The following is a 72089-nucleotide window of genomic DNA, read 5'->3' as shown; positions in this document are numbered from 1 at the left end:
GGCAATTCCAGACACTTTGTTTTCTACAATTGACTGGCAGCTGGTCTTAGTAATTATATTCAGGCCTGATATTCTTATGCAGGGCCAATGCTCAGTCAAAAACTGGAGTAATTCCTGGGCTTGTTTTCAATGTATGCAAAGACACTGTTACTTAAATACCTATTTTTGTGACAACTGATGGCAACATTCAATTACTAATAGTAGAACACATGTATTCAAGAAGGAGATACCAATTAGTTAAAAAAAGAAAAAGAGTGAAACTATCAAAGTTTGGAGGAAAAGAAAAAAAAAAAACCTTTTTAGAGGTTTGAGCTGGGAATAAAAAATCTTTATTGTGTACCATCCATTTCAAAATACATGTGAAGGTATTCTGATGGAAATACTTACATATACATATTTATGTGAATCATACAATGGAAAGAGGGGTTATAAATATAGAAGTAAAAACTCAGGGTGTTCGGGGTAAGGCCCCTAAGATATGGCATGTATTTTCATGTGGATGTAATTTGGGAAGATTTTTGTTGTGTTTTGTTGCATAATGCTTTGAGTTCTGGGCATTTTTCAGCCTGTTTCATGTTAACTTTAGAAGCAGTTGATTAAATTTGATGAAATGTAGTACACTAATAATGGTATGAAGTTTAATTTGTGGTTGTGTCATCTTGAAACAAAGTGGCATCTAATATATACATTTTAACTGAGCTCATCTGCTCTAATTTTAATGGGCTTCAGTGAGATTAGGCAAATGAATAGTGATGAAAGAAATAGTGTGGCATGTTCAATAATGCCTACAATTAACAAAGCCACTATTTGTCAAATGCTTGCTAACTACAGTCACCACATTTTTTGGGGGTCAAAAATATGAACCCATGGTGAGAATATCTGAAAGTACGTATGTTTCCTAAGCCAGAAAAATTTTATTAAATTTCAGAAGCCCCCTCGAGTAAGCTACTTGAAGTTGAATCAAAGCTTTTAAAAGGAACAAGATATTTAATAACTATCCTTTCAACTTTCTATGTAAGGAATAATATTTTTCATATAAAATAGTAGGTATGAAAAAAGTTACCCATTTTTAAATGTTGAGAAGTTATGTGCAAATCAAGGCCAACTTTATCTTTTCAAAAACTGATGTTTAAATTGCAAAAAAATCTAAGCCAAAGAATACAAAACTTTTCAGAGATTTTGTATAAATCCACTAGTGTCAGAGTGAAAGAAACCTGTGTGAATAAAGAGTATCAGCCCAGGTGCCAAATTTTTAGAGACTGTAAATAGCAGAAATAACACTGGAAGTTTAAGGATGCACTTTGGAACCCCAGGTTCCTCTCTGCTGCTCCAAAAAGAGGTCTTTTCTCTTTTCCTCCTGATTCCTTTCCATAGCAGATGGCAGCCACTTCACCATCCTAGGTTCACAAGGACCCCCTATATGCCTCAGAAAACCTAACACAAAGCATGGCCATGCTATCTCCTTCCAGGTTTATGAGGCCAAGTGAATCCCAGGTTTCCAGATTTCACATCAGCCTTCATCAGGCATGCATATGTGCCTAGTAAGTGAGGCAGTCGTACTTCGCAATTACTATTACCAATTACTTTCAAGATGAATTTGCTCAAAAATAAATTACTAGAGGATTTACTAACTGAGCTATCACTTTTTCATATGAAAAGCCTTTGATACAAATTTTAGAAATTATGTTAGGAATGTAGGGTTTACCATGACCTTCCTGGTAGACCAAAGATTGTGATTACATGTGTCATGGACCAGAAGTCTTACCTTTAAATTTTTATATTTTAAAAACAAAACTAAACAAAAACACATTTGTTATTAAGGCAGCAGCTTAAATTGGGCACAAAATGCCATGCCATCTAAAAAGCTCTGATTCAGTACAGGAGATGCAGGACATCTATTTGATACTGCTTTTACATGTATTCTCATGAGTCCTTCAAAAAGGCTGAATTGTCATTTGCTCTGTACACACATTCAACATTGAAAGGGCAGAAACAACAATTACAACATTGGCTAAATTTTTATTTTGTGTGAAGCACTGTACTAAGCACTTTACGTGATCTCTTAAGATACTTTTAATAACTCTGTGTTAATTATTTCCACTTTACAGATCAAGATAAGTACTGAAGCCTAGGAATTTTAAGTGAGTTATCTAATCAGGATGTGAAGCTCCTTATTACTACAAATCCAATCTTCAGAATGTAATCTGGTCAAGAACGGCAACATGGACCTTGGTCCATGGACAAAGAACCAGATACTTAGTTCTTGGCTATGACCTTTAGGGGTACAGTACTGATTTTTATTCTAGGACCCATATAATATCATGCACAGACTTGGTTTCATTTTACAAAACACTCTAAGAAAAATTGTAGAACATGATATGAATCAAGTGTATGTGCATGTCTCCCCAAAATTAGTGAAAATATACATGTATAACGTACCTTATAGGTTCAAAGGAATGTTGAAATAATTACTCATTTTTTTCACTTTTTACTTTGAAATGTGTACTTATAGACTCACAGGCCACTACAATATGGTACAGAGAGGCTCTGTGTACCCTTCACTCAGTTTCCTCCATTAGTTACATCTTACATAACTATAGTACAATATCAAAACCACAAAACTGACATTGGTATGAAACGACATAGTTCTGTGTCATTCTATCACATGTATATTAGCGCAACCACCACTAGAGTTAAGACACAGAACTATTCCATCAAGAATTACCTGATTTGAATAAATCTATACTGACTTGGAAAGCATATATTTAATACAATGGCTGGGCTGCTGACAAAATAGAACTCCTTTGAGTGAATTTAGATCATTTTTTCAGATTTAAAGTCACTTACCTACCCTTTCTTTTAAATATATATTCTATTACAGTAGCGGATGAAATGAGGGAGTATTGAGCTCTGTGTTCATCTGTTGGGGGTGCATTAGTCCACTTAGAAGGATGCATAGACCAGGACAAAATGCTGGTACTCAAGTATTCCAGGAATAAGAAATATGGGAGGATAAAATAAATCCATTTCTTTTTTTTTCAGTTTATTTTAAAGCATTATATAATGAGCCTGCTCTTTATACATTTATACTTTCATGTATTAATATTGGTGGTGAAGTTGATGTCTTGTTCATTGCGTTTTCATTGCCATAGAACTGGAAGTGATATAATAATAGTGATAGTGATGGTGAAGTTTTGAAGAAGTGACTAAATTTCATCAGCACTAAAATAAATGCATAATCACATTCATCATTCATTCACTCAAACATGTATATATGATGCTGTTGTTTTCTATTGTTCACCACCTGTTTGATCTGTTTCCATATTCTCAGAGATATTTTCTTCCCTTTTGAAGACTGGAAATCATAAAAAAGCTGTCCATAACAGCTGCTTTGAGGTCATCTACATTTGCTGGCTGCAGGTGGAAATCTCCTTCACAGATCCTTAAATAGATGGTTGTAAAATTCGGCCTTTGAGGGAGCCAGACTGTACCAGCCTTTTGTATAATTTATCATCCACAGAATGTGTTAAGATGCTTTTGATCTTTGAAGGCAATATCTTTCAAAGAAATGTGTTGCCTATATGTGACCATTGGTCCTTTTTAGGAATCTCAGTATCATGCTGATTTCAATGAGTAAATGAATTTTTAAGATGGTACACTGATGACTCAATTTAATTGAGAGACTCTAAATCGTACTGAAGTCTGTTCAGAGGATCAAATGAGAGAAAGTATGTGACGGGTGCTTCGAAAACAATAATGCACTAAGTAACCATTTTATTATGATAAATTCCAGAATATTTGTCAAACTCTTCATTTCACTGAATATTGAACATTCTTTGCCTTCTGCAAAATTGAGTGGAATTATACCAAGGATTAGCCATAAAGAGTGTTTCAAAATACATTCACAGTAATCTTTGCATTTCTTTATACTTATGGAATGTGTTTTAGGCACAGAATTAAAATTGGTGTTGCAGAGAAAGTTGTGGAAATTTATAGGCTTTGGTTTATAGAGAATTGAAGAAGTTTTTCCATTTTTCTGGTGTTTTATTCCTGTCAGTTTGCATTGCTTCTTTCCTTCTTCTCCTTCGCCAGGTCTGGTTTTGAGTTTTGGATTCAAAGAAACCCCAAAGTCAAAACAAAATGGTCAGAACTGCTGACTCTTGTTTTGTAACTGTTTTTAGCCCAGCATTCACAGGAAGAGAGGACACTGACCAGAAATTGCGCCTAATTTCACCCAAAATGTTGGCAAAGTTCAGGAACTTTTGAATGAACTTGGGCCAAGATATAGATTTATACCAAAACTTCAACATTTTTGTAACACATTTAAATGAAAATTTAATCAAGTAGTAACACCCAATTAAAAGTAGATATAGTACTTAAAATTTGATATGAATCTGCCAGCTATTTTTGATAAAATAAAGTTAATATAAATCTAAATACAAATAATCTAATTTGTATTTTGTATTAAATGGAATCTTCCAGTTTTTAAAGTTGCAGGCACACTTTGGAATCACACATAAAGCATACTTAAGTGTGTTCATTAACCTTGAAATTTTCTTTAAAGATATATAATTACAAAAAAAGTTATGCAAAACTGTGCTTATCAAGTTTCATCTCAGAATTTTTATAGCTGTTATAAACCTTCCATAATAGTGTTTTTATAATGGAAATGCTGACAAAGGCAATAATAAACACTGATCCTAGGTTCTTAATTGTATGTTCATGCAGGAATTACACATACAAACATAATACTTGGTTCAGTTTTCAGTGCTAATCTTGCCAAAATCTGCTTTCACATTGGGCAACTGTAAAAGATGATCTGCCTGAATGGCTTCTATTGATGGCAAGGTCTTTTGATTACTTTTACTCTCCTTGGAAAGCCTGATTATGTCTTTCAAATATGATTTTATTTAGATCTTTTTTGGTTTACATGTCTAGATACTAATAGTAACCTGATAGTTATGGGGAACTTAGTCTGAGACCAAAAGGCAGTTTTCAGTCAGTAAAGAGTGAATAAATAAATCACCTCCAAGCAACATCTAAAATGGTATTTACATTTCAAATGTCCAAATAACTTGATGATTTCAAAAACCAATTATTACAATTTTCCAGAAGTAATCAATACACTTAGGGTTTTTTTTTTTCCAGTTGCTGGAAAGTATTGAAAAACCAATGTCTACCAATATTTCTGTCAATGTTGGTTTAAAGATAGTAAAAGAATAAGACAATTTTAACATAGAATTTGCTATGTACTAAAAACAGTTGTATTAAAAAGCTCACTGAATTTATGGATTTAACATGGGGAACACTAAAACTATCACATTGCTTAGAAAAGTTGAGTGTCAAGATATGGCAGTTCAGTAGATTCATGTTCAAAATGCAGATAATTTTGTCTTATCTCCATGGATGATTTGGTGTGAGGAATAAGTCAATCCATTTGTCTGTATTTCTGATCCTTAATTGGCTTCAAATTATTCTATTAGTACAATGATCAAGAAGATGCCTTAAGAGACTTTACATTTTAGAGCAGCTTCTAAACATATTAAAAACTTACAAAGAACAAAGCATTTTATAAGCTGTAACAGTTTTAAGAATTGTGGACATACTCCTTCTAATAATAATGGGAAAACTTTTTTATTTAGAGGTTCTTTGGTTGTTACTATATTGAAGAACTATTCACTGTAGGATATCATGACCTTACTAAGAATATAACAGAATGGTTCAGAAAATGAGGGAGGAGGATTAAGGATGGTGGATGTTTGTATTTACGCTTCAGGATTCAACGATTCTGAAGTCCTTTGTCTACATTTTTTTTGGTTCCTTTAACTTCTGATTTTCAAAATTGGTTCTTTCAAAAATTTTAATGATTCTTAAAGTTGAATCTTTAAAAAATCTTATTTATCACTTGCAGATTTTAAAAATATGATGTTTAATTCTAAGGAAGGCTTTAAGTGGAAGAAGGAAGGGAACTTCTGAAAGCTCTTTCAATTTTGAACCCATTCACATTATACATAAAATGTCAACACTTTTTTTTAATTGAATAAATAAATGGATAACCATGAGGGATTTACGGAGCCACTAGCTCTACATAAGAAGTTGGGGAGCAGAATACTGTCTGATGATGAGTTCAAAAATAATTATTTTTCTTTGACATATTTAAATGCATAATTTTAAATTTGTCTTTAAAGATATAGATATGCAAGTCTGAGTAGCCAAAAAGTTGTTTAGAAAAAAAAGAGAAAATTAGTAATTTTACTTTATATAACTGATATAGAGGGCACTGTCCAAATTTCAGTTTATTTTAGTTACAGTGCTAAAGAATTAAAAAGAAAATACACTCCTTGGTTTAGTTGATTACGTTTTCTCTGTTACCTGTTTATCCTATTTTTATGGCACAGGTGGAAACATTCCTGGTGAAAAGATACAGTTAAAATAAGAAATGCTCTTTGGGAGGGTGGTCATTTCAGAACTAATCCAGTTCCTACAGATAGGATAACTAGGAAGTTTTAAATGAAGGCTCTTGAGAGACAGGCAAATCCCTGCAATATTGGTGGGAGGGAATGTGAACCTGCAGAACCTACTTGGAAGGCACTCTGGCCATTTGTAGCCATAAATTTAAATGTTCATTTGACACAGAAATTTCAATTCTAGTTATCTAACATTGGAAAATTATCATAGGCAGAGAATACATTTATAATAACGCTCTTTGCATCATTTTTTAAAAAAAATAATTTAGCTATCATTTGTAAAGGATTGGAGTTTAGATTGTGACACATCTATATGACAATAAAATACAGTGATCAAAATTATGTATGAATAACACTTAAAGTCAAGGGAAGAGTGCTCATTCTATAATGCTGAGTGGAAAAATATCAATTCTAAAAGTATCCCAAATTGGTCAAACACACTGAATTTATATCTGTATTTAAAAAGCCTAGAAGGAAATAGGTAAAAACGCTGAGTGGTAATGCGGAGTGATTTATATTTTATTTCTTTTTTAACTTTTATTTTCCAAACTTTTTAGGATGAGTATATATTACTTCTTAATAAAATGAATTATATTTCTTAAAGTATGATGGGGGAACTGCATGCGTGTGAGTGTGCGCGCGCGCGCGCACGAGCCCACATGTATTGTGAGGTGAGGGGCAAAACAAAGTGTTGAAATAACAGGATTTATTTTTAGGATTACTGACTTTACCGTCAGGTGAGTATTATTCATTCCGGTTCCTCTCCTCAGTTACCTATGCCTATCTGAAGAACCCCAGTTCAGATGTCAGCAGGCTTTCCATAAGTAAGAACTGTGGAATGGCAGACCCTCCAAACTGGAGGCGGCCCCTCAGCACAGTCCTGCTTCAACCTCATATCCATCGCACACATTTTGGCAAAGCGGAAGAATGCACCTCCTATTCTGACTTTTTGCCTCTCCTGTCCCTAGATTCGGCTAGAAGGAAAGCTATCTTTCCCTAGCTACAGCTAAAAATTTTAAAAGTGCGCGCTCAGGCGGCACTGCGCCTGGGAAGACCCGCCCCCCCCCCCCACCCCAGGCAACAGGAGTAGCACCCGCGGGAGGCAAAGGCTGGGACGCCAAAGCTGCCCCCATTCACCTCCAGGTTCAAGCGCTGGGCTCCTGGAGGGGCCAGAACAGGGTCCCTGTTTAGCACCTAAGGGGAGGAGGACGGAGCGGAGGGGAAGGGAGAACGATGTCCCTTCTTAGAGGTTGCCGGTACCCTTGACTCCCCTTCCTTCCCCATCTCCTTCATTCTGCCATTCGACATGCCTAAAAGGACTGGACAAGAGCTCTAGAGCCCTTTGGTTTGGGAGACCCCACACCCGGCACCCCAAGCCGTTCTTTGCTCCAGGACCTCCCTACGGGCACCGGCAGCAGCGGAGCGCCTGCGGGGATGGCTCAGCACCCACCCTTAAGGCCATGGGGGGAAAAAAAGGTAGGAATGTCTCTTATTTATATTTGGGGAAAAAAACCCAGAAAGGTAAGAAGGAGAGATTGGACTCTATAGAAGCCCCTAAAGAAGGCTTTTGTGGAGAGGATTAGCTTACCACTCACCGGGCAGAAGCTGCTTCGACAGCCCCTACACCTTGTTAACTCGTCCTAACTTGCCCCGCCCGCTCCTGCCCCACACCCCGTAGAGAGCGATAGAGTATACATTAACTCTACTGCTGCCACGCTCCTCGAGGGCTGTGGGGATTTTATAATCCCAAACCAAGCTCCAGAAAGCCAGTTGTTTTGTCTCCGAGCGTCCTTCCTGGCCTTCCAGGGGCACCCACTGCCAGGTCCTGAAACACTTCAAGCCCGCGCGCGCCCTAGAGTGGAGGAGGCATACACCCCCATTCCAACCCAGCTCAGCCAGTTTCCTTCTTCTCGAAGTTCTCCAAGAGCTCGGTCATGAAGGAAATGTAGACGATGGCCAGGCGTAGGGTCTCGATCCGGGACAGCCTCTTTTCGTAAGCAAAAGTGGGCACTTTCCTCCGCAGCTGGTCGAAGGCCTCGTTGAGGTTGAACATCCGCTTCCTCTCACGGATGTTGGCGGCTTGGCGCTGGGCATAAGTGATCACCCTTTTTCTCTTGGGGCGGCCCAGCAGGGAGGCACCTCTCCCGTGCTCCTCTTCTTCCTCCCCGTCTTCTCCTTCTTCTACTTCACCCTCCTCTTCTTCAGGATCCTCCTCTTCAAAGTGCGCCAGACTCCTGGATCTTCCCTCTCGGAGCCCAAGGTCTCGGTGGTCCCCAAAGGGGACCCGGGGTGCGAAGTCACAGAGGAGAGGGTGCCCCGGGGAGGCCAGGGACAGGTCTGCGACGAAGTCCAGCATGGTGGCGTCCACGTAGCTCTCGGGATATGCTGCCATCGGGTCAGCTTGGCCCTGCGTCTCATCAGTTTCTCGCAGGGTGGGGCGAGACTGGTGATGGGCTTCCTAACAGCCTTGAATCTGATGCGGCACCATCACGGAAGGGCCAGGGGACATTAACATTAATAACCAGGCAGATAACAGGATTAGTTGCACCGAAAGGGAAGGTTCTGACAACGTTCCTCCTCTGGAAACTGATGGAAGAAGACAAGCTTGAGCACGCATGTAAGACTCACAAGGACAGGCCTTCAATTTTGAGATCCTTTTCGCTGCACCACCTGGGACAGTTCCTTTTTGGCAACAACCTCCAGTTCTTACCTGCTGTGCTTTTTTCGGTCTTTCCTCACCCCCGCAGACAACTAATATTCTTCAGGCTCCTTATCTCATGTAGTTCTTTAATTTAGCTTTAGAATTTCAAAGAGAGGATGTTTTCCACCGCTCTGGCTTCTCCTTGGCTTCAGAATAGGAGTTCTGAATCTTGCCACCTTAGGCTGCCAATGGGTGTGAAACAAGTGCATGTGCTTTTAATGATGTCCTGAAGAGGGGCCCTGTCTGCCAGGGGTCGAGGGGAGCTGTTTGTCTGGTATCCCAGTGAAGCAGCTACTGAAAGGCAAGATCTTCCATTAGCTTAAGTAAGCACGGTAGGGGGGCCGAGAGTGCATTCCCCAGAATCACTGTTGGAACCGGCTTTCTTTCCATCGCTTCATAAACAGCTCTCTGGCCGAATTACAAACCCTGACTTCTAAAGTCTGTTTTCTTGTGATCAGTCTAACAACTGAGATACTTGACTTTCCTTTCCTTATCCTTACCTCCTATCCATGTAAAGTAGAGGATTTTACTTAGAGGGCAAAAGTTACAACAGCATTAAAATAAAAATGGGAAATTCAGAATATTTTCTTGGAGCCTGCGTTACTGCATAATCCCAGCGTGGGAGGCAAAGCAAACCCTCCTCCCAGACAAAATTTCAATCTCCTTCAAAACTGTGATTTACCCTTTGATAAACCAACCTGGTCTATCAGCTCACCCTCTGTTGAGAAGACTTTCAAATGTTAAGTTGCTGATCGGTATTTGTGAACAAACAAACACCCTCACATTTCCATCTGGCTTATTTTCCTGATTGATTTGTACCATCCCACAGGATTTAAGAACAGAAGCTTTATTGTATTTAAGGAGGATAAAAACTACACTTAATTTTGTTTAAGGGAGATTTTGTTATCTTTAGATCGTTTTTGAGATATAAAAAGATCTTAAATTTGGTATAAAAATAAAATTTTACTGATTTCATATTAGCTCTAATTATTTTTTAACAAAGAGTTCATTTTTCCTTTTTTGTTTGCCAATAGCTATATTTACTTAATTATTTGGTGTAGGGATTTTTAACAAGACATGAGGCAAGACAATTTATTAGAAAATAATTTTAAAGATGTATTCGAAGAAGCAGCCTAAAAAGATGAATACAGAGACGCCTTGGTTCAAGGGAGAATCGCCTAGGACATCAATTTCTATTAATGAGGTTAAGTCGTGACTATGACGGTTCAGTTAGTACATTGGACAGCTCCCAGAAACCGCGGATTTCTAACAGGTAAGGGTAATTCCCCTTTCTTCTTCTTAGGCTCTCAGACACTATTTAAGCAATATCATTTTAGATTCTTTTTTTCTCCTTTCTTTTTCTTCTTCTTTAACCCATTTGTGTCTGGGTTCTCCCTTGCTCTTTTGTCGTTTAATTGGTTTTCTTTTCTTTTGCTACTGTTTACTCTTCACTCTCCAATTTGCATTGTGATAACTCAGGAATAGGAGAATTAGAAAACGTTCCTGAACGATGTTAATAAGAATAGGATCTTTGATTATGATTACCCATTTGGTTCTCACTAAACTTTCAAAGAGAAGACTAAAAAGGAAAAAAGAATTGGAATTTCAACAGTGGCTAAGGAATAAGTAAATGGGAGGATTAATTTGTTTTGACAGGCACTAACATGCTTTCTAACTCTTGTTTAACTTACTGTATTATTACTTGGACAAAATTTTTAGTTAACTTTTAGTTGTTGAATGTTCCTCATGGCTTATTTTTGCCTTATAAATGCATACATAGGTGGAATAAATACCTTGTCTAGTAAGAATCTAGCGCTGCATGAAACATAGAACAGTTAATGAAGGGAAACATGAGAGAAATTTAAATTTAAAATTTAATAAAATAAATGTCAGAAGCTATCATGAGACACTAAAGAGATACTTCTTTTGGACTAAAATTTTGTATGATTTTATCTAAAGGAATGAATATCTCAACAGTCATTCACAAAAGAAACTGCAGAAAAATTGAAGGAACCAATGCACAGGACTGGGTTGCAAGATTAATACTAAATATTAGAGAATTTATGAAAATATATTAATAGATATGTCTGTAGCAGTAATTTAAAAAATTTCCCTTCAATTTCATCATAAAACCCCAAGATAGACATATGTTTATACCACAATAATTTCCATTTATCTTACAAGGTTCTAATCATGGTGATATAATTAGAGCAAAGATGTTAAAATCTAAGTATTAATGGTTGACTCTTTGTTTGTTTGTTTATTAATTATAGGACATATATTTTTTGTTAATTAATTACAGGACAGATATAAGTGAAATTGTTTTTCTCTGCTTATTTTGAAACATTCACTTTATTTAAAAAGAGTTTTTGTGGCTATTTGGTTCCAAGCAAATATACAGAATACATGTAGTAAATTTATAATAAAGTACTATATGGTTTAAAGCGGTTTATCCCATTGGAAGGAAACATTGTTTTCATTTCTAGATTTGAAAGTTAAGACAGATTTTTTTTTTAAAACTCAATTGATGATTAAAGGAAGTTAAATACAAACTTGACTTCTTTGGGTTCTAGGCCTACGGACAGTTTATAACTATTCAGTGACCTACATGGAGGCTTCTGTAGAGAGTCTGATAAGCCCTAATCAAATTCTGCTCAAGATGTTTCAAGAAATGATCATGTCAGTTTTGCTTAGTTTATTACCTACTTTATCTCTATTGGCCATCCCAATTAAACATAAAACATTTTGTGTATACAGATGGTCCCTGACTTACCATGGTTGGACTTCAATGATTTTTGACTTTACTATGGTGCAAAAGTAACACATATTCAATAGGAACTGCACTTTGAATTTTGAATTTTGATCTTTTCTCTGACTAGCGATAAATGGTATCATCCAGCTCTTGTGATGCTGGGCAGCAGCTGCAAGCCTCAGCTCCCAGTCAGCTCTGCAACAGGGAGTGTGAACAGCCCACACACTTACAACCATTCTGTGACCACACAACCATTCTGTTTTGCACTTTCAGTACAGTATTCAATAAATTACATGAGATACTCAACACTTTGTTATAAAGTAGGCTTTTTACTAGATGATTTTGCTCAACTGTATGCTAATATAAGAGTTCAGGTAGGCTAGGCTAAGCTATGAGGGTTAGGTTAGGTGTATTGTACTCATTTTGACTTTTGGGATTTTCAATTTATGATGAGTGTATCTGGACATAACCCCATCATAAGTTAAGAAAGATCTGTACTATTATCCTATATTCAAAATCAAAGCAGAAAAAAATGACCAAAAATAATGTGAGCAATGATTCCTAAGGGGGCTGGTGCATGGGATTAAGAGTGTTAAAAAGAGAACAATAGATAAAAAATATTTAGGGAGTAAAGCAAATACCTAACTATCCCAGATTTATTAAAACTCTTCCTTTACCTCCCTTCTTCATGCCCCTTCTCTTAGTCTTACAGAATCATTAAGCAATTTTAGGGAAAATGATAAAATAGAACAATGGTAGATACTTGTCATGATTGCATGGAGAAAATCTAAGAAACACTCCCTTAGCTGACACAGAGAAGGGGCCTGTGTTCTCTTACTCCACTTCAAATTATGCATGGTTTAGAGCCATGGCTGATTTTAGAGTTAGAAGAATGTATACTCATCTACTTTATTTTTCCGTTTTTAGGTAAACTTTTTAACTTTAAATTTTTAATTTTTTATATAAATTTAAAAGTTATATTCAAAATACAGTTATTACAAAATACTGGGTATATTCCCCATGTTGATATTTGTAGACTACCTTACAACCAAAAGTTTGTACCTCCCAATCCCTCACCCCTATAATGCCCCTCCAACTAGGTAAACTTTTTTTGAAGTTTAATACATATACTTAAAAATCACAAGTCATGTATGTACAGCTTAGTTAACTTTCATAAAGTAAACATACTCATGAAACTAGTGCCCAAATTAAGAAATAGAATGCACCACTGATGTTAAAGATGATGTAAAAACAGGTTAATATTAAGTATATGGCTTGAGATTATTTCAACCTTGTACACATATCCAGTCACAGAACACACTCCAAAGTAACAGTCTCCGAGGTATTATTCTTCTAAGATTAATTTAGCCTATTTTTGGCATTATATAAAAATAAAATATATTCTGTGTACACTTTTGTGTCTTTTGCTCAACATTTTTGAGATTCGTGCATATTATTCTCATTGCTGGATAGTTTTTCACTGGGTGAATATATCTTCTACTATTGATGGGCATTTGGGTAGTTTCCAGTTTCTAGCTATTACAAATAGCAGTGTTATGGATAGTGTTGTACAGGACTCTGGTGAAAATATTTATGCATTCCTGTTTGGAATACACCTATAAGTAGAATAGGTTATGCATACGTTCAGCTTTGGTAGTTTCTGATACACTGTTTTCCAAAATGGTTGTAACAATTTATACTGTCACTGGTGATGTACTAGAATTCCAGTTTCTTCACACCCTTGTTGGCATTTTCAAGCCATTCTGAAGATGTGAATGTATCACATTGGGGGTTTCATTTGCATTTCTCTGACAACAAATGAAATTGGGCACCATTTCATATTTATTAATTAGGTACCTTCTCCTTGGTAAAGTGCCTGCTCAAACGTTTTGCTAATTTTTATAGTTTTTAATTCATTTGTATATATATTTGGATATGAGTCTATGTCATATGTATGTATTACAAATATCTTCTCCCTTATTCTGTGGCTTTCCTTTTCATTCTCTTAAAGATTGTCTTTTGATGAAAATAAGTTTTTATTTTTATTAAGAAAAGTCCTAAGTTCTAGATTACACACACAAAAAAAGGAAAGTACATAGATTTCCCATATATATCCTGCCCCTACACATGAATAGCCTTCTTCATTATTAACATCTCCCACCAGGGTGGTACATTTGTCACAACTGATGAACCGATACTGATACATCATAATTACCAAAATCTATAGTTCTATCTTAGGGTTCACTCATGATGTTGTTGGGTTTGGATAAATGTATAATGACATATATCCATCACTATAATACAGAGTATTTTCACTGCCCTAGAGATTTTGTGTTCTGCCTATTCATCCCCTACCTCCCCACCAACTCCCACTCCCAGCAGTCACTGATCTTTTTTTGTCTCCATAGTTTTGTCTTTCTAGAATGTCATATAGCTGGAAATCATACAGTATGTAGCTTTTTCAGATTGGCTTCTTTCACTTAATAATATATAATTGAGTTTCCTCTATGTCTTTTCATGGCTTGATAGCACATTTCTTTTTAGTGCTGAATAATATTCCTTTGTCTGGATGTTTATTTATCCATTCACCACTGAAGGACATCTTGGCTGCTTCCAAATTTTGGCAATTATGAATATAACTGCTACAAACATCCATGTGAAGATTTCTGTGTGGACTTAAGTTTTCAACTCCTTTGGATAAATATCAAGGAGCATGACTATTGAATTATATGCTAAAAGTATATTTAGCTTTATAAGAAACTGCTCAACTGTCTTCCAAACTGGTTGTACCATTCTGCATTACCATCAACAATCAATGGGAGTTCCTATTGTTCCATAACGTCATCAGCATTTGGTGTTGTCAGTGTTCTGGATCTTGGTCAGAAGTTTTTGGCTTTAAGGTATTTAAAATTATCATTTCTTTCCTTCTTAGTACTCTTTATGTCATGTTTCAGAAATCTTAACCTATTCCAAAGTGATGAAGATGTTCTTTTATGTTTTCATCTGAAAGCTTTTCATCCTCTTACATTTAGAACTTCAATTAACCTAGAAGTGATTTTTGTATGGTATGAGTAACAGAGTTGGTGGTCAAGATTTATTTGATTTTCAACTGGATATCCAATTAACACAAGCATCATTTATTACTGAAACACCCATCCTCTCCTCAGTAAACTTATTATATAAAAATATTTCCAAATGAAGTGAGTACCTTTTCTGTCCTTAGAAGCTCCAGGAAAAAATTCAAGAAATGTTTAAGACATTCAATTTCATAGTTTGTCTATACTTGGAGTGAAGAAATTTGTGCTTCCTTATAAACTAACATCCTGCTACTCTAATTAAAACCCTGAGTTCAAATGAAATAAGGGCTCCTTAGAATGCTGTAGTTTAGGGACTGGCAAACTTTCTCTTTAATGGGAAAATAGTAAATAATTTAGGCTTTTTACAGGTCATACGTCTCTGTTGAACTATTCAACTTTGCCTTTAGGATATAAAAATAGTCAGACAATATGTAAGTGAATGGCTGTGTTCTCTAAAACTATATTTACAATATTTGGCAGTGGCTGGATTTGGCCCTTGGACTATAGTTTGCCAACCCCTGCTCTATTTAATAACCTGGGACTCCTAATATGGAGACTTGCCAAGATAAAGCACTAAAAAATATAAGTGAATATGAAATTGTTGAGCATCTATCTTGCTTGTATGTGTACATGTGTGTGTCAGGGAGGTGAGGGGTGGACAGGGAGTGCGAAAATGCTCCTGAAGCAGCTGAATCTGTGCCTAGTGTCTTTGGAATTATACTCAGGTGCTACAGAGTAACAGGAAGAGGCTCTGCACTGGAGGCATACATACCACATTGTTAAAGTTACCATTACAGAAACTGAAGGCTCATTTCCAGTTGCTGAAAACAAATACCAAGTCTGATGATCTGCTCTTTAAAATATTAGTATTATTAGGCTCTGGATGAACTACATTTAACTAGAATAAGGAAGGAAGAGGCAAAGTTCCTGGACAGAGCAGACTTCTACTTTGTGAATTATTTCTCATTGTCAAAAATCATTTATTTGATGAAGAAAGCAGCTGTGTCAAGAAGCTTATCCTTCCTATCCTATTTCCACCTACACATCCTTCTTTTTGCCATAGATAATTGTGGCAGAAACTGCTCATTGTTCTCCAGTATCTACTTAGCCTTCTTCCTTTTAGTAATAGAACGATCCACACATATTTTACGAACTATAGAAATGATCCCTGAAAGTACAGCCTTGCACTCGTGTGTATTTTAGCTGGGCACATTTCTGCTCCATTACATTTATGCCAGGGGGATAAATGAGAAGTAGTACGTGCAAGTGCAAATTAGTTTCTTGAAAACAAAATCCTTTGCCTCCTACTTGATCTTTTGTTCTCTTCCCACAGCCTGGAATGTGGGTGCTTTGGTGGTGAGCTGGCATTGACCATATAGACAAAGATATCACCTTATGGCAGGCGTTGGAAAATGTTTTCTGTAGAAGACTAGAGTACATATTGTAGGTTTTGCAGGCTATCTGATTCTTGTCACAACTACTCAACTCTACCACCACAGTGTGAAAATAGTCATGGATAATATGTAAATGAATAGGTGTATCTGAGTTCCAGCAGAATTTTATTTACAAAAGTAGGTGCCAGGCAGAATCTTATTCTCAGGCTGTAGTTCTGCTGACACCTGACCTAGGGGATGGCAAAGCAACAGGAAACTAGGCCTTGAAATGATCTAATGAAGTTGGGCTGAACCCCTCAAATATGGATCAACACGTGAGAATGAATATACTTCCAGTGTATCTCAGATCTCTTCACTATTGTGATATGTTTTCTGCTGGCACCTAAAAAACTAGACCATGATTTGAAAGATTAAACAGACAGACATACTACTTTATAGCTACTTGTAAAGTATCATACATAAAAACTGCTTAAAATCAGTTATTCATTTTTTGCCTCAGGTTTTTCCTCTTCATATAAAATAATTCCATTTTAGTTAGCCATTGGAATAAATCTATTTTCCAGATTTTTGATTATATTAATTCTTACATTAGTTGTTGTTTGAACCCTCTCCAAATTCTTCACTTCTTTTTGAAAAACATGTGGAAAGTTAGAGAGGTGTGAAGGCAAAAACATCCCTCAGGATGTTATAAAATACTACCCACAAATAATTTCCCTTTTTTCCTCATTTCCTATACTATATTTTTGCACATTATTTTTAACAGTGACTTTCCTTTGTAATAAATGTTATGGATTTGACACTCATTCTCAAGTCCATAAGTTCTTTGTATATTTGGAGATTAAATACTATATGTGTGATTTTTCAATTTAATAATTTTTCAAAGTTTTGCTACTTATGCTATTCATTTATGAAGGGGGAAAATATTAAGTTGAAACATACATAACTGCCAAAAATCAAACAAATTTTCAGCTAAAAACATGGGTGATTTAAGTTGGATCAAACTAATACACTCAAAAACACTCTTACTTAATAAGAAAATATAATTATATATTAAAATTAATTTTATACATGAAAGTAGTAATTGAATCAATACATACAAATTATAATCTGATATTCTATTGTACACTAAATATACCATGCAATAAATGTATATACAGCATTTTAAATGAATTTTTATTAAATGCCTATGATGTGTCTGACCCTTGTGGCATCCATCTAAGGGTTTGGGATACATCAGTGAACAACACAGAAGACACAAAAAATTCTTCACTATGTGGAGGGTGGTAAGTGATATGGAAAAAACTGCTTAGTAGAAGTGGGACCATGAGTGCTGAAAGTTTTAAATAGGGTTATCATGGCAAAGTCTGATTGGAAGGTGACATCTGAATAAATACCTGAAGGTAGTAGGGAGGTAGTTAGGTTCATATCAAGTGAGAATGTTCCACGCAGAGAGAAGTGACATTTCAGAGGAAATAAGGTAGGATGCCTAAGACATTGGCAGAACATTATAGAGGCCACTAGACAGAGAGAATTGAGGTCAGTGAGGTGCTATGAGGCAGGGTTGTATTATGCAGGGCCTTTTCAACTATTTAAGGACTTCAGCTTTTGCTTTGAGTAAGACGGGGATCCACTGGAACCTTCTGAATATTTACTTACTCTTTAAAAGAATCCCTTTGGATAATGTGTTGAGGATAAATTCTACCGGGAACAAAAAGGAGACAGGGAGACCTGTCCAGCCTCTTAAAGTAGCCCAGATTGGTAGTGGATGCTGTGATGTGCAGTGGATCTATTCAGGATATATTTTGAAGAAAATTCAACAAGGTTTGCTGATGGATTGTGTATGAAGTATGGAGTATGGAAAAGAGTCAAGCATGATTTCAAAATTTTGGCCTGAGCAACTGGAAATAAAGTGTTGTGGTAACCAAAATGAGAGACTCTAGGAAGAGCAGATCTGGGGGAGGAGGGTAAAAATCAGCTCTGAACATCTTAAATATAATACGTTTATTATACACTCAAGCAGAGGCACTGAGTAAGTTTCTATTTCTCTCACAGCAGAAGTCATCACTGTGTCTGAAAACATAAGATTTTACTTGATACACTGTTGCCCCACCTCAATATATAGGAGGACTTCTCTCTTGTTATTTTCCTCTTCCTGCACTCTGCTTTAGGTATGCTGGTCTCTTTGTTGCTCCTCAAACATGCAGGCACGTTAGATATCTCAGTGCCTTTACATTTCTGTTGCCTTTGACTGCAGTACTTTTCTCTCAGATATCCACATAGCTCACCCCATCTCTTCCTTCAGGCCCCTGGAAAATGGCAGTTTATCAGGGAAGCACTCTCTGACCACCCTATATAAACTAGTACTGCCCTTTCTCTGTCCTGCACTATCTAACCTTCTCATCCTGCTTTATCTTTCTTCATAGCACACAAAGTATCTGACATAGTATATATTTGCTTTTTTGTTTGTCTACTTTCCCTTTTCCTCATAGGAATATGAACACCAAGTGGTAACCATGGAAACACACTGCTTGGATTCCTCTTTCAATCATAAAGATTGCAATTACAGAATGGGAGAAAATATTTGCAAATTATGTGACTGACAAGGGCTTAATTTCCAGAATATATAAGCAGCTCATAGAACTTAATAACAAGAAAGCAAACAATCCAATCCAAAAATGGGCAGAAGTCTAAGCAAGCAATTCTCCAATGAAGACATACAAATGGACAATAGGCACATGAAAAAATGCTCAATATCACTAATTATCAGAGAAATGAAAATCAAAACTACAATGAGGTATCACCTCACACCAGTTAGAATGGCAATCATTCAAAAGTACACAAACAATAAATGCTGGAGAGACTGTGGAGAAAAGGGAACCCTCCTACACTGCTGGTGGAAATGTAATTTGGTGCAGCCATTGTGGAAAACAGTAAGGAAATTCCTCAAAAAACCAAACATAGACTCACCATATGATCCAGCAATCCCACTCTGGGGCATATATCCAGAGGGAACTCTAATTTGAAAAGATACATGCACCCCAATGTTCATAGCAACACTATATACAGTAGCCAAGACATGGAAGCAACCTAAATGTCCACCGACAGAAGAAAGCTGTGGTATATTTATACAATGGAATACTACTCAGCCATAAAAAATAATAAAATAGTGCCATTTGCAGCAACATGGATGAACCCAGAGATCATCATTCTAAGTGAAGTAAGCCATAAAGAAGAAGAAAAATACCATATAATATCACTCATATGTGGAATCTAAAAAAAGGAAAAGAAAAAGGAAAAAGAGGACACTAATGAACTCATTTACAAAATAGAAAAAGACTCGCAGGCATAGTAAACAATCTTATGGTTAAAAGGGGAAAGGGGGTGGGAAGGGATAAATTTGAGAGTTTGAGATTCACCAATTTTAGCCACTATATATAAAAATAAATTAAAAAACCAAATTTCTTCTATATAGCACAGGGAACTATATTCAATATCTCATAATAACCTTTAATGAGAAAGAATATGTAAATGAATATATGTATGTGTATGTATGACTGGGACATTGTGGTGTGCACCAGAAATTGACACATTGTAACTGCTTGTACTTCAATAAAAAAAAATACATAAAGATTGCAATTAGCCAACATGCTCCAACTGCAGTGCCTTAAGGATACACTCCAGCAGTCAAGCTGAGACCATACTCTTTCTGGCCAGTTTCAGCACATAAGGAATACTGGGGCCTGGCCATTTCTGCCTTCTCCTAATGTGAGACTTCTCAGTAGAAAATGTTTGCTGCAGAACTCCCTATAGTGTTTGCTGGGATTTTTTTTCAGCTTTACATCATAGTTTAAGGTTCTTCTTGTACAGTCTTAAATTTCTCTTCTCTTTTCTTTCATAGATACCAGATCAGTATCATGGTCTCAAGCTTTTCTCAGCTAAATTCTGTATTCCCCCCTTTTACCTTTCACGGGAGTAACCACCCTCTTCTCCCCAGACCCAGAAACAACAACGATAACCCATCAGCAAAGATGACAGCTGAGTGTGGGAGGAATTTAGAATGGAGAGTGGAAAAAGAAGGCAAGGAGTACCAGTTGCAACAATGAAAACTGCAGTGATGGGGCTATAGTTGGTTCTATTAATCTCTCTATCCCAAATTTCTGCTCAAAAAGAGATCAACTGGCACCCTGGAGGAGCTGCCATTCAACACATGTATTGAGAGGTGAATCCATGTGGCACAGAGTGAACTATGGCATCCATGGAGGTACACTGCTCAGATCTCCCTTCTAGAAAGAACCTAATCAATGCTTAGGCGTGCAGTTAACCCTTCGCATCTAACTCCTCACTGTATTGGCTGAGACACTATCACATCTGTATCGCAGTCTCTGCTCTCTCTGCCCAGTTCTGCCTCCTCACTTCTTTCATTTTACAGGTGTCATATCTGTATCATAGCCTGAAAGCTTTCTTGTCCAATTCTGTTTCCTCCCTCTATCAATTATAGACATTACACCACACTCCCCCTACCCTCACACACACACACACACACACACACACACACACACACACACACACACACACTCATACATTAATCTCTTTCATTTCTAACTGGTCTCAGCATTTGTTCCTGGAGGATCCAAACTGACTTACTCCATGAGGGCAGGATTTTATCTTTTTGATTCTCAGCTGAATCTCAACTGCCTTGAACAGTATCTTCCAAGTTGTAGGCATTAAATTAGCAGATTTTGAAAGTTGTAATCTGAATTACACAAGATAATTATCTCTCTTCTCATTAGACTGTGTGCTCCTTCAGGACCAGTATAATGATAAAAAATATTGAATAGTTACTATTTATTAAGTGCTGTGCATGTTTTATTTCACTTAATACCACAACCTTTTCCAGAAAATTCTCTCATTTTCCAAATGCATCTCAAAATGATTGAGATTAAATGTGTGAATGTTCACATAAAGATTCAAACATAGGTCAGAGACCAAGGGTCTGATTATTAAGTTACAATACTTTCCACTAACTCATGCTGTAATCTTTCTGATCAGCACCTAGCACACAGTCCATCCTAATATTCCCTCAATAACTTTTAAAGTCTTTCTATGAAATTTATACCTTCAACTTAATTTGCATTTTGTTTGGAAGGTTATCACCTTTTTCTGCAATGAAGAATAGTGTATTGGACTCACTAGATATTTTCATTAAATAACTTTAAGTAAGGATACCAAGGGTATCATTTAGATTTATTTCTGTCCTATATTATCTTCTAAATTTAAGTGATTTACTTAAGCTTAAAAATGCTGGCTATCTCAGAACTAACAACTTTGAAGTGAACGGCTCCCTAACCATCTTCCTGCTTCTTAACTCACCAACCTTCCTTGGGCAGGGTTTTCTGGTTATCCTGCCACTGTCTTTAGCCTCTTTGTGGCTTCTTATAGCTATCATTTGAGGATTATGGAATCTCCATATTGGTTAGTATCATGAATGGAGAAAACCATCATCTTGGTGGGAGCCATTACTGTCATTATCTCTGTGGGTCCTGAAAGATGATGACCTTCCAGAGCACTCTCACAAGTGTTGCTCTATGCCAAGAGAAAATTCTAATTTTCAACACAGATGTCCTCTCATCTCATCCAAGTGGCATTAATGTCTTATCAGTCATCTTATTTGGTGAAGTGGTTTGTCACACACTTCTGCTATTCTCTTCTTAGACCTCTTTCAATACATTTCCTCAGGATATCACATAGTTCTCAGATCCAAATCTGAGCCTATCTTGTTTCTGTCTTTTAGAGCCACACTGGCTCACCCACACTCATTAATTTAAATGATCTTTAAAAGTAAGTTGCCACACCAACCAGTGGCCAGATTGATAGAATTATTCTCAAGTCCCCTTACATCTTCTCCCACAAGTGTATCCAGTCTCAGTTTATTTCTCTAACCCTCCAGGATTCAAAATGTAGTCTTTGTTATTCCTACCTGGATTTATGATTATGTTCTGCAGATATTCTTCTCCATGGCCCGTTGACTTTGAAGTGGCTCTTGGGACCATTATCTCCTGATTGGTTATCTTCATTTAGAATCCACTAGGAAGTAAATGATAAATTTCTTTCAGTATATTACAAAGTAGAATTATAATATGGTAGACACACTGAAGATAGCAGAGATTATTAGATACTATGGCTACATTTTTAAGATGCTTAGAGAAAAAACGGTCATGCTTTTTAAAGTTTCTGACTTTATTATTCCGAATTTATTATTAAATTAGATTTATTCTGAATTTATCTGTACTTTACAGGTAATACAAGACTTGCAAGATTTGTTTTGTTCTAACCTTAACTCAGTCTGGTGACTATGACCTTGTTTGCGTATCAGGTTTGAATCTGGCATGCTATGGAAACCAGAAACTGTAGGGAAAGTGTGAGCTGGTTCAGTGCTGCCCTTGGAATTAACAAAGTAAGCAACACTGAAAGCAGTACCATAATGTTACCCATTGTCAATTTGCTTTCTCTCACCTGAAAATAAACATACCAAACACACACAGTATTATAATAGAATGGGCCTTTGGGGCCTTAGACTTTCCCAGAATTCCATATTGCGCCTTTTCTCTTAGTCATTTTGCTCTCTTCTTGCCATATTTTTATTCATTAACTCTCAGATCTCATAATCATCTCCCTATCACTAGGCCCTGGGCTCTGTCATAATTAGTACTATAATGTTAAAAAACGGTCACCTGGAGCTTACAGTCCGGCGGCGCTTGCGCGGACCTGCCGCAGGGTCAGCACGGCCGCGCATGCCCTCTTCCGTGCGCTCCACTCAGCCGGAGATGACTGAGCAGCGCGTGTTCCTCCACAGGAAGAGCTCCTGCTCCACCAAGGCTGCGCTGCTCGGGCTGGGCAGGTAGGCCAGGTCGAGGTGTATGCGGGAGCGGGGCGGGACCGCAGACCCACCTGGCTGGCCACGGCTGACCTGGCTGGGCCTCGAAGGGCCGTCTTGGGGATTGAGGAGTTTCTGAACAGGGGCGCCCGAACTCCCCAGGCACCGCGCTCACTCCAGGCGCTCAGAGGCTGACTGGGCCGGCCTCACGGGCAGCCCTAGGTTTCGGCAGCCATCTTCGCAGTGGCTGGAGGTGCCGCAGTGCGGGGGTTGAGGCAGGCCTGGGACTTCTGGGTACCGCCGCCGCCTTGTGTAAGCCAGGCCTGCGGGTTGGGTGGTGAGATTAGCAACATTTCGTGGTCAACTGCACTCGTGCTGGGTGGGGAGGGCAGCAGGAGAGTCGGGTGGGACTTGAGGAGGTCGTCAGCGGGTCGCGGCGAGGGGTCCCGGAGCCCTCCGTGTGCTCCGCCGAGTCCACAGTGCCGGGGGCAGCAGGCAGCAGGGGTCTCAGTCAGACAAAGTGGTCTGGCTGACGGACGTGGGCGTCGTCTCCTGGGTCCCAGGAGCACAGGCCCGCTGCTGGGACTTGGCTCAGCCATCTTTGGAGCTGCCGAGAGACGCAGGTGTTGGCACTGTGGGCGCGGCCACGGGTGCTCTGGGCACGCTTTGTGCGCCGTGCGCAGTGCGCATTGGCCGTGCGGCGGGAGGCTCAGCGGGGCCTCACTGGTGGTGGTGGCACGTGGTAGCAGCGACTGCTGCAAAGAGGCGGCCCAGGACTCGTCCACCTCCTGGGAGTGTAGGGAGCCCACTTACATGGGCAGAGAGGGCGTGTTCACTGTAGGATACAATACAGTTGAGGTCTCACTCAGTATTAGGCACTGTGCCTGTAGTATTACTTCTTGTCCGTCTCCTCACCTCGTAGGCATCCGGTTCCAGACCAGGTGTTTCTCTTTAGTATGTCTCTGACCAGACCAAGATATTTCCTTGTATTTAAATAATCAGTTTTACTTTTCATCATGAATATCCAGAGAAAGCAATTCTTTTTTTTTCCAGTAGGAAATGGGCTATGGTTAACACCTGAGTAAAGCAGTGGATACTTATATTACCTCAGGAAAATATTGGCCTGGAATGTTCGATTTCAAGGTTCTCTAAGGAGAGCAGGTTGATTTTGATGCACGTTGGAATCATTGTGGTGTGAAGTTTTACATTTACCTCCTAAAATGTGTCATCTTTAGAATTTTAATTTATTTAAAGTTGTGAAGAATTGAAGTTCATGGTGTGCTATTACAGTCCTGACATAATCAACTGAGATTTTTTGGTAGTAACAGTTATTACAAACACAACACTGAAAGAGTGTAAGGCCTCTCTCCAGTCCTTCTCTTACTTCATTCCACAGGAGAAGTAATTTCTGGTGCAGATTTTAGGACATTTTATTGGCTCACAGTCCTAGTGGGTAGAACTTGCACAGGTGGAATTTCTGCCCACCTGGGTATTTTCTTCTCTTCTTACTGCTCTTCATTACATTATATTAAAGTTATGAGAGTGCTGGAGCCCTCACATGTCAGCTGCCCTCTGATCTCACTCTCCTTTCTGACTTTCTAGGTCTTCCTTCCTCTCTGGTGAATGAAAGTATACTGGGGATGTATACTTTAGACATACCTTAATAAACAGGGATTGGAAAAATATAAAGGTTGTTTTGTTGTTGCTATTGTTGTGTATATATAGTTGAAATATAGTCAGTTTACAAAGTAATTTCTAGTGCACAGCATAATGCTTCAGTCATGCATGAACATACATATATTCATTTTCAAAGTCCTTTTCACCATAAGTTACTATAAGATTGAATATAGTTCCCTGTGCTATACAGTATGAACTTGTTGTTTATCTATTTTATATATATTAGTTAGTATCTGCAAATCTTGAACTCCCAATTTATCCCTTCCCACCCCCTTCCTCTCCCTTTTCCCCTCCCCCTTGCAACCATGTTTGCTTTTTATGTCTGTGTGTCTGTTTCTGTTTTGTAAATAAGTTTGTTTCTCTCTTTTTTTTTTTTTTAGAGTCCACATATAAGTGATAGCATATGATATTTTTCTTTCTCTTTCTGGCTTACTTCACTTAGAATGACAATCTCCAGGTCCATCCATGTTGCTGCAAATGGCATTATTTTATTATTTTTTATATCTGAGTAGTATACCATTGTATAAATATACCACAACTTCTTTATCCAGTCATCTGTCGATTCCTGGACCCGTCATAGTTATGGAATCAGAATATCTGAGGGTAGACAGAGGTTGCCCTATCCAGGATATTGTTGTATATGCTAAAGATTTTGTTTCATGGGTTTAGTCTCACAGTACTTCTCATTCCTGGCTTCATATTAGAATTACCTGTGAATCGAAAGGTATTGATAGTGGGGTAATATTCCAGAAAAATTAAATGAGCATTTAACATGAATTTCCCAAATGATTCTACTATGCAGATACGGTTGAAATTTGTGCATTAGGAAAGCAGTATTGCATAAATAGTGAACTCTTACTTTAAATTTGCTTTCTTTCTGACCTTATGGTATATCGTTTAATCAGTTATATTGCTGTAGAATCGGTTCAGTAAGCATTTCCAACAAGAAGAAAGATGAGACGCATTTAGAATCAATAATAACACAACTACAATATTTGTGTTGAGCTATTATCCTGTGAAACTTTGTTTTATATAAATAGTAAAAATAAAAATATGGTCATATTAAAGTCAAGTTAAATAAATGCTTATACTAAGAAAAGAAATAGATTTTTAAATATATTACACCAAAGATTTCCCCCTGAGCTTCGAAAGATAATGATTAAAGTATCACTTAAATTGAAAAGAAAAATTCTTTCCATTCATCTTATCCATCTTGCAAGTGATGGAAATGTGATCTGTAAAGTCCTGGTTGTTACTGCAGGTGATGCTGAGTGTTTTCTTATCACCCTTATATTGCCAAGACATAATCAGTGGTCATATTAATATTCTAAGTTTGTGTATCAGGTGATCTCTTAAATGACTTCCTGGGGTTTTTAAGTATGGTGCAGCATTTCTTAATGGATTCAAGCTTCAGTCATTTCACAAACACACACACACACACACAGAGTATGCTGAAGGATGTATATTTATCTGTACAGTTACTGAATTGTCATTCATGAATTTTAAGTCTGTGGTGATGATAATTTCTTTGAACGTGAGCATTAGTTTCATTGACGTGCTGTAGCTTTTTGGTTTTGAAAACAATAATGATAATTTAGACAATTTAGATAACTTAGAGGAAAAAAGCAATATTGGTTTCTGTAATACCAATTTTGGATCAAATCGTCAAAACCAAATCTCAAATTATAGCACATAGAATTTATTTTCTTCATCGCACAGCTCAATTTCTTAAGAATGTTTTCTGTAAAGGGAAGTAAAATGTATATGCTTCAGTCTGTTACCATTCTGACTTCGTTGATAACGATAATCATGAAGAAGTTAAATTGTTTTATTTTACTGTTAGTTATTTTATTTCCATTAATCTATTAAATGCTTAAACAGGTTAGGATATAAATCAATGGATGGATATGGTTCTTAAAGCTGAGATGCTAAGCTTAATCAAAATTATGTGGGTTGAAATGATTCTAAATGTAGTAAGGAATGGTTTACATAATACAGAGAATGTTACAAACTGCTATAAAAAGGGTACTTAAAATATACAAAACATTTTGACAGCTAAATAATATTTTAGGCTTATAAGAGGCAGTCATCTATAAATAAGGCAGAACTGAGAAATGGGTTGGTTTAATGAGTACCTGTGGATAAATTTTGAGGCTTTAAATCTAAAAATAAAGAGATTTTTGTTCTGATTTCAATTCCCATTTTCACAAATCTAGCCCAGTTCTGAATTGCTTTGATTCAGTATCTGTAGTTATCTCCAAACGTCCTTGAAATTCATCACCATTTCTTTTAATCCAGGGGCATATTATTATCAAACTAAAGAACTTCTGTGATACTTCGCCACACAAAACCTTAAATCTGCTCAATATTTAATTTTGTTATTTGTATAATATGAAATACTTTGAGTATCGTTAAAGACCCTCCAAACTCCCTCTGTCTCCTAATCATTAACTCTCACATTCTGTCTCTTAGCCATGTTAAGAATATACTTTCTCATGCCTGATGATTTGCCTCTGGTTGTGGTATAACTCATCCTCCACCCCTGACTTACATTATGTCGTGCATCTGCCTGAAATTTTTTACATTTCCTAACTGGTCTGTGGATATCTTATCCCACTGCACACATTGCATTCCATTCCAGTTCCATTCTTAGGATGGAATTAGAAATTTTTGATGCAATTTATGAGGTCTTCAGTAATTGGATTTCTTTCCACCTCTCCAGATTAATCTCTCACCTTTTCCCTTGTTCTTGACATGCTTGGGCTCTTTGAATTCCAGAGATAGACCATAGCTACTCTCCAGGCCTTCTGACAGACGGTCTCTGCACACCTAGTACTATATCCTTGTGGGTTTTATTCTCCAGTTCTCTAGGTAGGAAATAAATTCAGAGATTATGTAGTTAGTGCTCTTAAAAAAAAAAAAAACCAAAAACCGTAAGATTTCAAAACAAACCCCAAGTCTTTCTATATCACACAACCTTTGATTTTAATTTTGGCCACCTAACTAACCACCATACTTTTCTTCAGTGGCACCACATCAGTAAGTTTAATTTTATGTATATTGGGATAAAATCAAGTGCTCCTCAAAACAGATCTTAGGCTTAAACGTAAAATGTGAAACTATAAAACTTCTAGAAAAAAACATAAGAGAAATATCTTTGTGATCATGAATTATGCAGAGATTTCTTAGATATGATTTCAAAGGCATGATCCATAAAAATACTAAATTTGCAAGTTGGACTTAGTCAAAATTAAAACTTGTTTCAAAAAACACTAGTAAGAGAAAGAAAATAGAAGACCAGATTAAGAGAAACTATTTGCAAATTGCATATCTGAATACATAGGAAATGTATTTAGAATATATTAAAAATACTTTCAAAACTCAATTATGAGAAAAAGAAAAAGTTAGGCAAATTTTTGGACATTTTTACAAAGAAAATATATTCCTGACAATATGTGCATGAAAAGAAGCTCAACATCATTAGTCATTAGGAAGATAACAAATTAAAACCACAGCGAGATACTACTACTACCTATCAGAATGGATAAATTAAAAAGACTGAGGATACTAAGTTTTGGTGAGTATATGGAGAAACTGGAACTCTTATGCTCTGGAATATAAAATGGTTGAAATGTAAAATGGTATGTCTACTTGGAAATCAATTTAGCAGTTTCTTAGAAAGTTAAACATGATTACTGTATGATCCAGCCATTAACTCTTAGGTATTTACCCGAGAGAAATGAAAGCATACATGTTTTACATGACTGTTCATAGCAGCTTTACTTTAATAGTCCCAAGCTGGAAACAATTCAAATGTCCAACATCAGATGAATGGTTAAACAGTGATGTATCTAAATAATCGAATACTACTCAATAATAAAAAAAGAATGGACTATTTAACATGCTTCAACATAGGTGAATCTTAATTATGTTGAGTTAAAGAAGACAGAGCAAAAGAGAGTACATATTTTATGATTCCATTTATACAAAGTTCTAGGAAATGCAAACTAGTGTATAATAATTGAAAGCAGATCAGTGGTTGCCAGTGAATGAGGGTATGTGGTTCGGAGGGAGAAATTACAAAAGGACATGTGGAAGCTTGATAGTAATGGATATGCTCATTATTTTGATCGTCCTGATGATTTGACAGATGTATACCTATGTTAAAACTTACCAAATTGTATGTGAAAAGGTACAACTTATTATATGTGAGTTATATATCAATGAAGCAGCTTTACTGAGAAAAAAAAATAGGCAAAGCTTTCCTTGAGCTACTTCTCTAGCTTTCCTGAGTTGATGAGCGGTACACAGAAGATTGGTGCACAGTCAAGAATTAGAATCACAAACCAGGGAATTTGAAGATGTGTTTTCTAGTGACTTGAGAATAGATCCGGGTTCCTGAGGTATAGACTTGGGAATTCTCAAAACCTTAAAAGTTATCAGCTTACAATTCAGGTCCATGATCTAACTATGTATTTCTTGAATTCAGTCTCCCTGTTTTATGCCACTGGTAATTCAGTGACATGGCTTTGTTGCCTATTGTTTAGATTACTTAATTGATTTTAGTAACTCTGGAAATGGCCTTCATATCATAATTTTAAATAATTTTTAGTGGGTCATACATACTAAGCATGTTTTTAAAACTGTCTTATTTACATTTATCTTCAGTATGTAACCTAATGCAATTCTCATCCTAACCTTTGATGACATTTAATGTGATTCTAATATTTTTGAAGCTTGGAAAGCCTCTCTATGTGGTGAGCAATTAAATGTAGGACCAATGATTTTAGTAAATGGACTAAAAAATATGAAAACCACGTAACCCAAGTAGTTATATAATAACAAATTTTCTAAAACATATTTTTTCAGGCTATATTCAGTCCCAAGAACATGGAATCAGCAGTTTTTCATGGATTATTTTTTCATGGCTTAATATTCTGGTCCTTGCATGACTGAACTTGGAGTGCATTGAAACTTGCAGTGCTGTGAAATTTCCTTTCTTTGCTCTTTAATGAGTATTGTTTTTGATTAGTATGATCTTTAATCTGTTTCATGTTAGGAAGATTATTGTTACTGATGTTGGAAAAAAATCCAAATAATTGCATTTTTAGACACGTAGAACAAAATTAATTAGTATTTTTGACAGAAATAGTATTAGATATGTTTCCCATTGAACATGAAATCAACTATCGTTATAGCATTGCTCATATAGGCAGTATTAGGTATTTTTTTTTCTTAGGAATCAATAATGAGATTGTTTTCCAACTTTTAATAATTTGGTGGGGCAGTTCTTAATAGGCTATAATGATTAGTGCCTTTTCTAGGAGTATGATAGATTTCTAAGCAGTAGGTTGTTTATATCTGAATATTTGAGGCTTACTTAAGTTCACATATAAGGTTAAAACATGGTTTTATTTTATGGTCTACTTTGTGCTCACTTATACTACTTGAAGCCTGGACTAGTAGTTTGTAAGAAGTAAACAAATAAACCATTTTTCCAGATATTCATATTTTGAGTATGGCTACTTATGTGTACAAATTGGCATCATTTTCACTATCACATTGTCTTTTTCAAACATACCTATTTTGTATAAAGACTAGCTTGCCAGTGTTACTCTCAGTTTTGTTTGTTTGATCATTATCTACCACTTTCTCTCAATTCTTTTCAGTTGAGGTGTAGGAATTAAATTACCTTTCTGTGGGATAAATGCTATAACCAATCAGGTAAGAGTTTCCAGAATTTCTCCAACAAAATCTTTGAATCTTAGGTAGAATCATATTTCAGTACCATTTTGAAGTTCCAATTTAAGGACTTTATTTGTCTCTTGAAGCTTGAAATGATTCTCAATTTTTAATCTCATTAAATATAATTAAAAATTTTAATCATTGTTTACAAGTTTTTTAAACTTGCTCTTCCAGCCTTCTCTAGTTATATTCTATAGAGTGTATAAAGTAAACATAATATAAGCAACACATATACCTATACTCTATAACAGTTTGAGTCCAATCAGCAGACAGAAATCACATAGTCATTTTAACAGAGAAAGTTTAATATAAAGAATTGTTAAGCTAAGAAAGGAGAGTAAATATGAAGATATAAAGAGAACCCTGAAAGGTAACGCTAGAGCTGAGGGAGAGTATTCAAGGAGGGATAACCTTGGAATGGTGACCCTACTCCAAAGCTGAGTTTTAGACTCCCCTGGAGAAAGTATGATTTCAACCCACTGGATGACAAGAAGTTTCCTGGATCAGAGAAGCTCCATAGTCACTGAGCAGCAAGAAACAGTCCTTGGAAGTGTGGTAATGCTCAGAGAAAGTTGAGGCACTCTGGGTGTGAGACCTGGAACAAGCAATGTCTGTCTGAAGGGAAGGTGATCACTGGGCCTGAGGTGGGGCTGTGAGTTTGCAGAGGGACTGTGTGCTCTGGATATCTGGCTAACGCAAAGTATCACCAGATGTCCTCAAACACCCACACTGCTGATGCCTGTGCAGCAAGAGCAAGATAAAAAGCTCAGCAGTCAGAATCATGAAGAGGAGCCCCCTTCATCCTGCAGTATTCCTCTAACACCCTCAACTGAAATAGGTGTATACAAAGATGTATTCAAATTATGTATCAAAATATTTATCATTTCAACAATTAATATGAAATTATTAATGAGCTTTTTATATTATTTTAGTACTAAGTATTCAAAATCTAGTGTGTATTTTACACTTATAGGCATCTCAAGACATTAAATTTTATTAGATACACTAGATCCACATTTAAATTTCATAAACTTTACAGTTGAAAAAGAAGATTCAAATACTCAGATTGTTCCAGATATACTTAAAAGTTTTCCAAAAATGTAATTGAGAACCCCAAATCATTTTCCTTTCACATTCACATTCAGTTTGTGAAACTTGTCTGTTTTAGAGGAATTGATAGGAATTTAAAGCAAACACGTATCAGTTTCAACCTGTGATAACTCAGTGTTATTAATATTGAATTCAAAAGGGTATTACAAAATTGAAAAAAACTCTGAATTTATAAATACCAACAAAGTGTTCTTCAAATTTTCTTATAGATTTGCAGCCGATTTACATAATGCCATCAAAAACAATTAAAATTTTCTGCACCTGTAGACCCATGTTAGAAAAATGTATAAAATCTTTATTAATGATTGTATTATGAAGTTTCAATTTTAACATAGTTTCTTATACCTGTCTAGCCTTGTTAGAAGTAAACTTTTCCTTTCCTTGGCGATTCACTTTAATTCATTCATATGCAGTGTGATATGGACTATAATATGATAAACAAGAAACCCACTAGGTTTTGAAGGAAACTATACTAACTTGAATTTAAGGAACAGAGTCGTTTTATAATGAAAGGAGGTCTCTGGGTCTTCAACCTTCTGCATGCATGAATCAGACAGAGTTCTTCAGGTTTAAACATAAGCCAGAAAGCAGAGCCAACGGTCATGGTAAATCACTCTCAGGCAAGTGGTCTGGCTTTAATCAAGGAATTTAAATATTTGTTTAGCTGTCTTTCAGAAATGTAGTAGATCTTTGATTGCCATGAGCCTTCCTATCCCCTTCCTCCCTTTTTTCCTCATTTTTTTTCTATTATGGTAAAATACATGTAAGATAAAATTTACCATCTTAACCACTTAAAGTGTACAATTCAGTGGTATTAAATGTATTCATATTGTTGTACAATCATCACCAACAAACGTCTCTAGAACTCTTTTCATCTTGCAAAACTGGAGCTCTGTTATAGCCATTAAACAATAACTCCTCATTCCTTCCCTCCCCGAAACTTGTAGTAACCACCATTCTACTTTGTGTCTCTATGATTTTCACTATTCTGAATAGTTCATATAAGTGGAATCATACAGCATTTGTCTTTTGTGACTGGCTTATTTCACTTCACTTAATGTTCTCAAGGTTCATCCATGTTTTAGCATATGTCAGAATTTCCTTCCCATTTAAGGCTGTATAATATCCCATTGTATGTACATACCATATTTTATTTATCCATTCATCCACCAATGAATGCTTGGATTGCTTCCTTGTTTAAGCTATTGATAATGCTGCTATGAACATGGGTATACTGGTATTGCCTCAAGACCTTTTTTTTTCAATTTTTTTTGCCTATATACCTAGACGTAGAATTGCTGGATCAAATGGTAATTCTGTTTTTAGTTTTTTGAGAAATCACCATATGTTTTTACACAGCATCTATATCATTTTATATTCCCATCAACAGCATATAGGGGTTCCAATTTCTCAACATCAATAACACTTGTTATTTTCTGTTTTTATTTATAGTAGCCATCCTAACATATATGAGTTGATACCTCGTTGTAGTTTTGATTTGTTTTTCCCTAATGGTTAGTGATGTTGAGCATCTTTTCATGTGTTTATTTGCCATTTGTGTGTGTGTATATATATATATACATACATATACATATATATATTAGCAAAATGTTTCTTCCTTTGCCTGTTTTCGAATTGGGTTGTTTTCTGTTGTTTTTGAGTTTTAAGCGTTCTCTACACATTCTAGATGTCAATCAATTATCAGATATATGGTTTGCAAATATTTTATCCCATTCTGTGAATTTCCTTTTTAATTTGCTCATAGTGTCTGTTGATGTATACAATCTTTAAGTTTTCATGAAGTCTAGTTTGTCTGTTTTTTTTCTTTTGTTGTCTGTGCCTTTGGTGTCAAATCCAAGAAATAATCGTCAAATCCAATGCCATGAAGCTTTTCCCCTATGTTTTCTTCTAAGAGTATTGTAGGTCTAGGGCTTGCAGTAATGGAGATGTTACTGAGTCCAAACTCATTCTGCTTGCTGCATGACAAGCCAGTAAATCAAGAGATGCAGTGCTGGAGCAAGGAATGATGACTGTATTTGGAAAGCTAGCTGACTAACAAGATGGCCTACTAATGTCCTAGAGAACCATCTTATCCAAGTCAGAATTCAGGCTCCTTTTATACTAAAAAGGGGAGAGGGTGTGGCTGGTTGCTGCAAACTTCTTGGTGTTGGAATGCTTTGTTCTTGCAGCTGTTCACGTATGTTAGGTCATGATGTTCCTGTAAACCTCCAACAATACAAATATTTTTCTCTCTTCTGCAGCTTTTGATCTCTATATGAATGGAAAAGTGTTATACCCTCAGGTCGGAGCCTTAAGAATGGGCTATTCTGCATATTTCAAGCTCTAGGCAACATTCTTTTATAGGAGGTTCAGAACCAGTATGACTAAGCCCAGGAAACAGGGTTAGAGCTAAAGGGACAAATCTCATACAGAGTCAGATTTGTTCTTCCCTATTACAGGGAGAGATACAATAAAAACGACTACCTGCCTCTTTACATCTCTTTGATTAGAAGCAGCAATCAGTGATCAGGGCACCGATCCCCAGTGTTTGGAGGAAAAGGTCCTTTTTACCCACTGTGGGTCCTGCAAACTGCAAGCTGCTCCTGGCAAGCCTGCAGGGCTGCCTGCTGGGAGTAGGAAAGGGTAGTGCTATTGTGCTAAGAGCTGAAATGATCAAAATTAACCGTAATTTACCATCCAGCCCTTCTCCTGGGAGTTACAAGCTGTCAGTAAACTCTGGAGTTCCAGAATAGTTACATCAGACAGATTTCTACTAGTGTAATTGCTGTCTAGATGGGGAGACAGATTTCTGGTGCTTCCTACCCCATCATCTTCCCACAATCCTCTCCAAGTTAATGTCTTTTTGATTAGTCTCTTGAAGTGACTTTTTGGACATAGGCCAACATTTAAAATATACTTTAAAGAGCCCATTAACTTAAGCTGGAAAGGTGTGACTAAATCATGGAAGATTAGCAGGCCTTTTAATTCCCTATTAAACGTATTATTCTAATATAACTAATTTTTATGTACAGTGATGTTCTAATAGTTTTATTTGCCCAATATAGCATTTAACTAATAACTAGTTTATCCATCTCTAGAATGGAATCTGTAATATCTAGTCATGCATACTTTTATAATTGATGGCAGTAATTGGATCATATTTTGTTTTATTTCAGGAAGAGGGCAGAATCAAACATAACTTCTCAGTTTATGACAAATCATTGTCATTGATCTGTGCAGAGCTTCTCTATTTATTTGTTTATTTTAAAATATATCTCATTTTATCTGAAATTTCCCTTTCATATCCTCATCCTTATGGACAACCTTGAAGTGTGTTTGAGGTGTATCCTTCTATTTGTATTTATTTTTGTAAAAACTATTTATATTGTTGTGTAGATTTTTAGTTTTCATAAATTTTGTTATATAGATTTAATTTTGTTTCTTATTTTTTCTATTCAACATTTTTATAAAGATCTATGTTGCTCTTTTTAAATCTATTCAGTATTTTCCCTATTGCCACATAATAGTTTATAGTATGCATTTACACACTTTATCTGTCTTCTTTCCCAGTGGTAGACTCAGAGATCTCCTATTTCTTATCATCACAAACAATCCTCATTCAGCTTCCCTTGTGGACTGGGTCATAAATTTTATTCAGCATTAAACAGCACTGTTAATGCTACATTTGAGATAGCCCACATTCATATGTGTAACTTTAAAGACTCATATCCTTTGTTTCTCCCTGGGAATTTAAATTAAAGGCCAAAGGAAGAAAGCTTTTAATACCAAATTAAGGGGCCACTGATTTTCCCACAGACTTACTAATGAAGTGAATCAAACTATTATGGTGTGGTCTAAATTCTGTGTGAATATTGAGTATTGTTTAAATGGTCATTAAAAAATACTTAAGGAAAGAAAAATTCTCCCATGGAAGTGTATGAAGATCGTTGTTATCATTATAAAGTCATTTGAAAGAAGCATAATTTTTTGTTATGTAGTCTATTATAACTTCTTATTTTAAAAAATAATTTTAAGTACTTTGAAAGAATTGCCATTTTATTCCCTATAATCTTAAATCTTGGTATCTTTGCCAGTTCATCTAGGCTGAGTTGAATTTATGATCCATGAATAACACCGTCCATCAGATATTCAGACTAGTGGCTAAAATGAAAAAGTACACTTAGACCACTAGTCACCATTATATACTAGTTATAGGCTAATTAAAACTTTAATTTCTAATGGAAAATAAATTACTTTCTTCCTATGAACAGTGATTAAACACAGTGAATTTCATTACTTTTTTACTTCTCTTCTTTTAGAAATTTAGAAAGTGAATTTTTTTTTTCAAAATAAAATTTGAAGTTTAGGCTTTATTTCAGGCCAAGAGCTTAGTGTGATAGATTAAAGCTGGTCACGGATTATTTGATCTTTCTCCCACTGAGAGGTAAAGTCTCTTCCCTCCTTCCATGACTTCTTTGATTAATAGAATATGACAATGTGGCCTTGTGTCTGTTTCTAAGCCCTGCTTTTAAGAAACTGGCAGTTTCCATTTCTAACTTCTTGAAATACTCATTCTGGGGGCAGCCATCTTCCATGTAAGAAGACGACTGATTGTACTTGGTGAACTACACTAAGAAGAAGCCCAGATGACCACACAGAGAGTTAGATAAATGTCTAGCTAGCCCCTGGCTATTCCAAACAGGTTAGCAAAGGCATGAGCTGTGTGGATGAGGAAGGCTTTAGATGACCCTAGCCCTGACCACTCTTGGTTTGTAATCCAATGAGAGACCCCAAACAAGAACCCCTTCAGCTGAACTCTGTCAGCCCACAGAACAATGAGAAATAAATGTTTTAGGCCATTCACTTTTTGAAGTGATTGAGATACAGCAGTAGGCAACAGGAACACTTGATCTCCAAATTGTTCAGGCTTATAAGGTGTTATGATAATTGCACAAAAATAAAATGTGTCAATGAGGTCATGTGTGCTCTCTTTTTACTAAAATAATTTATTTCTTTCTATGATAACTAGGACAAAGAGCAGGAGATAGTGAGTGGTTTCTGAATGTTTAAGGATTGGACTAAGCTTGAAACATTATTGCAGTGATCTGTTAATCAAAGAAGACAAATGTGTTAGTATTGCAGATAAATTTGATGAACCTGAAAATGATTCAGTTCTTATAATATTAAAGAGTGTATTTCTGAGAAATTCTTTCATCACCTCACAGGAAACATTCAGCATTTTTCTGTGGGACTCTATAGATTTGTAAAGTTTTTATTTTGTAAGATGAATCTTTATTCCTTTCTCCATCTGGGACTGTGTGGGTGTTATCAGAGTATGTGAAATTTTAACATTACCTATCCGTATACTTTCAGAATTTGTGTCTTATCTTTGCGTCTTGGATTTGTGCTTATCAAACCTATGATCTATCTAGATCACTGATGCTCAGTATCTTAAGATCTGCAAAATGAAGATAATGACTGTAACCAGTTTATAATTCTTTATTGTGAAGAACAAATGAGAGACTTCATGAAAAACTTAGGGGAGTCCCTGACAGATAAGAGATGTTCAATGAAGTTTATTATTATGATTATTATTACAATTATCATCACCATGTAACTAATAATACTAGAAATAAAAGCTAGCAGGAAGAGAGACTGTTTAAAAAGAGATTAAGTCCATGGTTTCTCCATTTTCAAGTAAAAAGTCCAAGGGAATCCCAGTCCTTCCCCACTGGGATTTGCAATTATCCTAAAGATATAAAAATTGTTTTCTTGAGTTAAGTATTCAATATTTGGATACCAATGTAAAATTCTTCCTATGACTTTCTTTCATTTTAAATAGATTAAGTCTACATTCTGGAAGACTGTATGCCTTGCAGTCTGGACCAGGGAGTAGAGGACTCTCTAAGTCTTCAGGGGTGCTCAGATGATACTTAAAATAATTCCTTGCCTAAGGTTGAACTGAGTAATAAACAGTGCAGGTTAAGCAGAGTTGACATTCCCTTCCTGGGGTAGTGGAGATGGGGAGAGATATACAATTCTTCATGATCTGGAGATAGATTTTACATCTTACACATTAGCTCTCCCCATTGCTTGCTGTGGAGTTCTCATTTTCTGTGTCTGGTTACATCTGCTTGCTGTATTTTATCTTTTCTGGAAAGTCTCACATCTCTACCTCCTGCCAGGATCAATCACCTCTTCCTCCTTCTCTGACTAATACCTAATGTTTGTTTTTCTACTCTCAGAGTGGAAATCACTCTGGAAAGTCTACTCAGATGCACCAAAACAGTCATATATTTCCTTCCTTAATGTTTCTGTGGCTACCTGAATTTTGCTTAATCTAACACCTGTTCCACTATACTGAAAAATTTAGTGCAGTTGTCTTCTTTTCCAATAGACTGTAAGTTCCTTGAAGGAATGAACTACTTTGTTTCTGCTGGTGTGTACATTGCTTGGCATTCAGAAAGTACTCAGTAAACATTTGTTGAATTAATGAATGAGGAGATGCTGAAGTCAGAGAGTCAATTCCATTGAGGATTGTCCAGAAGAAAAAGAGCACACTGCCATGGAAACTATGACTGTGGTTTCAGCTCTTCCTTGTCCAGCTGTCTTTTGGAGCTAGTTGAGTTTTATAACTTTCATTTTCTTCTTCCCATTTACTTAAGCCTTTATGTTTCCATATCCCTCTAGTTTATGTCACATTTTATATATGTGCCTAGGCTACCTCTTTCTTAAGTAAAACATTGACCTGTTTTTATTTTTTAACACAAAAGATTGAATGTATTTTTTTCAGTAATGGTGGTGATTTCCATTGCAAACATGGATGTTTCCTTAACACACATTAAGACCGTGTCACACTCTATAGTATTCCAAAGAGGAAGGTGAACTGTTTTCAAAGGTAATAAATAGCTTTAACAACAAAGGATGTAAACACCTCATGAAACAAAAAGTCTCTAGTCATATGAATGACTTGTGGCTAAATATTTCAACAGGATCAACCTTTGTTTCTTTGATCTCTAGGTTTTTACTTTTGAATGTCCACACCTGGCATCTGCAGTAAAATACACAGCATCTGGGTTACAGAATGCAAATAACATCCATTCAGGCAAACCTTCAAGAATAGCTGCTTTCGTATCTGCCTTATGCTTTAGAAATAAATTGATTTGGACTGCGGTAGGCGCTTTATATGATTTGGGGGTCAACTTAAACATTTTTTGGGATGGATCTATTATGTTTCCCTTTTTGGTACTGAATAGGATCTTTTACTATTCTCAATATCATTTTAATATTAAACAATATTAATCTAGCATATTTAGTAAGAATAGTTTTGCTTAAGTTTCTGTGCACCTTTCTGCTTTAAACAGATTTCTAAAACTCAGGAGATAATCATTCATTAGCAAGATACTTAAACATTCTTGTTACATTATTTATTATCTGCAAGTTTTAGGTACCTTGGAAAAATGTGAAAAATTGAAACAAGCCAACAGATTTTTTCTTCTCAATTGTATACAATTATGACATTTTTTCCCCAAAACTTTTATGGAAGTAGGGTTAGAAAAGTGCAGGGACTGGCAAAAAACAGAGGAAGACAAATACTAATTGTTGTGTATAATTGAATAATATGCCTTAAAGGCAAAATGTTTCTGGGGCAGGTTTTATGTCAAATAGACAACATTGTGACTTAGTGCTCCAAGAAAACTTGTAGATCATGTTTTCCTTAAATGGATTGTTAAACTTGCTTTTATATGTAATAAAAGTGATTCTAGGCTACTCAGCAATTTATAGCAAGAACTTTAAAGTGTTTTACTGAAAGCTATTTGGTTATTATACATTTATATTTGGTGATTGATACAATTGGGCTATGAATTTTTATTTCTCTTCTAACCTGGCTATTGTTTAAAGAAGATATGCTGAGAAAATGTTATATTCAAGTGAATAAAATTATGTACAATTGAAATCTATTCATTCAGACAATGCTTTTGGTCTTGTTAACTTTCCCCCATCCCTATTCATCTAAATATCCAGATGTTTGATGTTACATATGATTGTATGAAAGCTCTGATCTGAAATCCTATGGCTTACTGGATTACCCTTTACCCACATGGTTTAAATTAATAATAAAAAAATGAACCAGGGCAATTTTGCAACAAAAGAACAAGACTTTATTGTATAACAGAATTGCAGATGTGGAAAGGTGCTCATAATAAAGACAGAATATTTCTGTTTCATAGAGCATCTGGAATGCTACAGGATCTCTAAGTTATCAGGAGCTAATGTTAGACAGCCTTGGTTTGTGATTAATTTAATATTCAAAAAAACTTTTTTTAAAGCCTTGTGCCATTCATCATCATAATGTCATTTTTGCAATCCGAAAATGATTTACAAAGTCAACTCTCCCCCCTAATTTCTAAAACAATATTAAGACATCAAAAAGTTTCAGATACAAACTTCAAAGGGCAGCCAAATCAGAGATTTCTGGCTAAGACAGTTTAGATCATTTAATATCCTCTGGTTTTCCTAGGATTAAATTACAGCCTATAGAATTCTTGGAATCTGGCTAAGGAAGTATTATATAATATAGCATGGCAATTTTGGGGAGGCTGGCAAAGGACTCCACAGAAAAGGAGATGCCATCTCTCCAATTTATCAACCTTTCAGCGAGTGCTTGTGAAATATCAGAGATATGAGAAGTTACCCCAGTGTGAATAACAAGCTCCTATAACTGGAGAAATGTTTGTGTGTAAGCTCAGGATGACATTCATTTGGGGACACATACTTTCTTCTTTGTAGTCATCACATTGCAGTGAAGCTTAGATCCAAGGAGTGAAGTTATGGCTCATGAATGAATATCTGAGGCAGGAACTCATTCTGGCACGGCCACAAAGGCAATGCTTGCAGTTACTGTGGTTTTCTAGGGACAACAGTGAGCGCTGGTTGCTTGTGTGGTGCCATGACGTGGCATGCAAGAGAATCACACCACACATCATTTTGGCTGCGGGAACAATCCCCTAAGTAACCACTGGGTCTCTCTGAGGACATTTAGTATTTTCTAAAAGGAACACATTCAGCTTGAAGTTGAGCTGGTAAAATAAAAGGTCTGTGAAACAAATGTTGGTCCTCTAACTAAACCAAAATATAATTGATTGTTACAGGAAATAACCTGTGACAAAGGACTTTCCACCCTAAACACATGCCTCCAGAAAAGTGTGTTACAAGTTGTGATGTGCAGAAAAGGAAATTCAGTTACTCTTAGGATAATACATATATTATCAATGATAATTTGGTGACCTCAGTCAACACTTTTGATCTGATAATCAGATTTGTTTCTGTGCCTTAGGTGGCAACATATTAAATAAACAAAATGCACTGAAGTTTTCATGATTTAGAGAGGTAAACTAACAATGAGAAAAGATAGAAATTATAGGAAAAATTAACAGAAAAATTACTCTTCACAATTTTGAAGTGATTTAAAATTTAAATATATTATTCATAACTTCAGTGTTTTGTGCATGTGCATAAGAGCATCAATATCCTTAAGCCACAAGAGCATGATTTAAAGTGATTAAAGTGGGAGATCTGCTTAAACATTCAATGCATCTAAACCATGGTCTTAGGAAACCAGAGTTCACTTTGTAGATATATTTCAATTTGGCATAACTAAATAGATCCAAACCCTTATTAGTTCAAGCTGCATTTTATACTGTTCCCAACATGTGTTGATCCTCCTCGTTTATTTTATTTGCACTTCACTATTAGATATATATTCCATCAGAATCTGGCTACTCTTTATTTCTTTTTAAAGGGTTGAGAATGTAACTTTCTATTTGATTTAGCATAAAGTCTTGCACAAATTGCTCTATGTCATATTTTTCGGTTCATTTTCTCCCTTGCATCCTCCCATGCAGTTATTTACAATTTCTTTGTGTATGAAATGTCTAAAATAAAGGAAACCATAACAGCATATTCAAAATTGCAATAGGCATGAACATTATGTCAGCATTCCTTTTCAGATTCTTTCCATAATTTTCCTTTTTCTATCTTCATTTTAAAGATAAATGAAAGCTGGTAAAGAAAGGGTAGGTAGAGAATGAAAGCACAAGTAGATTAAAAAGCAGGATAGAGAGACAAAATAGGGTTAAGAGACCCAATAAAAGGGAGGTGGCTACTGAACTATGGTTGGAGCTATGCCATATGCTTTGCCTAAAAACATTAAAATGATAATAGAATAATGGTGGGTAGAGAAGAAGCATGTACATAAAATTGGATGTGACTTCAGGGAGTTCATCAGTGATAAAATGTTTCCCTTTTGCCTTTAGACTGACAATCCTCCTGCTGGTTTCTTATGTATCCCCCAGGATTGAAATTGTTTTCTCTTATTAAAAAAGTCATTTTCCTTTCTGTTTAGGTCACACACTAATGCAAACCAAGTGGGTAGAGAAAAGGATAAACATATCCCATTTAGGATTATGTATTTTTAAGTAAGATTTTTGAAATCTTGGATTTGGAAAGCGCTTGTTCTTTCTGAAAGGTGCGGCTTGTGCCTCAACTCTGTTTGCCGGTATGAGGGACCGTGAGGTCTGTGTCACTCTGGCTAACTCCCCACATGTAAGTAAGAAAACAAAAATATTATTTTCTTGCTATTAATACAGTTGAAAAGTCAAACACGTTTATAAATACTTAGTATTATGCATTTTATCCCAGATATCTTCAAATCAAGGGAAGACCTAACTAAATCAAATGGTAGCATCATAATTTTCTCCCTGGACATAAAGATTACGTAGTGAAATAAACATTCCTTTTTTTTTTTTTAAATCAAAAAACTGTGGAGGATGTGGAATCTTATGGGAGCCTAGATATCCAGAGGGGAAGAAATAAGGCCTCATATTTTCTTAATTCTATCAGTTCTTCTCATTTCATCAACTTTTCTTTTCGGGATTGGTTTTCACACACAACTGAGGGACATTAGGAGACAGTTTGTATATGAACCATTATGTCTTATACTGCCTAATTTTTTAAAAATCTCATTTTTGTTATTAAAGCAAAAGGATAATAATTTCAATGATTACACTAAGGTAGTTTCTAGGGCATTGCTGTAAATCCTCTGAATCTACACAGGTTTCCCCATAAGCACATGTTGTCAAGTGTCTGAATTTCATTTAGATTATGTTTCTCAGAACTGAAAATTTATTGACAAGAGCATGTGTGCCAAATGCAAATATTTGATTTAAAAGTAGGATTTTGCAAGATTTTCTGTGTCAATTATACAAGAGATTGCTGTAGCCTTATTATGTGTGGAAGGTTTGGGAATAGAGCCTTTTAAAAATCAACTAGGAGCCCCTTGATAAAGGACCTATCAGGTAATGTCTGTTTGTTAAATATTTATCTAGTATGTGTACTTGTTGGAAATTACTTGGACCTAATGAATCACTCAGCCGCTAATATAGGGAATCTCTACATTGTTTCACATTGGGGTACTTTTTTCCAATAAGAATTAGACAATTTGATTCAAATTAATAAAAGTATGTCATGACAAGGAAAAATGATGGTGACATATGAAATGTGGAAAGGTTTTGCTATGGCAAAGAATTACCTTTCAGACTAGGTATGTCTCTATAATTCTTCATCAAATACTAATAGCGCCCCATATAAAGTAAATTTATGGCTCTAACCAAATGGGTTTTGGTTTTTCAAGTGACAAGAGTGAATTTTCTTTGTACCTACGCACCTGTTTGGTTAAACATAAATATGGAGAGATATATATGAATTAATACAAATGACTCAGAAGCCAATAAATCTCTCTTTAATGAAAATAAATAAATCTGAAGAGGCTAGACAACTTCAGGTTTGCTTAGACACCCCCAGCCACTTTTCACAAGAGGAAATACAGATATTGGTATATTAATTCTCTCCAAAGTCACGTGCTATCCAAGGTGCCCTAACACTGAAGACCTGGCTTGGGAGGTAGTTCCTGACGTTGAGGTTCATCTCTTGTGTTGGGCAGTTGCAGAGGCTGGTCTGGACCTTGTGCTTGTTTGTGAAGAGGTACCAAAGGATACTGTGTTATCCTTTGTTTTTCTGAATAACAATATTAAAATTCAATTTAGGAATTCTGTTTTAATACTATACAAGGGACCAAAGAAAGGTGCCAAATGTAGCTCATTTGAGTCAGGTTATTTTAGGCAGGTCTGTGGTGATGGAGTTGCCTTTTAGGCAGAGCCTCGCTAATGTCAAGTCTTGTCCCCCCTTTTGGAGCTCTCTCTTGGCCTCCCTTTGCAATCAAGTCTGTTACTTTTTAAGAGTGATTGTCTTGCTCCTTTTTCAAGTGGCTTAGTAGTCAGTGATTACTTGAAGAGAACACCAAGGATATCTACACCTGTAAAGTCTAGAAAATGCTTTATGGATTTCATGAGTCATAACAGTGGGATTTTGATTTTAATCTTTGAGAAATTGAGGAGTTTCTGTGTAGAATTTATATTTTTTAAAAGGAAATATGTTCCAGCCTTCAAAATCCCTAGTGTACACTGCCAATGATTTTTGGAGACCAAATTTCTATTTTAATTAAAAATTTGCTGGGAAAAAATAGAATTTTTGTTTTATGTCAATATATGTTTAGATATGTTAAGTGGCATTATGTGCTAAATAATATTGTGTTTATTCTCCATCTTCTTTGCTTGGCCGTGTGTGTGTGTGTGTGAGTGTGTTTGTATGGAAATATTTTTCTACATTGTTGTAAATATGTTTTCAAGACATTTTTTTCCTTTGGACAGCCTACCTGTCTTAGGATCTACTAGACATTGCTTCTAATAGATTCTTTAGGCTTTTAATAAAGTTGAAAAATAGAATGTAATTAAATAAAGATAATAGTGCTAAGCTGTAGTCCATCAGTATTTCTTACAAGGAGGGGAAATGAAGACAGAGTCTCCTGGAGCAGAGAACATCTACATGGTAGGCTGATAAATGCTCAGTGAATGGCAAACTGTTAATGTGGAGAAATTATGAATTAGGATAGAAGGATACAAATTGATTAACAAGGATCCACATTTATCTTTTAAGGATACCTCTGTCTCTCTTCATTTATTTAAAAATATTTATTAAGTGCCTCCTATGTTTTAGGTATGATGCTCTCTGGTCAGCAGTAATCACTCTCACTTCATAACTTGATTTTTCTGTTCACTTTTCCTCATTCTTATTTTGTTAACTTTGACGAAGTACTGCTTTCACTGTTTCACTCTACAAGCTCCATTGCGGTCGTTAAGAAATTATGCAGACACTGTGTGCAATGGTGGGAGACCAGATACTTGAGTCTATTTCCAGGCACTCTGGAGGTTAGGAAATTTGCCTGGAAAGTAGATCTGAGGAGTGGTAGTACGTTCACATTATAAATTTGTAGAGATTCAGATAAAGTGGCAAAAGAGATACAGTGGCAAAAGCACTGACTTGGAAATCAGGATGCCTGAACTATATAGAGAATTGGATGTTACCACTATGTGGTATTGAAAAAGTCTGGAATATTTTCTAGCCTCACTTCTATCCTCTGTAAAATGGAAAGGTTCAGTTATATGGTCCATAGGGTCCCTTCCATTGTAAAATTGATTCTTTTATTTTAGAGTACAACCTTAGTCAGGCAGTTGAACATCTATTAATCAGCCAGTTTATGTGCTGGATCAGGAACTTACTTAAATTAATTTAAAAGTGTGAATTAATAGTATCAGACAGGACTCCCTAAGGTTATCTGTTTAATTAATTTTTGAGAATCCTGAAATCACCAAGCAATATATTCCTAAAAATTTCAGGACTCATTAATAGAAGGCATTTTTAAACACCATTAAGAAAAGTATGTATCCATCCTCATTATTATATCCCAGAATCTACAAGAAGAAAACTTTCCTGGAATCATTTAAACTCACTTCCTTGTTTGAAGTTCTCAAAAGATACGGAGACTTATATGTCAATTTCTTTTATATAACAACCATTTATTATTATTGGTAGCCTACTTCACATTCTATGAATTCACACATCCGGCTCCCTCTTCTCTACAGTAAATAATCTTTTAAAATTGTATTGGCCCATTTAAGGGATTTTCAGTGAAGCTAAATGATCTAAAATGAATGTTTTGAGTAATTGTTACTTAGTGAACTTTGCTGTATCACAGGGCATAAAACAGAAATATGATCTCCTTAATTTTGATTCTATTTTTTACATGTTCCATACTTCCTCCCTCAATACAACCAAAGCAGCTGAAAGTTAGAAAACTGTGGTACTTGTCTTCAAATCCCTTTGCACTTAGGTAGTGGGTGTGAAAACAGAAATGGAAGAAACAGAACATGTGTGATATATGAATCAAAGTGTAGAGGCTGTTTGGTGTGAAACAATGTGATCCTTGTAGCTCCTGCTAATGCATCATTCGGCAAATGCCTGAAGAAGACAGAGTTCTCAATGGCAAAAACAGTCTCCTGGAAATAGGCGCTTCATTCAGTCCCTTGCTTGAAACTTTATTGTATGAAAACAAAGAAATATCTTTATCTTATGAACTTAAAATAGGTGTCTGTAATTGGATACATAACAAATACATGGAAATGAATTTGTTCACATCATTACCCATTTTTCTGCAAAACTAGCTGCTCTCCATTTCAGTTAAAATTCTTCACAAGTCAAGGTGTCACATGTAGCACATGAAAATAAGTAAATGTGGCTATGTTATAATTTTTAAAGGCTGTAACCTAACTAGTTTTGCTGACCATGTGCTCCAAAATATGATTATAGTAATTAGGTAGCCCCAGACATCTGAACATAAATACTTGGAAGTATTCTTTAATTCAGAACTTTATGAAGGTGATATGCTTAATTGTTGAAAATGACCAAGTTATAGTATAAATGATATAGATTTCTATTCAGTTAACCTAAATGCTATTATATAACAATTTACAGAGAAAATACTGCAGATCTCAGGTCATTTTATTCACTAACTGGTGAAAACAGATATGAATAAAATAAAGTGTGAATAAAAGAATTGTTCAATTCTGGTGTTTTACAGGTATTTATGAATTTTTTCTATGTGTCCCAGCTTGCTTATCTTATGCTCTTGTGTACTTGGTTTTGTTTGTTTGTTTGTTTCAGTGACCCTGTTTCTATCTGTGGAAAATTCTTTATACCACTGCAGTTGCTCTAAGATTTCTATTTTTTTAATTGAAGTGTAGTTGATTTACAATGTTGTGTTGGTTTCTGGTGTACAGCATAGTGATTGTCATATATGTGTATATATATATATATATATATACACACACACACATATTATTTTTCATATTCTTTTTCATTATAGTTTATTACAAGATATTGAATATAGTTCCCTGTGCTATACTGTAGGACTTTGTTGTTTGTCTATTTTATATATACTAGTTTGTATCTGCTGATCCCAAACTCCTAAATTATCCCTCTAGAGCTCTAAATATTGATTAATACCATTACTATGGTAGTTTCTTTCCCCCTCAGTAAGCCCTGCAGAGTATCCTGAGTCATTTACTACTCCAGCATTGACTTTGCTCAGTTTGTTCAGAGCTGTGGGTCAGCTTTCTGACCAGATCATCAGTGTCCTCTGCTTAATACCTCTGGTGACTAGAAAGGGTCAGGGACAAAATGTTCTGTTTCTCCTGACTGGGGCCAGAGGTGAAAATACATCCTCCTCTGGACGGCCTCATTATGGAAACTACGTGATTCAGTTAAACAAGCCCAAACTCTCCATCCTTCCATATCCTCATCCTCCACCTAAAGAACATTAGAAATTTTACTATGTAACAGCCTTAACACTTCTGGGCTTCCACTCTTCCAACCTCCTTTCCCATTACCAGGGCTATGAACTACCAACTCCAGACCTGTTTACATCATTTTTGTATTTATTTTTTCACTTTCTTTTTCTGGGCATGTTTTGCCTGTGTTTCCCCTAGGTATACCCTCTAGTCTTTCAGAGAGCCTCTTCAGTTCCCCTTCCATTGCTCTCTGTATCCACGGGCTGATTGCAGGAGTGGATAGGTGGTGGAAGCTCTGTTGGAATTTTTTTTTCTTCTACTTATGGATAATTTGAGCTTGGAGTCTTGTCTGTCTAATGCTGAAGCCATAGGTCTTGTGTGGGTTAATTATTACTCTTGTTGATTTTATTGTTTTAGGAAAGTGAGGAAGAAATGGCCACCATTTTTCTCCAAACTCCCAGTATAAATATTGTTGCATGATAACATGATTATCATGAATGTACAGGTTCAAGCACTCCATCTAGAATGTAGGTATTCATTAGATGAACAAATATGAATTTTCTTCTCTCCTGTAGGGGACTTTCTGGTAACAAATTGAAGTAATATATGGGATGCATTTTGTAAGCTATATGGATTTCATAATTAGCATTTGTCATTATTGACCATTCATGTGTTTACTTTTTCCAGGCCCACAATTCTGATTCACATCCCTGTCTACATCTGAGCCCTGATTCCTTTTTAAAGAGTGATATGCTGTCCTATTAGGGTTTTCAACACTGATATTAACAAAAAAGACGGAGTAACACTTCAGGAGATTTCGTGTGATTGGGACATGCTGATAAAAGATACAGCATGTCCCAATCACACGAGTCCTTGTCAGTGAGAGTGCCTTAGACTTAATCTCAGCTTCACCTCTGAGCAACTATTCATGTTGGAGTATATGTCTTTGTAAGCTTTCTGGAGTTTTTTTTTTTTTGGAACAATATTGTGTATAACATGAGCAAAGAAGCACAAAATAATTAACCAGGTGTTTCTTTTGTCATCTTGTGAATGGGGATTTATACTAACTTGTAACTAACCTTGCAAACTTTTTAAAAACTTAGTTTTAGAAGTCCTAAGTTAAAAAATGTAAGTAGATTCTTTTACAGCAGGACTTCTCAGGGCCATTGATTAGCTCATGTATGTTCTGAATTCCCACACTTTCCCATACATAGTATGAGTGATTGCATTCATTCATTCATACAGTGAAGTTTTTTAGTGTCTTCAGTGTGGCAGGCAGTCCACTTATTCCCATTTATTCAGACTTAAGCAGAGAAGAAGGCAGGTTCTGTTCTCCATGGCATTCTGTTATACATGGAGTTCTCCATTGACACTGTATTTTTCTCTAAGAAATGTCTCCTAGGAATAACTACTATTCTGCCCTAAACATTTCTTGAGTTAATATTACATATATTATATATTTCTCCCTTCCTTTGTTTCTGTTTTCACTCCCTTTTATAGATACACAAACCTCCAATCATGATCATAAAGGCTAACAGCAAGTATTTATTGAATACTCCTATGTTAGTTATCATAAATAATGTTGAGTCCACAAACTAAAATGACAAGGGCAAAGCCCTGCTTACTGCTGACATTATTTTTTTCCTAATTCAGTTTTCCATTATTTATCATTTTATTTCTAGACTTCCACTAAGCTTAACATTTACATGTTGGATTTTTTTGGGCGGGGGGGTTTGTATTTTAAGTTTCCAGTCACTGCAGAATTACAGGAATGCTGGACAGTTAAGGGTTTGATTATTTTGGTGCCTGATCATCTTAAGAAATGATTTTGTGTTCCAAAACCAAGTTTGGCCAACAGTAAAGACCAATAGCGTGGCTTATTTGAAATTTCAAGAAGTCCTACAAAGAAACTATTGCTTGAAAATAATGGAAAACCGAGAGTAGAGGCACTGGATCAAGAAGATGTTTCCTCACCAGAGACAGAAACAGGTTCCAAACAGTGGCGGTCCATGGGGAGTTGTTGATGGCCAATGTGTCAAAGTTCTCATTCTTACTTTTCATTGACAGGGAGCTGGCGTGCATCTCGGCTGTGTCAGGAAATGTGTTTTTGACATTTGAGAGGTGAGAAGAGAGCCAGGAAGGAGACTTTGGGACCTTTTAAATGATTACACAACTTAAGCCAGATTCTTATTCTATAGAAATAGTCATATTGAGTTATAAGTATGAAAATCTGGCTCCACAGTTTTATATTCTCTAAAGAGCTTAACATTTCATCTTGTTTTATCCAGCAACAATAATGTGCTTCACTTCCATTTAGCATTATGAAGAGTAGATATTTAATGGGATTAAGTAATGGGGGCTTTATGCTCTGATATAGCTTATAATAATTATAAAAAGATTTATCATTACTATTTTGGAATTATTTTTACTCTCTTATCAGCAGTATTTAGCCAATCAAAAGACAAACTTTGTCTTTATCCTTTTGTTTCTAGATTTAATACAATATTGTGGAATGAAAAAGCAGAGTTATAATTCTATTGAGTTGAATGTTATTTCAAATTTAGTTTATACAAGTATTTTAAAAATTAAAATTGCTTCAGAATTAGGTCAAGCTATTGTACATTTGTTTTTGTGCAGTTATTTCTGCTTCTTACTCAGAGAAGGGTTATGGGGTTAGTACAAGTAATCCTTCCTGCTCTCTCTTCATGCTCTGTGCTCAGGATATAAACAAGCAGAGAGTGCTGATTCAAGGAAAGCATTTTTTTTCAAGAGGGCTGCTGCCTGCTCTGCCCCATATAGGCCTCTCAAGATAGTGGCCACAATTTTGGTTGGTTACAACAGGCTGGGGATTCTCCATAACAAGACATGAAGGCAGCACATGATAGTAGATTTTATTAATTGAGCAAAAGACCGGTTAAAGATGAACTGAATTCAAATAAAACAGCAAACAGACTGGTGTTAACTATCTGCTTGCTTACTGGAGTATTCATGGAGTGCATGATCCCACCAGCCCCCTGCCAGTCACCATCCTGGTTTTGAGTCTTCACTTGGACCATCTGTACTGACCCGCACAGCTCACAGACCCGTATCCTGCAGATCACTTCCTTGAACCCAAGCCCATACCCTCCTTGTAGAGTACTTTGTTTATGTCTGCAGTTGCTCAGATGCCGTCTGCAAAGCATCAAGCTGTTGTGCCTGTATTTCTGCTGGCTCCAGTTATTTCTCTTACTATTTTCTGTGGCACAAATATGTGCAAGTTTGGGGAAATAGATGTTTTTTCAGTGTGAATGATTTTGCTAACACTTAGCAAAAATTTATTTGCTACAAAAGGTCTTCTGCACTTGGAATAAGTGGGATTTTGTTGACCTCCCTCACTTTGGGCAGAGAAAAGTTAGGCTTTTATTTTTATGTTACCTGAATGACAATTTCGTTCTTATATTCCTGGCAAATTTTTGTTTCTGGAATGTCTCCTGCTTCTTGTTACCAAGTCCACCAAACTGCAGCAGAGGGGTTTAAAATTGTTTCACTTGCTTTCTAGATGGTGGTTTGGCTTGGAGTGGTGGGACCTGGGAGTATCTCTTGTCAGGAAGCTGTTCATTACAAACTGCTTCAGAATTTCCTATAGATTATTGCTGTTACTGAAAGGGTAACAGTGGGATAAATGTTGGCTACATTTTTGTCACCTGGAGATAGTTTTGGGCATCTGCAGGGGCAGTGAGTTAATGTATAAAGTACAAAGAACAGTGTATGATACACAGTAAGTGCTATATAATTGTCAGGTATTTTCACTGTTGTTGCTCTTTTTATTCTTTTGAACTACTGATGTAGTAACCAGAGAAAATGTGTTTTCCCCTAAAATAGGCTTGCCATAGAAGAACTCAAGGAAGCAATTAGTATTACCCCCGTCGAAACTTCAGCTTGCAAATTATAAGACTTCGCATAATGCTAAGAAATGTCCACCTACATTTTTTTCTTCTCTATAATGCTTAGAAGTGCTTAGTCATTTTTCTTCGGAGAAAGTTTTCTAATAGAGGCTTTTTAGATGTGATTGTGTCTATCAAAGTACAGAAATGGTAGTGGAAGGAACCTGTGCCGGCTTTATTTGTTTTAAAAGAAGGTAATATTTCAAGTAGGTACAACAGATAAAGGGACAGTGGCACAGATGGGCTGACATGAGGTTTTATTTGAGTCAGTGGCAACTTGGAGGGTTTATTGATGACATAGCTAATACAGGCCTGTATTCAGAGTCTGAAGATCTAAGGATTGCTACTAGCTTGAGCTTTGTATCAATCACTTAACCTTTGTTTCTTCTCCCTAAAGGAGAGGATATTACTCACTCAAACCAGAGACAGAGGAATGTTGATATATAGGGATTTTGAGTATCAAAATTCTCAGAAAATGTATTATTTTATTTTTTTCGCCATAGTAGTTGAAAAAAATGTTAATCTTTTCCTTGTTGTCCAGAGTTCTGGATTGTGTTCTAGTGGCACCCATCAATTATGACCCCACATCTTTTAAAAAAAAAAAACTTCAAAATGAATATTATGAGGTGACTAGGTAATAAAAGCAGATAAAACCTGCTTCTAGTCAAGAATTTTTTTAAACTTAACTCTGTTTTGGTTTAGTTGAAGTTTAATAATGTCCATTCGAATTACACATGAGCAATAAATGAGTAATATTTATGTGGTATTTTATTATTGTGCAAATGCTGGCACATGTTATCTCACTTAAACATCACAACAACTTTATGTGGAATTGCCTGAGGAATTCAGATTTCAGAGTGATTAAGTGCCTCGCCCAAGGACACACAGCTGGCAAGAGGTAGATCTGAATATTCCAGCTTCAAATCCACTGGTCTTTCTTAAATATGCCACAACTTCATCAAAGACAAAAAGGTATCATCCCTCAGACTGTGGGGGATAATGATGATAATGATGATAAACATTATGATCAACATGTACTATACTAAGACAAAATCTACATGTTGCAATTAATGATAAAATATGGTTTGGTCTTCCAGATAGTCCTCCCAGCTACCTCCAATTCCCCAAACACCAAACTTTCTATTTATCTTTAATCGGCAAATATTCTTCTTAATTTACTTGAGCATTTCTTTGCTCATGCAATATGACAAATGAATTTGTGGTTTTATTCTTTAACTCAGTGTAGAATTGGTACTTTTTTAGATGATGTTCTCACATATCACAAAACAAATTCTCAAACATGTTTTGGCAAAGAAGTGGAGGAGTGATTTGAATTATAATGCAGCTGGCAAAACCTTAGGCATCATTGGTAATTAAGTCCAATTTGACATGTTTATCATTTAGCGCAAACAATGTTATCTGATCCAGTTTCCTTAGTTCTTGATATTTCACTATGCTTCACCTCTTCAGTCTATTTGCTGGCATTGATTATTAAACACTTAGCTCTTTAAATTGGGGAAAATTCTATTTAGCTATCTCATTCTTTTTTTAACATTTGCCTATGCATGAACACACATGTTGTTTCTAACAGCTCTGTTAATAAAAAAAAATAAGATGGCTGCCACGAAGTCATATTTGCTCTGTGTTTGATGCTTATTTTTTCTTTATCTGTCTTTAGCCTTTTAATTGTAAAAGTGCCATGATAACAACATTAAGTGACTTAAGAAAACACATAAATCCCAGTCCTGTGACCCTTTAAGCAATGGATTTTCCTTTCTGGTTTGACTTCATTTCATGGTACTTTGCACACTTATGAGTGGACAGGCAGTTCTGCCTCAGCCCATAACAGCATAATAATTGCATTGCATTGTAATTTGCTATTTGCTTATTGGTCTCTCCGTCTAGACTGCAAACTCTGGCAGGAAGAAAACTTTATTTTACTGGACTTTTTACCCCTATCTTACAGAACGATGCCTGGCACATATAAGTTAATCATTAAATGTGAGTAAAAGAATGACTATTGAATGAAGTGAATTGAGATAGTATGCCTATTCCTCCATTCCCCGGCTGTTTTCCTTTGGCATGATACTCAGTATCCATCTATAATTTGGAGGCAATGATGTTATTCTCAGAATTACCCTAAGAATTCATTAGACCAGCTCTTGAAAGTTTTTACACTATGAAGTACCCTTCAGAAGATGATTATGCTACTTATCATAACTTTGTGCATTTTACTTCTCATGAGTATACCATAAATACTTTTTTGTTTTAGTTCAAGTCTGTATTACTGTAATAGCAACACAACTAGCCTCTGTGCACTTCAATTCTTGCTCTTTGTGCCACACTGCCTCTCATTAACCATTGAAATCATAAGATAGGATTGTCAAGACTTCACTTCACACCCTTCAACAGGGGCTTGTCTGTGTCATTCACCCCCACGTTTCCAACTCCCAAGCCAATGCCTCGTATTGGTGTTTTGGTAGTTGTATAGCCAGCATCAGGAGGCCTTCAAAGAAGGGCATAAAAAACGTTCACCACATGCCTCTTGCATATTTCCCCAGCTTCAGACTCACTTTAACAAGACTTGGACACACATGTTGGACACATATCTAGGAGTGCAATAATAAGGAGCAATAGGGAATTTCCCAAATGGCCAATGCTTTTTCACTGCAGTGCCTTTGCATGTGCTTTCCTTGTCTTCCTAGAAGGCAGTCTCCCCCCAACCCCATGGTATTTAGCAAGTGTTTATCCCTTACAACTCAGCTTAACATTAGACTCCTCTTCAAAGCCCTTCCCTATCACCTGACAGAAGTTTCCTGTCATTTGAGCTCTCACAGTATATTGCTTGTAAGCATGTTTATACAATATGCAAGTAATCTGTAATGATTATTTGCATGTGTTTTTTCCTAACTAGATGATGAGCTCTTTGTGTGGAGCCTGAAGTGTAATGCCTATATTTCTTGCACCTAATGTGCTTCTTGGTACTCCATAAGCACTCAATAAACGTTTCTGGAATGAATTGTTATACAATCTTTGTAACTATACTTTCATTGGCAACAGTGTATTCTACTACTTCCTTTACTAGAATTTGCTTTACTATTCTCCTATTGTGGAAAATTTGGAGATTCCCAATCATCCTGCGTATAGATTCTCATTTCAGAATTTTTCACTTAGTGTAAATTCTCAGCCAATGTGAATGTTTAACAGTAGAGCTTCTGATAAATAATGCTTTATAATTGTTAGGCTAAATTAGAAAAAAAAAGTACTTTTATAAGCCTATTTGCAGGCAGGTTTCTTGCATACATAGTCAAGTACTTATAATACAGGTTTTTTGCATACATAGTCAAGTAGAACATGTGGAATTTATATGCATACATGACTTTATACGGTGAGCAGATAAAATAGGAAGCAAAATAGCAAAATGGGTAACTAGCACGACAAGGCAATTCATAGAAGGGAAACTATGAGTGGCTTTCAAGTATGTGAAGAGATGGTTCAACTAACTAGTACTGCAAGAGATTCAAATTATTATACTAATAATCATCATTCACTTTAATCAGAATGACAGAAATTAAGGAAGACAGTGTTACTAAGTATTGGCTGAGGTGTGGGAAGACAATTTTTTTGCATTGCTACTGAAAGTGTAAACCAAAGCAGTCATTCTGGAAAGAAATCTAACAGTCCTTAGCAAAATTAAGTCTATTTCTTACAGTATTATTTGTGGTACCAGGGAGATGAAGGTAGCCTAGGTGTCTAATGCAAGCAAGCTACGTAAAAAAATGAAGGATGCAACCTATTACAATGCAGCAAAGGAGCTGAATGACATACAACATAAATAAATCATAAAAACATGTATTCAGTGAAAAAAGTGAGAAATAGACTACAGTGTATACTTACATTTTCTAATATGCCTTTTTTTCTCATGTTTAATGGCAGTGAGGTAATATGATTACAGTTTTGTCTTGTCCTGCTAGCAATGTGTAAGCTTTGCTTTAGTGCAGTGTTTGGAAATCGAACCTGCAGTATCTCTCAGGTATGCCTTTACATAAAAATATGTAATCATTATGTTGGATACCTGTATCTAATAAAACGTTATACATCAATTATTTTTCAATAAAAAAGTTAACACGGTTATCTTCAACTAATCAATTTTACTGCTCCTAGATGTATTAGATGTATCCAAGGTAATTAAGTTCTGTGGGTTCTTCTTTCTAAATATCTTTCTAATCAATTTCCTCTGTTTCACCTTATCTTCTTTTTTTGTACCAATAGCTATATTTTTATTTTCACAATATTATTTTTAACAGTGGTATAATACTCTATTATGTAGTTATATTCTGATTTATTTAATACTTCTATTGTTGGACAATTGATTGTTTCTAACATTTTGTTATTACGATCAATATGCTGGTAAATGTCCTTTTACACACATCTTTCTGCACTTTTTTTAATTGAAGTATAATCTATTTACAATGTTGTGTTAGTTTCTGGCGTGCAGCATAGTAATTCAGTTACATATATATATATATTCCTTTTCATATTCTTTTTCATTATAGGCTGTTACAAGGTATTGAATATAGTTGCCTGTGCTATACAGTAGGACATTGTTTTTATCTATTTTATATATAGTAGTTATATATCTGCAAATCCTGAACTCCCAATTTATCCCTCCTCCACCCCTTTCCCCACTGGTAACCATATGTTTGTTTTCTATGTTTGTGAGTCTGTTTCTATTTTGTAAATAAGTTCATTTGTGTCACTTTTTCAGATTCTATTTATAAGTGGTATCATATGGTATTTTTCTTTCTTTTTCTGGCTTACTTCACTTAGAATGACAATCTCTAGGTCCATCCATTTGGCAAATGGTATTATTTTATTCTCTTTATGGCTGAGTAATATACCATTATATTTATGTCTGTGTATATATATGCCACAACTTCTTTATCCAATTATGTATTGATAGACATTAGTTGCTTCCATGTCTTGGCTATTGTAAATAGTGCTGTTTTACCATATCTTCTTTATTTAACTTCTTGCTTAGTTTCCTGTAACAGCCTTCTTGTTTTACAATTTCTCATCACCACAGTCCTTCTCCTCAGATGTTCTTTTTCCATTGTCAGTGACTTTCTTTAAGCTAATTCCCTTGTTCCCCACAGGACTGAGAAACAACTCTTTGGGATGGCATCCAAGCCCTTTGTAAAGTGGCTTCATGCCCACTTTGTTTCCATCTTTCAGCACACTTTCTCTGTGCTGCTCCCTGTGCCTAAAATTGTGCCTTCAGCTGGTGAATGCAGTGTGTTTAGTACCCAGCAGAAAATGATCCTCCCTCTGCGAAGCTGGTCCAGGAAAAGTGGGCCCATCCTACGTGTTTCCATTATGCTTTGTAAATGCGTCTCTTACAGCACTTATCTCAGCAAACTATGCATATTGGCGTAGGTGTCCATCTCCCAAGGAAGAATACATGATCTGGCAGAGCTAGGTCAAGTATTTAATATGTTTCTTTAGAAAATAATTAAGGTAGTCATCTTCCTTGGAAATTCAAAAGAAAAAAAATTACTAAGTGATAGAAACCTTTCTTTGTGAGAACTGGGGTATCTATTTTTCTGCCTGTCATCATTTTATCTCTATACCAGTTCTTTCTTCTGAAAAGAGGTCAGAGTAGGTGCTGGAGGAATATATTTCAAATCTTTTATCCTCACCTTTCCCCAAGTATATATATACACCAACCAACCCTGCAGATGTGTGTAGGTCTTAGGTCACTTTATTTACAATGAAAAATGCTGTTACTTATGCCACAGATACTTCACCTTTAAATTTATTCTGTTACAGCAAAGTTGGGCCAATGGCTTCTAAAGTCACCTAACCATAGATACACAGAATGAGAGTCAGATGTTTGGAAGTTCCACTGAGTTCTTTTTAAAATACTGTGCTTGTATTACTTTATAATGAACTTAAGATACAACTGTAGGCATGAAGGAATGTCCTTAGTATTACTATGATTTTGAAGTATATAAACAACAAAATTGGGTATCAAACCATTAACTTCTTACATTTTGGTCCTTTTCTAGCTCCTTGTTGAGTATAAATAAGACATTGTTTTTATGTAATTTGCAAAGTTCTCTGCAACCTTAATGGGGATGATTTTTTTCTATCATTTGTTTAGACAAAAAGACAAAACTGGTAAATTTAGGATTTCTTCATGGAAAGTCGCTGTAAATGAATCTAATGAATCTTGATTCAATAAACCTGAATGAATATGTATTTTGTCATAGTTGAATGATCTAAGTACTCTGAAATCAGATGTGCTTTCAAAATACTCCCAAAAATGTAAATTCTTAATTATGACCATTTTTAGGGTATTTATCTGTCTCCTGGTGGTTGTTGCTACTTTGGCCCCTTTTATATTTTTTGGACAGAGAAGGAAACACAATGCTTGCATTCCTGTGGTTGCTATAGTAATGGAAAAAACTGCAGCTGTGATTGTAGACTCGAAGAAAAGACTGAGGTAATTTCAGCCCTGGAGACTTAGTAAATATTAATTGTGAAGAAGAAAGCTCTTGCTCTCATTCTTTGATAGTTTTTTAAATTTTATATAAGAGCCAGAAGTCACTATACTGAGATAAATTGTGACTCATTGTTATGGCCTTTAATTGCATTCCTAATGTAGGTTGAGACGTTAGCTAAAATTCTAAGCAATAGAATTTTGCATTTGATTTAATGAATTCTCTGGTTAGAGCTGATATTCTGTGATGCAGAAGAAAAACTTGGGGCTTCATTAAAAAAAAGTTGTTAATTTCCTCCCCTACCAAAGAACTATAGTTTTTCCTCAGATGTAATAAGTATTCCATTTTAGAGCACTCTCTGTGGACAGTTGTGTGGCCCATGCAGACCAGACTCAAAGCAAAATTCTTCCTGTATTGCAGAGCCCAGACACTTTGACAGCTCAGGGTAACAAAGACTGAAATCTGAGTTGATGCTCAATGAATAATAACTACTGTCTTTATTATCATCATTGTTGTTTTCGTAGTGGCAGATGTTACATTGTTACTACTTTTGTTCCAGGGGTAGTGATCTGGAAGGAGTTTGGGGGTCAGGGTTCAGAAGCTGAAAGTCAAAGTCAGCCATCATAAAGACAGTACAGATGCCAGTTGAGCAGGCAGGGGTATCCAAGAGTAGGGAACAGCCATGATGTTTGGTGGGTTTTCCTCAACACGTATCTATTGTGTTTACTATAGATTGAGTCAGTATTTTAGGATTATGGGTGCACAGAAACAGAGAATAATTTTCCCTCCTGCCCAAGATGAGCTCACAGAGGATTTTGGATTGTATTACCTAAATGATATAGTAATAATAATATAATATAATATTGCTATGTATTAATAACAATATAATATCACTATGTAGTAATATGTAAATCAAATATTTCTCTGTATATAAAATATTATATAATAATTATTCATTAATATCTAATAAAATATTATTTTAGCTTAACTTTAGAAGCACCACGACAGGCATGTGTAGGGTGCTACAAAGCACAGAGGAGGGTAAAATGGAATTAGAACTTCATAGAAGCAGCATGAAGCTTAGTGGTTGAGAATGGACTCTGGAGCCAGGCTACCTATGATTAAATCTTAGTCTTGACATTTCCACCTTGTGCAGTGTTGGCTGTGCTATTTAATGTCTCCGTTTCCTGTTTCCTTTTCTGTAAAATGTGAATAATGAGTTTAGTTTACAGGATGTTATGAAGAGTGTTTTTGCTGTAAATGGAGATGAAATAAGTATATGTTTGTATATCTACCTATCTCTCTATGTAGAATAATATCTGGCATATAGCAAGTGCTATATATATTTGAGGAGGTATGGCGATGAAGGTTGGGCCAGTAATACTTCTGCTGTCAAACAGTTTATTTAATACCACAGTCCTGGCCCTTCTGGTTCCTTGGCTTCAGTGGGCAATTATCTGAATCATAGAAGAACCTAGGGGTCCCATAATGAGCATCCCTTTTGGAAACTGTTGAATACATACACGTTTTAATCTCACTGCTGTTGCTTTGGAGAATCTTGTAAATGCTGTTCAAAATAATCCTGCTCTCACAGTCTTGGAGCAGACTATGTAGAGTTCAAATAAGAAGCAGTTCAACTAAATATCATGCTTTTAATTAAATAGTGGTTATGGTTGGGACTTTCAGTTTTAAATATAAAACTCATATTTATGTCCAGAGTGTCTTTAAAAATATGGTATGTCCTTTCCAGTTGGCATACACATAAACATCTTTTGTTATAACTTAGTACCTCTCTGAGGAGCTCCTAAGGAACATTTGTCTGGTATAAACCTATATTTTAATTGACATTATACCAAATATACTCTCCAAATCTGAGGAACCGTAACTGTCCATTTTCTGGAGTGTAATTCAGGAAAGATAGATTTGTGTCTACAAGTGTCATTATACAATTATTTTTATTGCTGCTATTTTTTTAAAACCCTTATTAATGGGAACAATGGATGTAGCTCTGTAGATGCAGAGTGGGCACCATTCTCACACTCCTGCAAGGCACAAGTGATTTGATGTATACTTACTACTCCAAAGTACCCTTAGGCTTTTCAGATTGAAAAAGATAAAGAAGTTATGTATAGAAGACTGAAGAATATTTGACCAGTGATTTCAAGCTGCAATAAAGCTTAGTAAGGTTATTGCTACTCAAGATTTAGTACTTTGTCTTTCAAGTCTTATAAAATGTTTTAGTTTTAAACTCTTGAGTCATTTATATCACACTTAATTGATTCTATAAATTCAGTTTACATGAGTTTAACTTGTAAATTAGAATGCAAATTTACTTCCCTCTGCAGAGAACTACAGTGGCTCCTATTTCCTTACTGGGTAAATTCCACATTTGTCAGAATTCTTTACTCCATGACTTGACCCAAGCTACTTCTCAACCTCATTATTACTTTCTATCTAAATTCATGATCTTCAGCTGGAAGATAAGAAGATGCTACTTATGCCCTCAAGTGCTCCAGTTTTTTGAACAAGGACTTTAAAGTCATTAGAAATTCATCTCCCATTTCTTTTGTTAAATCCTCCAGTGTGAGTCAGGCATCAGCAGCAATTGATAGCAGTTGGTGGGTTTGATTAACAAAGATTTTGATGCACATCTCATCTACATAGTCCAGAAACATATCTGATTAGCCTAGGCAATTCTTCTTTACGCTGACCTTATGTTTTTCATCACGAGGTTGTCAGTTACTAATGTATATTTCTTCTTTTTGAGATTAGTCCTCAGAGTTTTTAAGGGCTCAGAATTTTTAATCATCTCTTGGAAGATGAGGTGTCATTCTATTGTAAATAATCTAAGTGTAGCCTCTTTGGAAAGAGTCTCAAATGTGTTGTGCTGCTGCAATAGTACAGTATAGAAGTTTTTCTCTTTTCTTAGGCTATGTCAAGTTATTATTTTTTTCTGTTGACCACTGAGACTGGCTTTGAATTAATTACCTCTTTGTAGAATTTTTGAAGTGTTTTTTGTCTAAATAATTCTGTGCTGTCTATCTAGTCTTCAGTCTCCTTAATGAGATGGATTACATAGAAGCATTATTCAGATTCATCTACTTTCTTCTACAATCCAGAGACCAACTTGCATGATTAGGGACCCATCTTCAAGCAGTAAGATTGTGGTTATCTTGGCAGCTGTACTGGGACTCATGCTTAATAAGCACTAGTTTATTAGTTCATTCATCATTTATTCACTTATGCTGTCAGGCATTCACTGAATATTTCTATAATGCAGTCACTGTGCTAGAAGGTAGCAATCTTGACAGAAAGACATTCTGACTGCTGTGAAGAAGCCATGGTCTTATGGGACAAATACATAAACTAATAATTATAACAAAATTCTTTAAATACTAATAAATTATTTTGAGGGTGTCCATTGCAGTCCTGGGTATCAAGAATGGCTTCCCAGACTAGATACTTGTGACATAATTCTTCATGCATGAGTGGAAATGTTCTTCAGTGAGATGGGAAAGGAGGAATTTTAGGCAGGGGGAACAGCATATTCAAAAGTGGAGGAGTTTCATAGCAACCTGGCATATTAGGGACCTCCAAAGTGCTGGTTATATCTGGAGGTTATGGAACAGAGCTGGTAGTATGAGATGAGACAGGAGATGAAAGCAATGCTTGGCAGGACCACGTATGTCATGTGAAGGACGCAGCTTTATTTGAAGGGATTTGGTTTTGAAGGGTTTCAGTCTGGAGACCTGATCATTTCAGAATGAACAGTCTTCTTGGATACAGGAAGATGAGGCAAGAAGTGACTGCAGAGTACCTGTGATGGCAACAGTGAATAAAGCAGTGGCAGTGATGATAAGGAAGGAAGAGATAGAAATAAGGGATATTTATTGGTTGAATTGGTAAGAATTAGTAACTGACTGGATGTTGGTCACGAAGGAGAGGGTATGATGTTAGGATAATGCCCAGATTATGGCTGGGATATATGAATGGAAGATTATAGCCTACGGGAGTGATTCATTGTTCAAACATATTTTTAAATTTTTTAATTAATTTTTTTAATATTAAAATTATTTCAGAATGGTGCTTGCAGAAACAGAAAACTTCTGAGTAAAGTTAATCAGTTATTTAACTTCTCTGTGTGTCAATTTGCTTATCTTTTAAAAAATGTTTTTAAAATTTTGGTAAAATAAACATCTCTTAAAAGTTACCATCATAACTATTTTTAAGTGTACAGCTTAGTAATGTTAAATACCTCCATACTGTTGTGCAGCCAATCTCCAGAACTCTTTATCTTGTAAAACTAAAACTCTATGCCCCTTAAACAACAACTCTGCCTTTCCCCATCTCTCCAGCTCTTGGCCACCATTCTACTTTCTGTCTATATGAACTTGACTATTCTAGGTACCTCATAAGTACAAGCATACAGTATTTATTTTTTTGTGACTGGCTTATTTCACTCCCCATAATCTTCTCAAGGCTTATCTGTATTGTACCACGTGTCAGAATTTCCTTCCTTTTTAAGCTGAGTAATATTCTGTTGTCTGTATTTACCACATTTTGTTCATCCATTCATCTGTCAGTGGATTCTGATTGCTTCTATCTTTTAGTAATTGTGACTAATGCTGTATCAGTTTGCTTATCTTTAAAGTGCAGATAACAAGAGCACCTATCTCATGGGTTTTTTTTGTGAGAATCAAGTTAGTTAATTAGTATTTAACATAATTATTTACATGAAACAATCACCAAGTGAAATTTTAATTCATCTGGGTGGGAAACATAGAAATACAGATTAGGAGCAGGGGAGGGAAGGATGCCTTTTGTGGTCTTGGTGCACTGGACTAGAAGGCTAATGAAGCTTGACTCAGGAAACTCGATTGAAGCAGTGTAGCCCAGGCATCCCTCCATCCACTTCCCCTACTTCTGATCTGACCTATTTCCAAGCTCACCATACAGCAATTTCATTATTCATACTGCTTTTGATGTAAACCAAAGTTTGATTTTTAAACTAGGAAGAGGATCACATTGCAAAGTATTTTGAATTTTGAAGAAAGGTTATTTTACATGAAATTTTAAGCTTTTACATTTTATGATTCAAGCACATTAGTGGTTACAAGACCTGAAATAGACACATTGCAACAAAAAAGCAGCTTAAAAGGGAGTTGCTTTCTGGCGGATGGAGGAATTTAGTTCATATCTAAATATGAGCTTTGTTTATTTTTATCAGATTACCAACTCTGCAAATTGGATTAATGTGTAATTTTAAGCACGGCAGGCATAAAACTTCATAGAAGGGTTTTATATTTCTAGCATTTCCATCTTACTGAGTTATTTTTAATTTTTACAACTGATGTTGGGCAATGGCATATATTTATTCTCTTTCTAAAATTGATGTAAAAAATGTTATTTCTTTGATAGATTCCTTGAAAGAAATTGTCTAGTGATCACATCTGCCTGAGATTTTGTGCTCACAGGAGGAGAAGCTCAAAGTGTGCTGCTAGGAGTTTGTGGGAAAAAAAAAAAAGGCCTTGATGAGGAGATTCCCTGTTTTCCCATTCCCAAGCCCGCGTGATTATAGATCTGTGTTCAAGGTCACTGATGGGCCCCTTAAGTAAGCTCAGCTTTGGGCTTGAGGCCAGTGATTCCTGGGCCTGGGCCATCAGTCTGTCTTTTTGAGTAGGAAATAGAAATCTGAATTCAAGATGTATGTAATCCCTTTCCCTAACTTCACGTGTCTCTATGTAACTTGCTTTTCTTGTGGTTCAGGTATCAAAGTGACAGCTTTGGCACTTCTAGGTAGAGGTCCCTCCACTAGTGAGGTGTAAAGATGTAAGGACCGTCGCACACCTCACCCCTGCTCTCCAGCTTTTTAGTTCATGGAAAAAAAGAAGTCTCTGGGGGAGAGGCAGAGTATAGTATGAAAAACATGGCTGCAGTAGAGTTTGGAAAACACAACTGAATACGATAATAATATGTCTTTCCATGAAACAGAGTTTATAATTTTGCTTTGATTGCTAATTTGAAGAAAAACTAGCAACGTAGCACGGGCATAATAAATAGAACCATGACATCTATTTCAGCATGTATATAGAAGATTTTATGCAGCCCCAGGCTCTATCACTTTTTTTTAGATATTATATTCGAACACTAGAGTGAGTGCACATTGTGATAGGGATAAGAGAGTGGAGTGGGGAGTTCTCTGTATTCTCCACATGCTGTGCCATTGAGGGAGTTGTATTTTCAGAGCCTGCCTTCCTTCCTCCGACCATTAAGTGTCCCGGGGGAAAATTTATTGGGTTTACAATAAACTGAAGTACTTTTCTGAGACGGTCAGAATCCTTAGATGATCTCAAAACTGTTCAAATATTTGGATGATCCCTGCTAACTCCAAGACTTAGTTGTGAAGGATGCAGGCTACATCTGTCAAAATGTAATCTATCCCTTTATAGAGCAAGCCTTATCAAACCTGCTTGGCACAGGTTCTGGATGCAATCACAGGCTCCAGGAGCAATTTAATGTTACAATTACATGGATAACTGAGAGGCAGAATCTCCATTTTATCAAGAGGGAAGCCACAATGACTAGTATCAAGACAGCAGATTCACTGAGTGTAATTCAATTATGATTCTGTCAATCAAGAAATCAAATTTACATTCATATTTCTTGTTACAGTGTTAGAATGGATATATGAAATAATGTTTTACACTTTTTGAAATCAATAAATAAAGATTATGAAAATAATGTTAAACAACTGAAATAATTTGGAGCTAAAGAGCCTGACTAGTTTCCCATTCTGGGAATCAGACTTCTTATTTTAAATGACTTCTGGCCTCAGTTCTTTGTACTAAGTGTCAGTTACAGAACATTTAGTTCAAGCTTTAATTGAGATTCGTTAAAAATGCACAAAACTAGCTACAGTGCCGTGCACGAAATTTTCAGCTAATAGTCTATATTTACTGTACATTTACTGGCTTTTAAGACCTCATCAGTGACTTTAAAGTGAATATTATGATTTGTTTTAAACAGTTCTAAAAATAAGTTTTACTATGATTATTCCATTAATTAAAAAAATTTTGGGGGGATAAACAAAGTTTATTCTAGGAAGAGCAACTCATTGAGAGAGAAAACCGTTTTAAAATTACATATATATATTGTTCATTGTTTTAGAGAACAGTTTAGAGCTTTAGCTTTTTAAACTTACCTAGTTATCCAAGGAATAAAACCAGTCACAAGATAAGAGTCAACAGAATGCAGTAATCCAATCATAAAGGACAGTCAAATGTGCTTACACATATTCAAGAAACCAATCATCTAAGTTATAAATAATTAGTTCATTTGCATTTTATTCTGAGTATATTTTCTAGGCATTATAATTGTAATTCTAGGAAAATATTTAGCACTTATATCTGCACAATGCTTTATCAACTGAGTTTCTTTTTGTAATGATTTAGTAATTATTTTCAGTAATTAAAACTCTGTTTTATCATCACAGGGTAAGAAAGTGAATGTTAACATTCTAGTTCTACAATATGTATTAATCCTCTCTGTGTACCGAACTTAGGATTTCACTGAATTTCCACTTGCTTGGCCAAAAATTGCCTATATTTTGAATTGGTTTAGTTTAAAGTTTGCATGTACATCTTCAGAACATCTATTGATGAAACAGTAAGTGAAGGTTATCATTGTGAACCTTTTATAATTTTTTATTATTCAATATTATCTGACACATTTTAATATATTTGCTTTTCTTATAAAAGTAATTCATATTTATTGATAAAATGTAAGAAGTATACAGAAGAATAAAGAATAAGTTAAAATCACTGCTTTAATAACCAGATAATACTTGGTTAACATTTAGATGTGTTTTACATGTGTTCATAAATAAGGTAATCTTAATACCTCTGGCTTTATATATCTATTGATATATATGTATTGTGGGTATGGAATTTTGGGGCAGCTGACTCTACAGATATATGCATATATTTTTCCTGCTCACATGAATCTTGAGGCAAGACTACCTGTGTCTGTATTCACATGACATGACTTTTCTCTTTTCCTCTCCTTTTCACCACCCACTTGCTCACACAGCTGATTAGACTAGGGTGGGTAAGTGGCTTAACCACTTGCAGGGCCAATGAAGTCTTTCTCTAGGGGATTTGGAATTGGAATGAACAGACTCCAACCTCACATTCCTTAGTCTACTGAATAGAGGAAAATCAAGTGTTTTCTGACGTGTAACCAGAAAGCAGAAATCAGGTTGCAGCAGGAGAGGAAAATAAGATAGGCCAACAGAAAGGAGCAGGACTTAGAAGCAAGAAGGAGTCCTAACTACCTTGATGATAGTGTATTTCCAAGATGTTGCTAAATTCTTGTCTTTGGTTTTCATGGTACATTTTCTTTTTGGCTTAGTTGAACTGGGGTGGGTTTACTTTAATATCAAAACAACCTTAATTAATATCATATTTCTACAAACTATTTCATTTAGCAATATATTATGGACATTTTCTCATCTTACTAAATATATTTTTGAAAATTTATTTTTATGCTGCATTTGCTTATCAAAATTTCCAGAAGTGTAGGTGCTCAATTAAAGTGTATGAATATTTGTACAGCTATTTGTTAATGTTTGCTAATTATTTTCCAGAAGGACTTATGCAGCAGTGAATTTTATTGCACTTTTACCAGTAGGGGGTATTATTAGTAAGAATATTTTAAGTTGACATTGCAAGTTAATAATAAATATATTTGAAAACATAATAATGGAAATAGTGTACCCTGAACACATTTCTTAGATTTTTGGAGCACTTATAATTTAAAACTAAATTTTATCAAAATACTAAATTTGTAAGTTTTCATAAGAAAAATTGAAGCCCCAAATATAAGATGTAAAGAAAACCAATAATTTTAAAAAGTGCAATCTTACAAAGAATAAAAAGTAAGGGTAAGCATTTTTTATGAAATATCGGGTTAAAATGCTGAAATTCTGGGTCTTTTTCCTCTGTGTGGAGAAAAAGTATAATTACAGACTGTAGTTGATCATCTCGTAATTCCTTAGACAGTTATGAAGACCTCAAGTAGAAGAGGTATATTCCCTTAATTAATGTTCAGTTTTGAGTAACTGGCTTTTCAAACATGGACAATATCCATCGAAATAAAATGTATATGTTGAGTGAACAACCTACTTAGGAAAGGATGTTTTATAAAAATAAAAACACCAGACTATAAGGATAAGTATAAAAGGATATTTATTACAGCTTATTTTTGATACCAGATATTCACATGAAAATGGGAAAAATACGAATTTCTATTACTGATTGATTCAATTGTGATATATATATTATGGAATATTATATATCCTAATCTGTACATAAAAAGCTATATAAATGGGTATCCATGCTTGTATGAGCATAGAAAAGTGTGTTGAAGGATATATCTAAAAGTATTAGTAACATCTGTTATTTCAGAGGCAGTGAGATGGGAGAGAGAGGAAGAGATTATAAACATTATCTTTAGACACTTCTTTTTTGACTTGTTATATGTGCATGATTAGTTTTGTAACTGGAAAAATACTTTGAAAAAATTTAAAGAAAGAGAAAAAATGAAGAGGAAATAAAGAAGATAGCATAGACTCTTAATTTAGAAAAAAATGTTTATTGCCTGATTGTTGCTGTTAAGTAGCCCCCCAAGTTTTAGACTTTTTAATTAAGTTTTTAATTGAGATAAATGCAGATCCACATGCATATATGGTAACAAATAATTCAGAAATTCTGTAAACTCTTTATCCAGTTTCCTCCAATGATAACATCTTATAAAAGCTATAGTACAGTATTACACCAAGCTATTAAGATGACAGATCTTACTCAGAGTTCTCAGCTTTACATGTACTCCTGTGTGTGGGTATATTTAGCTCTGAGCGATTTTATCACTTACATAGGTTTGTGTATCCACCACTGCAGCCAACAGTTCCAACAAAGATCCCTCTTGTGATTCTTTTTTATCTACATCTATCTTCCTCCTCTACCTTGTCCCTAACCCATGGCAGCTATTATTTCCATAGTTTTGTCATTTCAAGAATGTTGTATAAATGGAATCATACATTATGCAACCTTTTGGGACTGGCCTTTTTAACTCAGTATTAGTCCCTTGAGATTCATCCAAGTTGTTGATTGTGTCAATAGGTCCTTCTTTTTTATTGTTGAGTAGTATTCCATGGTATGGTATGATATACTGTATGGTATGGTGTATCACATACAAGTTTCATTTCCCTCTGATAAATGCCCAAGAGTGCAGTTGTTGAGTTGTATGTTAGTTACCTGTTGAGTTTTTTTTTAACTGCCATTTTGCAGGAGTAATCTTGTTTCTCTGCGTCCTCATTAGTATTTGGTGTGGTCACTATATTTTTATTTTAGCCATTTTGATAGGTGTTCATTATGTTCAAAGATTTTGCAGTGAAAAAAACATTTAAAATTTTGCTTTGAGTTTTCTTTATTCTGTTTAAGATTGAAATATTTAATTTTTTACAGGATTTTAGAGAATGGAGGAACCTCAAAAGGCTTTAAGTTCTAGGGGTTATATAAATATCTACGGCAGAATTTCAGCTCCTCATATTTTCTGAGTCTTTCCCTGAAAAACTGAAGTCATATATCACTGTTACTGCCTTAGGTAAAGTATGAAAATGATAAAATTCCAACTCTTTCCACAAATCCAGCAAGTATTTATTGAGTGTCTAATATGGAATAAGCACTATTCTAGGTGCTGATGCTATAGGCATGAAAAAAAACAAAGTCCCTGCTCAAATGGAAAGTATATTATTGTTGAAGTCTGAAGGCACCTAATAAATAACAAGCCCTTCTACCCGGATTGATTTGAAAACACCTGATAGATAGGCACAGGAATTGAGAAAACTGGAAATTAAAATGTGTCCTTAGTTACTGACAAAACCTTTTGGAGAAAATGGCTCAATTTGGTGAAAATAATAGGCTTTAAATCACTGTTCTCAGTCTTAAGCAGAATTATCTGCATGAGCACAAGAACTTGAACGGCACAGGCCACCACCACAAAGCGCTTCTTATCAGAGAACCACCAGTACCCATGTTCTCTGAGGTAGGAATGTCCCAAAGACAGGATTCAGAAGGCTGGACCATGTATTCTCAGGTTCTTTTCACAACTCCATCCTCTAGACAGAGAGAGATATTTTACTGTAATGGAAACTCCTTCACAGAGAAACAGAAGGACTGGAAATTCTCTCCTAGCAATTATTATTAATAGTACTACACTAAGATTAAAAAAAAACAAACTTACCTTGTTGATGCCTCATTTTACTTTGCAATTTGTTGTATGCCTCTTACTCCGGAATAAAATTTGAGTACTATTCGCAGACCCCCTCATTACTTTGCTTAGATATAAACATGGAGTCTCCTTTGAAAGTTGATAAAAAGGAATATGAAGAAAAGCCAAGGAGAGTGATCATATGTTATAAGATAGACATATAGTTACTTAACTTATATAGTAGGTTTGGTGTTTGAAGGAGTGCCACAAATTTTAGTCTTCCTTCTGATTTTGCAAATATTTAGAGATAAACAACAACAAAAAAACATTCAAGCAGATATCAAAATATAAGACGATGCAGGTAAATGATGTATTGCAGATGTGGTAATGATGAGATACCTAATACTGAACCTCAGAATTGGGCTTACCCTCCAAGTTACAGGCAGCTCTAAACAGTCACAGACATTCATTCCCACATGGGAGTTCTTGTAAAATGTATAGCTTGGAGGAGTAAACCACAGTGATACTCACTGTGGGCAGGGAGGTTCTCAAAAGGAAGGGAAGTGAGTGAGGTGAACTCTGCAGGTTCAATTTCTTGTTCCACAGCTTGTCAGTTCAGAAGTGTTCTGGGGGTAATCTCACCTTAGGGAAATGTGAATAGTGAGGAATAAATATTTCTTCTTAACAGTACATAAATTAAAACTATATTCTGGTGAAATTTGCTGATGGGTGGCTTTGCAGGAGCAAACATAAATAGTGAAACTGGAGCTTAGTATACTAAAAAATGATGTTAGAGGAAACATGAAGAATAAGGGCAAAAGATGTGTGAGGTTAGTTGTGTGGTGGATGCAGGCAGGTGTGTCAAGAATTAAGGTAAAGTTACTAAAGCCTTCTGTTACCTGCAAACGTGCAAGTAAATACTTTGATTTGCCAGTTAGTAAATAAATTTGATCAATTTTACTTTCATGAAGTCTTAAATTATCAATAACTTCAAGGAGAGTCTTTATAATTAGTAACATATAATTCTGTAGGCAATGGCTCATTAGTGGTAACAGATTTGCTACTTGTCAAGGGACAATGAATCAGGAATTTTAAACATAATACCTTGTGCCTTTTAATGTTCTTTCAGTTATTATTTAGAATCCAACATATGTATCCCACTTCTCCAATCTCTGACAAGCAAGCTACCAAAAACTTGGATCAGCATAGATTGGTGGAGTTCCAACTTGTAAATTTTCCAGAAAAGGGAAAATGTTCACAGCCGTTTGTGAGAAACCAATTCTTAGAGTGTCCCAGTCACAAATGTGTATAAGAATCTTCCCTGGAAGTCATTAAAAGTGGTTAATAGCAGCTTGCATACTAAGATATCTGATTAGTAGATTGAGGCTGGGGCCATGGAATCAGCCTCATTGACAGGCTGTGCTTGTGTTACTAATGAAGGCACTATGTATGGGACTGCATCTTGAGGAACTGCCTTGGTGCATGTACACACTCTTGTCTTGAGATGTTGAAGTCTGTAGGGACTGTGCACTTTTCTCTTTTATGTTTGTGTCGTCGTTAACTGTGATAGTTAACTCTTGGCTGTCATTAACTATGTAGTCCTTCCCTTGGAACAGCTTCAAGGGGTGGGTGGTGACATTTGGGAGCCACTCATCACATTTTTACCTCCAGAGGTGAATCAAAGGTCATCACCAAAAGAGCATCTTGAAAGCTTTTCTTTTTGAATTTGGGAGATTGACCAGTACCAAGAAACTAGAAACTAGTGTAATTTATCACTCTATTTAGTGAGGGTGCAACTAGATAGATTTTTCAAAAGCATTTCAATGTTGTGAAATCCTGTTTTCTTGTGACTTCCTTCTTGTTAAGTGATTTTCTTCTCTTCAGGAGGAATCAGATGTTACCTTGACTGAAGGGATGGTAAAGGACAAAGCCAATGCTTTTTTTTTTTTTTCATAGCAGAAAATTTTACTGAGACAGAGTTTTCAAAATCCCTTAAACTTACATCATTGCATCCAGGTTGTTAAATTTCCTTGAACAGAATAGACAGGGAGTTGGGAAAGGAAGTCAGATGCAAAAGTTCCTGTATTGGGGTTAAACCTTGAAGAGGGTGTGCAAACACACAGGTATATGTATGAGGGTACCCGAGAATATGCATTGGCATTAGAAGTCTGTTCATTTAGGATAATCCAGGGAAACTTCAGACTCAAGCAGAAACATAGCTTTCTGCTAGACACTTGGCCACAATGGGAAGAAGAGGGTGACTAGATGGATGAACACTAACTGCATTCCTGGTTCTCTACAGCCTATTCATGCCATTCAGAAAATCCACAAAATTCTGGGTGTTTTGGGGAAGAAAAAGGGGGCTATTGAGGATGCTGATGCTAAAGAGTCACATAACCCCCTACACACCAAGTGGCATCATGAGGAAAGGTAGGAGTGGAGAGAAATCAGAAAAACTAGGATATTCAGAAGAAAGAGACTGATTTTTTTAACATTTTTTATTGATTTATAATCATTTTACAATGTTGTGTCAAATTCCAGTGTTCAGCACAATTTTTCAGTCATTCATGGACATATACACACTCATTGTCACATTTTTTTCTCTGTGAGTTATCATAACATTTTGTGTATATTTCCCTGTGCTATACAGTGTAATCTTGTTTATCTATTCTACAATTTTGAAATCCCAGTCTATCCCTTCCCACCCTCCACCCCCCTGGTAATCACAAGTCTGTATTCTCTGTCTGTGAGTCTATTTCTGTCCTGTATTTATGCTTTGTTTTTGTTTGTTTGTTTGTTTTTGTTTTTGTTTTTTAGATTCCACATATGAGCGATCTCATATGGTATTTTTCTTT

At 35.7% G+C, this 72089-nt stretch overlaps 1 protein-coding gene and 1 long non-coding RNA gene across 3 annotated transcripts; both read right to left on the bottom strand.

Moving 5' to 3' along the window:
* Positions 1 to 8358: 8358 nt before the first annotated feature.
* Positions 8359 to 8859, bottom strand: FERD3L (Fer3 like bHLH transcription factor). Its single transcript, XM_006211715.1, has one exon. The coding sequence runs from the start codon at positions 8857 to 8859 to the stop codon at positions 8359 to 8361; it is 501 nt and encodes a 166-aa protein (XP_006211777.1).
* A 9518-nt stretch (positions 8860 to 18377) lies between these two features.
* LOC140697411 (uncharacterized) lies at positions 18378 to 23197 on the bottom strand. Of its 2 annotated transcripts, none has more exons than XR_012074426.1 (4): positions 23123 to 23197; positions 22369 to 22475; positions 21036 to 21192; positions 18378 to 18697 (listed from the first exon to the last, which is right to left on the bottom strand). It is a non-coding gene; the product is annotated as an uncharacterized lncRNA (long non-coding RNA). The 2 variants fall into 2 exon arrangements; XR_012074427.1 differs by lacking the exon at positions 23123 to 23197 and adding an exon at positions 22905 to 23101.
* Between the last annotated feature and the right edge of the window lie 48892 nt (positions 23198 to 72089).

The sequence above is a fragment of the Vicugna pacos genome, chromosome 7 (genome assembly GCF_048564905.1).
Source record: "Vicugna pacos chromosome 7, VicPac4, whole genome shotgun sequence".
Classification (NCBI taxonomy): Eukaryota; Metazoa; Chordata; class Mammalia; order Artiodactyla; family Camelidae; genus Vicugna; species Vicugna pacos.
The sequence above is the reverse complement of the archived record's forward strand: the minus strand, read 5'-3'. Positions and strand labels throughout refer to the sequence as shown.

Excerpts from the sequence above, each read along its gene's own strand:
- FERD3L (XM_006211715.1), bottom strand. The coding sequence starts at position 8,859 with ATGGCAGCATATCCCGAGAGCTACGTGGACGCCACCATGCTGGACTTC.